The sequence below is a fragment of the Crocodylus siamensis genome, chromosome 2, assembly GCF_052110815.1.
Source record: "Crocodylus siamensis isolate JL-2025a chromosome 2, ASM5211081v1, whole genome shotgun sequence".
Classification (NCBI taxonomy): Eukaryota; Metazoa; Chordata; order Crocodylia; family Crocodylidae; genus Crocodylus; species Crocodylus siamensis.
Genome location: NC_143396.1, coordinates 214,095,119 through 214,167,207, shown reverse-complemented (window position 1 = coordinate 214,167,207; position 72,089 = coordinate 214,095,119). Strand labels below are relative to the sequence as shown.

Sequence of the window (72,089 nt, the reverse complement as noted above, 5' to 3'; positions counted from 1 at the left end):
CTATCTCTATAACTTACAATTGTATGTGGATCAAAACGAAGTATGAACATTAGGAAGGTTCTCAGATATATGCTGAGAAAGCAAACAACAGAGAATGAAAGATGCACATACTGTGTTTTCTGAGATACACATTTTCTTTCCCTATCCCCACCCCCACAAAAAACAGCTGCTGGAAATTGCGGTGTGTATTATGTGAGGAATATGGTAAGAGCAGTTTCTGCTGGTTATCATGCAAAAGTGAAAGTAAAATCTGTGCACAGCTCGCAGGGAGTAATGAGCAGACTCAGTTTCCCAGCTGTTCAGTTAGTAGAACAATAGATCTTTTTTTTCTGCCTTTCAAAAACAGAATACATATTTTATTCTAGGGCATATTGTATGCAAGAAAATATGGTGGGTGTTTGCGTATATATGTTTATGTATATGTGCATGATTCTTAAAGAAGCAGTGACATGTAGATGGAAAATGGGTATATGTTCTTTTCTAGAATCTCTTTTTAACAGGAGATTAAAATCCTTACCAAGGCTGCAAGTAAGAATCAAGTCCTGATCATTTTCAGGATGATCTGAATTAGGCAACTCCCCAGTAACCATCTTGTGTAAATGCAGTCACTTCATAACTGTACTAAAATACTCAATTTAGTGCTTGGCCTGGATAGCAGAGCCAAACACTGACAAGATGCATAGGAATAAGGCAAACAGAGAAAGGCAATCTTCAAACTCCAAGCTTTTGAAGAAAGGACTCACAGGGCACATCCAGGTGAGCATGCATTTGCCTCTTGAAGAGTCTCAAACCAGTTTGAAATACTGCAAGAGGCGTGATGAGAAAAAAAAATGTTCCCTGTGCTCCAAATATTTCCAGGATTTCCAGGTATCCAAAAAACCCCCAAAAACCCACACCCAGGAAAAAAGCAGCACAGGGCACAGTTTTGCAGCATGCCCTGAGGCAAGCCGGGGCTGGGACCTCCAGAGACACTCTGGCATCCAGCCAGAGCATCTCTATGGTGCTCCTGCTGCCCTAGCATTCTTGTTCCATGTGCAGCGTAAACAGAAGCAGGGCAAGGCTGCAGCTCCGGCACCTGTGGCTCCTGTCCAAAGGTGCACACTAGCTGAGCAGGTCAGGCCAGATCCCTTCTCCATGAGGGTCAGATGGCTCACTTCTAGGCACAGCACCGCAGCTGCGTATTGCTGACTGACCCTCATGAAGAATGGGGCCAGCCCAATATGACTCAGCCCGGCCTGCCCAGCTAGCATGCGCTTTGGACAGGAGGCATAGGTGCCAGAGCCACACATCCTGGTCCTGTCCAAAGGCATGCTAGCAGGCCATGCCGGGTCCATTCTCCCCACTCAGACTGCAGGTAAGGCAGCGTTGCAGCAGGCATGACCTAACTGGCTAATGCTGCTGGCACTGGAGATTGTGCACCACAGAGGGTAACAGAGGCAGGTATGTAGTGGCCCCCCCTCAAACTCCACATCTCCCCCACACCTACCCACACACCCACCCACACTCCCTACCCCACCCCCACATCCTCCCATCCCAACACTCTTTCCCACCCCACTCCTGCAAACCTCACATCCCCCCATCGCACACCCAGGCCAGACAGCATGCCAAGCTGCAGACCTGCTGACAGGAGCTGTGGCTGAAGGGGCAGATGTCCCCACATCCTGGTTAGTGAAGGGTAAGGGGGGACTCTAATGTTTCTATGATAAGAAAACCAAAAGCAGATATCAAAGCACATAGATATTTATAATTTATTTTATTATGATGATAGAGGCACTGGAGGCTTCCAATTTGCTTTACCCAACTGATCTCTCTCTCTCTCTCTCTCTCTCTCTCTCTCTCTCTCTCACACACACACACACACACACACACGACCTGTGTGAATAGGGAAGTATTCAATTCAGATTTGAATTCCACAAATTTGGAGGCCAGTGATTCAATTAGGAGATTCGGATTGTTACACAAATTGCTAATTGCTCAAGTCATGAGCAAGGCATTATAAAGGGGGATAGGGCAGAATGCCACGTTTATTGATTACATGAGTTAGACATAGAGGTTCTGACACACCATTCATACAGATGCACACAAATCATCATGCATGTTATCACACACGGACATACACACACACACAACAACCAATCTATGCAGACACACAAATACCAGATACAGTTACTAGAAATAGCTGCTCAATTTTAACATGGGGTGGCTAAGCCTGTGTTCCCTGAATAGCTGAGATGTTTAAGCTGATGATGGTGGTGAAAGGCAGTAGCTGGAGTGAGGTGAGAAGCAGATGCCTCTGTGATCTGGAAAATGAGACAGAAGGTTTATCACTCCCTTAGCATCATTTGGGTTTTCTTTATATATGGTTTCCAGTCCTTGTTTCGCTTCTTAGGGGTTTTCCATGCTTAGCCTGTGTTTTAGCAACTGCTTTGCATCCATCTTCTTCTCATCTTACATAAAGGATACTTTTGTTTGTAAAAGTGGGTCTCAGCCTTGAAGTTTTCTTGTTGCCCACACAGCAGCATTTCTTCTCCTGTTATCTCCTTTGTGCCCTCAAGCTTCAAAGAGATTCTTCAGCCATTTGTTAGTTAGTCACTGGATGGTAATTTACACACCTGGCACCTTGTTGCTTACATAAACAATTACATCCTATCTCTTTTTTCTCATGCACAAATTCCCAATCACTGTTCACTCACCCCTAGCCCATATCTCTCTCATGCCCATGGCATACAAAGTTCATTCACTTGTGTCAAGCTGGAAGCATTACAGAAGAGAATCACACAGCTACTTTCTAAAAGACAGAAATCAAATAATTAAATTCATGCTAGATTCAACTAAACTATAGAAAAAAGTTTAACCAAAAGCAAAAGTATAACCAAATGCTACAGGATCGTTGTTCCAAATCAATTTGTCTGAATCGGCTTTGGAAGATTCAGCGCTGATTTGGAGAGATTGGGATGAAACTTGCAGGGACAGTAGCCCCTTCTGAGGGCCTGAAGCCTGCCAAGTTTCAAGGAGACAGGTGCAGTGGGTTCTGGGAAACTGCACCTCAAGCTGCTGACAAGCAAAACTTGACATGGGTGACACTGTGTGTGTGTTAAGGCGCAGGGGGGTGAAAACTGCAGGCATGCTAGCACCTCCTAAGGGAATGAAGCCTGACAGGTTTCAATGAGAAAGGTGCAGGGGGTTCTGGGAAACTGCACCTCAAATCTTAACAGCAAAACTCATGTCATGTGTATGTATTAAGCCACAGTGGGGTGAAAACTTCAGATATGATAGCCCCTTCTGAGGCCATGAAGTCTGCCAAGTTTCAAGGAGATAGGTGCATGGGTATCTGGGAAACTGCTCCTCAAGCTGCTGACAAGTAAAACTCATAACATCTGTGATTGTGTCTGTATTAAGGCACAGGGTGGTGAAAACTGCAGGCCTGCTAGGCCCTTCTGAGGCCACAATGCCTGCCAGCTTCTAACAAGATAGGTGCAGGGGTTCTAGGAAGCTGCACCTCAGGCTGCTGACAAGTACAATGCGTGACATGGGTGGGTGACACTGTGTGTTTGTTAAAATGCACCCTCACTAGTGCTGGGGCATCTACACAACATGGTAGTGCGCTATGCCCCAATGAAACATCCTCCCCCCCTACAGTCTTAGGCCAGTCCACCACTTAAATAACAACAGGTAAACACTACAGTGCACTGCGGCACAGTAGCACCAGCAGCATCTCAGGAAGGCAAACTGTCGTAGACTAGAGCTGGATTTTTCTTCTCCTGCAGTAGCTTCTTCTCCAGCACCTGCCAGAGAACTCTCTTTGCCAGTGCCAGCTCTGGGACTTAGATGTGCCCAGGGCCCTGTGTCTTTCTGGTCAGCTGACTGGGGACAGGTGCTAGGGGTCTAAGGACAAGGCACTGGCAGACAAAGTTCTTTGGGTCAATCTAATCAGACATCTTTTAGTAGACCCACTGAATAGTTAGAGAAAGTTGGGACAGTGAATAGTTGTGTTTTGTTTTTATGGCGAGGGGTTTTCCTTAATTGTACCATGGGGCTAAGCAGCTTTTGGTTACTGAAATGAGAATTTTTATAAAATAATTGAATGAAAAAAATAGAGATGTTGTGTTGGATATATAAACGATATGCGTTACTTGTGTTGTGCATGATGGGTTATGTAGTGTTTTTATGTTTATGTGTTTATTATTAGTAAAAAAAGGAATAGTTGGAGAAATATTGCTTAGTAAGATTTTGGGCTGAAAAACCCTTTGTCAGGCTGAGGAAGCACCTGCACTTGGTGTGTCTGTGCGCTGTTCCTGGATGAAAGGAATAGTAAAGAAAGCAGAGGCTGGCCTGGCATGCAACACAGGCAAGAAAGCCAGTCAGTGAAAATGGAAATGGAGGCATCAGGGGGTGATGGACAGGCTGGGATAGGGGGAGGGAAAGGGGGATGTAGCAGCGCAGGTAAAAGTGCAGAGGTACCTGGGGACTCGGATGTCCAGCAGGTTGTAGTGTATTCCACTGAATTCCACTGTCTATATTCAGTCCATGAGTTTCTGTACCTACTACCTAGGAGGCTGATGAAGTAAAGTTCATAGGCCCAGCTCTGAAAAGTGGTTTGTAAATTCAAACAAGCACAAAACCTTGCTAACCTAACCCCATCACCAGAACTGAAACCAACTTCCTACAGCTCAAAACACAAAACCTAACAACCATCTCCAGTACCCCCACAAACTGCACACCAGAATTTATCAAAGACAACAATACTTAACTACCTGTGTGGGCACATTTCTCAAAAAAACCCAAAACAATACAAACAAAACAAAACAAAAAAACCCCCAAACCAACCCAAAAAACACTCTATGTCCAGTCTCTCAGGCTGAATCCTGAGAAGGAATTTACAAAACACTTTTCACAGCCGGGCCTACGAGCTTCACTTCATCAGCCTCCTAGGTACAGAAACTCATGGACTCAATATAGACAATGACAGTAGAATTCTACACACTACAACCTGCCGGACATCTGACTCCCCAGGTACCTCTCCACATTTACCTGCACTGCTACATAACCCTTCCTCGCCCCCACCCCCGTCCCCACCCCCACCCCCACCCTATCCCTCACTCCCTGAAGCCTCCATTTCCATTTTCACTAACTGGCTCTCTTGTCTGCATTCCATGCCAGCTTCTGGCTTCTTTACTATTCCTTCCATCCAGGAAGGGCACACAGACACACCAAGTGCAGGTGCTTCCTCAGCTTGAGAAAGGGTTTTTCAACTCAAAACCTGGCATCCCAGGAAGTTAAGTTGAGCTCACCTGGAGCCTCACAACAGCACTGCAACCAGTAAGCCTCAGGCCTGTCAAAGACGTGACAGGTCTGAGCTTTCCTCAGACAGGGCTGTGTGCATGCGTGTGGTAGCCGGAGCTTATGGCACCTCCTACCTGTCTTTCGCCAGGGAGATCCTTGGTTCTGGCATTTTCTGGGGCTGTTGTACCACCAGCAGTCCTGCCAGGCACCCCTGACCCTGGCCAAGTGCAGCTTTAATGGTCATGCCCAGGACCTGGAGCCTCCTCCAGTCCCATAATCCAGTCCATACCTCCAAATTCATCCTGGCACGGAAGCTTAGCAGGGACATGTTCTTCCCCTTCTGTCTGGTAATGCAGTAAGTCCCCCTCCAGCTCTGAGAATAGGGCAGTAACTGGTGTAAAAAAATAAAATGGAAATAGGTGCTGACAGAGTGAGGAAGGTGGCACACAGTCCATCTGCAGGTGGAGCTTGAGAATCCCTAGCAGTGGAAGGTTCACCTTCAAGAACAACAGCTGCTCCACCAACGTAGGATCCAAGCAGATGAGGTGTGGTATCACAACATCCCCAGAGATGCTGAATACCCGCTCACTCAGAACACTGGTTGGTGGAAAGGAGAGGTGTTCATGGGCGATTGTGACCAGAACATGCCACATCTGGCTGCGGCTTGCCCAGTAGGCCAAGGGGTCACAGTCCAGCAACTCCAGATCCTCAGTGAACTAGGTAGCCACAAAAGCCTCATCATTACCTGCCTGAGGCTGGGATCTGGTGCATCTGGACCCCAGCATTGATGTCACGTCCTTGGCCCACATTGGCAGCGGCTGGCGTGGAGGAAACTGGATAGTGCTGGGAGTGCTGACACAAGAAAGTGGATCCCCTTCTTCCACATCCCCTTGCTTCTGCCCTTCTACCTCCCTGACTCTGTTGACCAGCACCTGAGTCCAGTAATTGAGGGTTTTCATGCTGCTAATACACATGCTCCCCTTCACCCTCTGGTTACATGTGCCCACCACCATGTGGACAGTACTGGACCACAAAGGATCCAGACATCTCCTGATGCCCACCTTCAGCCACCTCACCAGTGCCTGTACATTTGGTGACAGAAGTTTGCACCAGTCAGAAACATTGATCCCATGGAACTTCTCTATTTGGTTCCTACTCAGCTAAGGGGACCGCTGATCCCAATCTCCCCGAGTAAGGTCATCTCATGGATGGCCTTCTGTTGCTCCAGCAGCCTTTCCGGCATCAGGTATGTGGAGTTCTACTGTGTCTCCACATCCTGCATGATTTTGTGCTGTGGGATGCTCAGCTCTGCCTGTTTCTCCTGCAGCATCTTGCCCACCTTGATGCTGTGGTGGAAGTATCCCATCACCTTCCTGCATCTGGAAATTAGCTGGGTGGTAGTGATGGTGCCATCACCAGCAGCCCTGTCCCTCTCCAAGGCATCTCTGACTCTGAGGTACGGTCTGTGTGTCAGAAAGTGGATGTCAAAAAAGTTGGCATCATGGATGGTCTTGACCACATTGGCTCCATTGTCGGTGACCAAGAACCAGCTGGTGAGCTCACCCTGCCCAATGAGCCACCCCTGTACCATGTGGTTCATGGCCCCTATGATTTCTGTTGCTGTGTGGGACTCATCCATCACCTCAGCTTGAAGGAGTGCATACTGACAACCTGACTGATCACACCAGTGCCCTGTGAGGTAGGTGTGATCTCCACCCCAGATACTCCAGATGTGTGAGGTGAAGTGCAAGGCTACTTGAGGCCCTGCCTTGAGCCACTTCTCCCTCAAGTGCTCCCTGCATGACTTAAACAGGGAAGGAACCACCATCTTGCTAAAGGTGGTGCATGAGGGCACTTGGAAAGATTGGACTACAAGTGCCATGAGCTTGTGGTCATGGTGCTGGCCATTCAATAACCCTGGCTGCTCAGCTAAGGAGACGGGATGGCCATCCAAAGCAAGCATCTTCTCAATGCTCTGGGTGATCTTGATTGCCCTTGAAATGTGCCGCTCTCTGTCTGCAGCTTTCTCCCACTGCTTTGGTGGGATGGGGGCTCTGGAGCAAGCAGGGCACTTTCCTTTTGGTATGCTCATACTGGTGCCAGGCTGAGGAGGAAGAAGGGCCAGGGTATGCTGCCTCCTTCAGATGCAGCCACAATGCTGTTGTGGTAAAGTGCTTCACCTCCTTGCCCCAAGAAGAAATATAAATTAAAAGAAATGGATAACTAGAGGGATTCTAGTTAGTAACCTAAGCTATATCCAATCCTTTCCAAGACCAAATAGTAGTAGGAGACTGACTAGAAGGGGATCCACTCTAGTACTCTAGAAGGGGATCCACTCTAGTACCTTTCAGAGATTGTTGCTCAGGGGGAAACAGCTCACAAAAGGCACAGAAAGCCTATACAAAGTGGCTTATGCTGTTTCTATGTCCCTCCCCCAGTGCACTGTGATTGGAAAGGAACTCAGGGAAAAGTCACAGTCACTGGCCAGCAAGAAATGTCAGTCCTCCCCACCTCCCCGCTCCCCCTCCCTCTTCTCAGTTTCTGGTTCCCTAAAAGGCCACCTTTGAATCAATTTGGAGGCTGCAAATTGATTCAGATTTTTTTAAGTTTCTCCTAATTTGATTTGGATTTGGAAATTCGGCCTCCTAATCTATATGAATCTTCTCCAGATAAAATCATGAACTGAAGTGTAGTATACATGCGCACACACACACAGAGTATATATATATAAAAAAAATACACACACACACACAGTATATATATATAAAATATATACACACACATTACACACACACACACACACAATACTTCAGTATAGTATATGCTGTGGGAAGTTTCAGTATGTATAGTGGTATAGTGGTCTTTTGTTTTAACTGTGGAAGAACAAGGATTTGGGAGTATTTTAAAGAGTGATTTGGGGATATTTTTTAATCAGACAGTTTGCAATTTTTAAATAGAGAATACCAGGATTCCTGCTAGTGAGACAAGTGGCAGAACCCAGGCAGAGGAGCCTGCTGAGGGCTGGCACCCAGGATCCAGCTGGATGGTAAATGAGGTGGCTGACCCTCTAGCTGGTTGGACCATTTTACGGAGCCCTAGTTAATTTTCACATGTAGCCAGTCTGAATTAATTGTGCAACTAACCAGCTAATTGCAAAATACATGTAACATGCAGAGGAAGCCTAACTAGTACTACTAGAGAAACAAATGAATATTAAATGAAAAACAGTGTGGTTTTTTTTTCTATAAAGACCACATTGTACATAGCAGATAATTTATACAACAAATGTCCACAATCAAAATACATGTCTGAATTTTCTCTGCTCCACTACTATTTATAAATCACTTGACTGTGGCCATGTCATGGATATAATTGATCCATGAGTTAGAAACTTATCTTCAGCTGCCAAGACTATTATTCCCATATGCAATACCTATGGAATGATATAGGCATCCCTACTATAACCAAAAGCATTTGTCTGTGATTCATATTATTTCTATGGCTAGGAAAATAATTAATTGTGATTTACTCCTTATTGTAAAGCATTAACACTTTCACAAAAGCTGGGAAAAGACATTGCTGAATATGAATTTCCCTTATTCTTGTCCTATAAATATTACTTATCTCGTATTAATTTTTATTCCTTTCACTCTGACATTTTTTTCTTCTGCTTACAATTCTTCCACTGGCTTCTGTTCTCTGTTGACTGATGTAGCTGCATTTCTCACCTGAATATTGTGCATGTGTGTGTGTGCTTGCATGTGTTCATGTGTTAAACGATTAATTATCTCCTCAGTCATTATTTTAAATCTGTGGAAAATTGGGGATTAGTAAATGCCTGCCTGAAGGTGACTGACAAGTAGGGTGCACTGTTCTCCTGCCCCTTGTTTATGAGCTGGATTTTCCTGATTGCTTTGACATCATTGTTATGATTTTTCTTTTCAGGCTGACAGGTTCCATATTTATCACCAGAGCCTCTCTTTTACCAGTTCTCTGTTTCTATCCCAAGGGATATGACATTAGTTTTTACCTCTGAAGAGATAGCAGATTCCAACTATTTTGTAGGACAATAATGGCAATGCAAACTGATGGCATTTTGAGAGAGCACTGCCCATCTGACTAGAATTCAGAATGATGTTTCCTTAACTGAAGGTAAATTTCATGAAGCTGGAGCTGTGCAAAATAATCTTAGTGAACAATTTATTTGGTCATTTTATCCCTCAATTTGCTGTGGGTATGAATAGACAAGGTAAATTAGCCCATGCTGAGCCTCATGCTGCTGCAGCTCTGCACTGTCTTGAATCTGAGCTAGCTTTCTTTAAAGTTAGCTTAAATATCTCTATAGTCCATAGCAGTCACTCATAGGAGTGACTGCACTACAGACATGCCCTATGAATTATTAATAGCTGACTTCAAATTTAATTATGACTGTAATTGTGCAACAAAGTTTTATGAAAGTTATTCCAATGTACAAGACATTTTCAAACTATTCACTATACTTTCTTTGACTGTTTCATAATTTCTTTCTACTCCTCTATATGTGTATCCAACAAGTGTCTCTTGTCTTAGGATCTTGTTACATGTTACACTCAACAGCACAAACATTGATCAATTTAGTGATGGCTTGGGGTTACACCTTCAATTTGAGTGTCACGTCTCTGGGGAATGGCAGGGTTATGCAGATCAGGAGATAACCTTGCCCTGGAGTGGTGTAGCTTTGAGCTGGATAAAGAATTATTTAAGCCACTTAAAGGTATTATCATGCAGGCAATCCAGGGAACCACCTAAAATTAGTGTGTAATGTGAAGGCAGATGAAGGTTGCAGTGGAACAAGATCTCTAGTCATGTTACCCTCCTTGCCATTGGATCAAGATCCTGTTCTGTCAAGAGCCATGTGGAAGGAGATGTGCAGCAGATTTCCTATGATAAAATAATCACATAAAGGCATCTTCCATTAAAACAGCCTTTACAGCACATTCCTCAAGACCTTTGGCAACCCACTAATGGCTATGGGAGCAGGACTGTCCTGGAAGCTCCTAGTCATGAACTGACATGAAGGTCATGTAGCAGTTACAAGAAGGTCATCTAGCACTTGGATGAGACAGAAATGTGATTCAGCAGCTGTAAGTGTGACTGAGCAGCTGCCTTGTGGATCTGCTCTGGTCCCCCAGATAGCCAGAGCAGATCTAGAGAGGACTAGCCAAGATGCCCTAAGAATAGCCTGTCTACTTTCTTCCTGACTGAATAACCATATCCAGTGGGGTCACCTTTAGAACAGTTGAGATTACCACCAAAGGAATGCCATTGTTTTTAGGACCTGGACCATCAGGAACCTCATGGAAAACCCTAACTGAATGCCCAGAGCATCATACTGCAATCATGGCCTGAGAACTTGGGCAACTCAGCATCAATGTAGCTGCACTGAGTGAAGACTGGCAAGTGGGATATGGGCAGCTCAAAGAACACGGAGCCAGCAATACCGTCTTTTGGAAGGGGAACCAGGAAGGAGAATGCTAACTTCAGAGAGTTGGCTTTGTCATTAAGAATGAATTCATAAACCAACTCAATGAATTCCCTATCAGAATTAATGAGTGCCTCATGACTTTCCATCTTAAATTGATGGGGATCCAATATGCCACTGTCATTAGTGCATATGCCCCAACTCTTGACATGGACCAAATCCTTTCTGATGTTCCAGAGGAAGATCAGACAATCAGCTTTGACTGCAAGTGACTGCCAAAGAAGAGAAGGAGAAGATGATGTGCTAAAATCAATATATGACATCACCAGGGAAGGCCTTTTCTATAATTACATGATATTTGAAAGTCTGTTAGTCCATCCATTCATCTCATGATGCCTGAAGGATACTTTTCGCTTACATAGTATAATACAATAATAGTGTTAAAATACTTACAAATGTTAAAGTGTTACCCTCAAAACTTCTGTGTAAGAAAAGTAATTATGATTTCTATAATGTCATATTGGATCTATTCAACTTGTTCAATTTTCCTAGAAAATATAGGGAATTGTAAGCTTTTTATTGGTATTTCTATACTATTAGTCAAGACAAGTCTTCTATAAAATATAAAATACTTTATATGATAGTATTCTTATTATTGTTGTCTATAATAAACCAGCAGTGTAGAACATTAAATAAATAAATAAGCATCGTTCAAAATTGTCCTTCAATCCATGGCATGATAATTGATTCACAACATGCTATATGGTTAGATTCTTATTTCACTCTTCATTTTTTTAATGTTACTTAAAGCTGATATACAAAATCCATAATTTTCATCTTGGAAAATGTACAAAATATTATAGTTCTGGTTGAAGGCACTAGTAAAGAGCTCAGAGTGGACTTGGGAAAAAAACTTGATTTTGATCACTGTATTAAGAAATCAATGTAGTTGTTTATTTTCAGTCTGAGCTTTTATAGCTAAGATGGAAAATGTAGAATGATTTTTCAATCACTAAAATGGCAGCAGTGAGAGAGAATGAAATAGCACCTGTTTATAAGGAAGGCTTATTTTTGCTTTCCTTTTCATTCTATTTTATCTTTCTCTTTCCTCCACTTAAGGTAATTCATTTATTCACTCCAATTTGATCCTCACTGCAGTGCTCTGTGTCATTATTAGTAATCAATGCATCTGCTGAAGAAAACAGTTATATAATGGAATATTTAATAAACTATAGATACTAAGATACCAAAATTTTAAACAGGAATATCACAGGAAGATAAGGATTTCTACATTGGATCTGTGAATTAACCTCATTTTCAAGCTCCAGTTTGATTTCGGCCACTACCAGATGTGTCAGGATAAGTTTGCTTTGGAGGAAGTTAGTAATTCCAGTGCCTTCCAAAATGAGACTGACATGTCACAGTTTGTTATCGTACATGCAAATTATGGCTGGATCCTGAATTCCACTGAAGTCAATCGACTTCAACTGGTTTTGAATTTGGCTCTGATTTATATACTATAGTAGTTAAATGGTTCCACTGGCTGTTCACATTTCTGGGCATCTCTTTGAAAAAAGCCACGTTTGCTCTCTTCAGCTGTTTTTAAACCAGTTATTTCTGTTCACCTAAGAACATTTACTCATTCTTTCCTGCAGCATTATGAAATGGGAATAAAGCCTAGAAATTCTCTGTCACTAGTTAATGTCTCTCTGATAACAAATTTGGTCATAGGCTCTGTTTTACTTCATGCTCTGATTAATTGTGTGTACTTTAGTTTTTATGGAAATTTCCCCCTATTTTCACCTTTTTAAAAATATGTATATATTCTAAAACTTTGATTCTGCAAATACTTACATACTTAATCTCACTACTGTGGGTAGTTCCACTGATTATTTAAAAAACTGGGGTTTAACTAAGTATTTAAGATACTTAGTTGGAACCAGCAAGAGCGGTAGCAGAAGAAGAGGCAAGGAGGCCCTAAACAGGGGATGGAAAAACCCACCTATGCACCTCTGGTTGCTAGGCTTTCTAGGGAGAAATTTGGTAATCCATTACTTCTCTGTGGAGTTCCCCATGTCAGCTCTACCAGCACCTTGTAAAAACTTGGACAGCAGTGGTGTAACTAGGGAGAAAAAACAGTGGCAACTTTCCAGGTTCTGAAGGAAATTGGTAGGAAAAAAATGGCTTTTGCCACAGTCACATGATCATGATCACATGGCAGTGAAAATTGGAAGTTGCTGCTATTCCTATGTATGGTGGCCATCCTGGGCACCTGGCCCCATTCTTACACTGCTGCTGGACAATATCCCATCAGTGTTTTCCATTTATTTATCCATTGTCACATTACGAACTATAACCTAGGGGCTGGAATATCAATTTTGGTCCTGACTTCTCAGCTTCAGACATTCAGCAGGGATGTGTGTTTCAGCCAGGTTAATGAGAACTGCTGAAACACTACCAATAAAATAACAGTGTTTTTATCGGAGCCAGAGGGTCCTGCTATTCTAAGGGGATGCTGCAGCAGGCTAAGCTTGCTGGGTGGCACTGGCAGTTGAACAAGGACTAGCTGTGGTAAAGCAAACAGGTGGTATCAGCCAGGTTAGGAGCTACTCCTGAGGGAAATGATTATCCTGGGGCTGACTTCAAAGCAGTAGGCTGTACAGGAGGCAGACATCTAAGCAACCCAGAAGCAGACCTGTAGGCAGCATGAAAAGAACAGCTGCAGGCAACTGAGCTAAGCTCCAGAAGAGGAGAGAAAGTTAGCTGTCAGGCCTAAATGGATACCCCTGTAAGTGCCTGGAGAGCAACTGATAGGAAAGGATGTGACTTTACAGGTACATAAGGCCAGTGCCTGAGAACAGACAATCTGGCCCTGTAGGCAACAAGGAGAGGTGCTTGTGAGCAGAATGGCTGCAAAGAGAGATTGACTTGAGAGATGCAAGTAGAGACTAAGAGGAACTTACATCCTGCAGAGGAAATTATTGACCCAGTGTAGGGACAGTTTATTTGTTATACTGCCAGTGGGCTTACATTTATGATCTGATTAAGAACTGGAGGACTGAAGTGTGGCTAATAGGGGAGGACAGCAAACCACAGGGGATGCTACAGCACCACTGGTCATGGGACCTATTACACTGATGCATTGGGTGGGAAGGCCATGTATACGGAGGGACTGATTTTCTCTGTTAGAGGAAAGAGGACCCTTAGGTCAAGCAAAGATAGGAATAGGCAGAAAATGGGTAAAATTCTTCACCCAACAGTGAGGTTTGCTGGAGATAAAGAGAACAAGGACTGTTCAGCTAAGGCCAACACAGGAAGGCCTATAATAAGGACTGCTGGGAAACCATGGCAGAGGTTGACACCATAGAGGGTCTGAAATGCAGGTATTTGACCTATAGCCATTCTCAGATGAGGTGGCAGAATGAGCAATGTGTTTACAGTGGGAGGTTGAGGTAGAAAGGTGCAGACGTGAACAGGCTGAAGCAGAAGTAGCTTCTTTGAAACAGAGCCTGCAGAAATTCCACCCATCATTTCTAATTTGGCAGATCAACATACTAAGGATCCTGATTTTGGTATTTAGAGAAATAGCCAGTCAGTGTACAGAAATCATATAAAGGCCCAGATCTTCACTTGTAGCCAGAATGCTCAGTGCACTAAAGAGAAAGAGCTGAAAAAGGGTGCATTTATAGATTCATAGATGCTAGGGTCGGAAGGGACCTCAATAGATCATCGAGTCCGACCCCCTGCATAAGCAGAAAAGAGTGCTGGGCCTACATTACCCCAGCTAGATACATATCTAGCCTTCGCTTGAAGACCCCCAGGGTAGGGGAGAGCACCACCTCCCTTGGGAGCCCGTTCCAGACCTTGGCCACTCGAACTGTGAAGAAGTTCCTCCTAATATCCAATCTAAATCTGCTCTCTTCTAGCTTATGGCCATTATTTCTTGTAACCCCTGGGGGGGCCTTGGTGAATAAATACTCACCAATTCCCTTCTGTGCCCCCCTGACGAACTTATAGGCAGCCACCAGGTCGCCTCTCAACCTTCTCTTGCGGAGGCTGAAAAGGTCCAGTTTCTCTAGTCTCTCCTCGTAGGGCTTGGCCTGCAGGCCCTTAACCATATGAGTGGCCCTTCTCTGGACCCTCTCCAGATTATCTGCATCCTTCATGAAGTGCGGTGCCCAGAATTGCACGCAGTACTCCAGCTGCGGTCTGACCAGCGCCCGATAGAGGGGAAGTATCACCTCCTTGGACCTATTTGTCATGCATCTGCTGATGCACGATAAAGTGCCATTGGCTTTTCTGATGGTTTCGTCACACTGCCGACTCATGTTCATCTTGGAATCCACTAGGACTCCAAGATCCCTTTCCACTTCCGTGCCACCCAGCAGGTCATTTCCTAGGCTGTAGGTGTGCTGGACATTTTTCCTCCCTAGATGCAGCACTTTGCATTTCTCCTTGTTGAACTGCATTCTGTTGTTTTCTGCCCACTTGTCTAACCTGTCCAGGTCTGCTTGCAGCTGCTCCCTGCCCTCCAGCGTGTCCACTTCGCCCCATAGCTTAGTGTCATCTGCAAACTTGGACAGAGTACATTTCACTCCCTCATCCAAGTCGCTGATGAAGACATTAAAGAGTATCGGTCCAAGGACCGAGCCCTGCGGGACCCCACTGCCCACACCCTTCCAGGTCGAAACCGACCCATCCACCACGACTCTCTGGGTGCGACCCTCCAGCCAATTCTCCACCCACCGGACTGTGCAGTCATCCAAGTCACAGCCCCTTAACTTGTTCTATTTCATTCATCTTCTTTCTTCCCTGACTTTATGATTCTACTGATGCCCAGTCTATATCCATTTCCCAGTCTAGGTCCCAGCTTTTTTAAAAGCATGCTAACTTCCAAAAGTCCCAATGTTTTTTTAAATCAGCCATAGATCACTGGAGTGAAGGAAGGCCCTAGTCATTACTTTTCTTCCCTGACAATACAGCCTACATTGAGAGTTGGGAGAAGGGTAACATAGTAACCACTATCATTACTTTATATCTTTAGAAGAGTTAAATGTCCAGTTTAGCTGATTACAGAATACTTTTACAACACTGCCCAACACAGAAAAGCAACAATATTGTCTGAAAAGGATCATTTAAGACCAATTTCAGGTAGACAGACCATAATTACCCACAATTATATATAGGGACCTACTCATTTATAGTTTCATGGATTTTGTGGAAACGAGAAAATCTGTGAAATCAACAACAAAAAAACCTCCTTAATAACAATAAAATATGTAGGAGCCAGTGGTCCTCACTGCCAGGAGGGCAAGGCATCAGCTAGTGGCACAGAACAAAGTGCAGCAGATGAGGTGGCAGCTGCCCTGTTGTCCCTCGTCCCACCACCAGGCCTCTGCCAATTTGTGCTGAGGGGCAGGGTGGCATGAAGGGCAGCTAGCAATCAAGATGACAGCCACCTCTCATTCCTCCTTCTCCCAGGGCCTCTCCCTCTCTGCCAATCTACACTAAGGGGAGGGCCACCATCAAATGCCCACAAAATCAACTCTTCATATCATGAGTGGACCATGAAATGCCCTTTGTCTCACCATGATTTATGTAGGCCCCTAAAGATAAGCCAATTAGCAGCAAGGGGCAGGGTGGCATAAAAGGCAGCCAGCAATCAAGATTGGACAAGATGGGGTAGACTAGATGGCCTCTTGAGGTCCCTTACAACCCTAATTTTCTATTATTCAATTTTCTATAATTCTATGATATCCAGCCTGGATTTTGAAAACAGAGCTTTAATGGCAAAAACTCTGTGGGTTAATTTTACATTTTACTCAAAGGAAAGTGCCCCCGACAAAAAATTCATGACGTGTATGCTTTGTGCAATATTAGAGCTGATCAAAAGTTTTCTTTTGTTATTTTTCACCAAAATTGGCCTTGTTAGAACTTCAGTTTTTAATGGAAAGCTTTTCTCTATCTGTAAATCTCTTTATATTAGTTTTTAATAAACTATAGAAAAGGGACAAATCCCAGAAAAAATAGTGAAAGTATTTTTTTAAAAGAAAAAAAAGTAATTCTTTTAAAATATTTAATATTTTTGAAGCAGGTATATTGATTTAGAGGAAAGACTGACACCTCCTAAATCACCAACACCAGTTCACACAGTATCTAGATTTTTCTTTCATTTACATGCTATTCTGGCCCAGGTTTTCTTTGTGAGATTTAACAAAAGCATAGCCTGAGGTGATATGGCTACAGATAAAATGAACAGCTGCTCTGGTCTTTGATTTCCAATGAAAACCATACAGGCCAGAAACAAACACATTCAAATGAAATAGGTCAGAAATGAAAAGAATTAATGGCTTTCATCATTTTTCTGATTTCCTTTTTCAATGGAGCTACACCTGAGGTGAATTTGGTAAACTAATCAGACAGAGTGTCAAGGTTAACTTCCACAAAAGGAAGAAATTTGGTTTCTAAGCTACAAATATGAGACTGTGTTTACTACATCCATATTCTGTTACATTACTCTACAGGAGGTCCATGAGACAATAGAACATGATAGAGTATCAAATCTAGTTATAAGTAATTCAGCATGTGAAAGAATTGTCATAATGTCTAGTCTTACCATTTTTCCTAGGCTTGAAGAACATTTCACTAGAAATCCTGTCTCATTGTACAAAAATTCCTAAAACATATTGATTTCAGTTAGAGTTGGATAACTAAATATCCTTGAAGTTCTCTAACATTGGCATTAACACTGTATGCTGGATGGAAGGTATAGTGATCACGGGGTTTAATAAAAAGATGAATGGAAGATTATTTCTGACATTAGAAATGATCAGCAAGATTCATTGTTTCACATCAATGCCTCTTAGCTAGGTTTGGCCTTACCTATCAAGGCCTTTCAGTTCAGCACCTCCTTTCCATTATTGGAGAGAGGAGTAGGTAAAGGAAGAACAAACAAGCAGAAAGGCGGCACAGTAGCCTGAGGCTGAAGTAAATGCATTTTAAAATGGTGCTCAACCACTGTGACAAGAGCAGCGTGCTTGAGGAAGGCAGCCAAAGAGTCCAGCTGGAGAAATTAAATCTTTTTGTGTGGCAAACACTTAATAACCTCTTTGCTGTGTTGATGGAAATGATTAATGCAGTTCCCACTGCAAGATGCACATTTGAAAAGAAGTCACAGCTAAACACAGTCTCCTTGTCTCTGAAGCAGTTGTGTATATCCTAGCTGGAAAGAAATGGAATTCTGAAACAAGATAAATGCAAGTAATACAGGCAGTCAAACCTCGCCATCCAGAACTCAAGCCAGAAATAGGGGGCTGCACAGTTCTGCAGAATGCTGAGAAAGCTCATCTCCCACTGAACAGACTAGTCAGATATGGGACCAGGTTTAATCTCATCATCCTTTGGACATCTTCCTTCCAATCTGCAATCATATAATACCTGTAATGATTATATAAATCACATGCTTAGAAAATGAATGGTTTTTTTTCTCTCTATTTAAAATATTTTATTCTTTTGTATAAATCTTTCTACTTTTTCTCTTCAATAATGCAATTACAAGTGCTTATGCTATTGGCTCATGTCCATCTCTGGTTTGCATAATGCATCATAAACCCCATAGTACCACAAGGTAACTTGAATTCTCATGTAACTTGTTTGGTTTGGGCCTGCAAGTTTGGAGCAGAAGGATATCAGACCACCACTACCATAGTGAACTTTAGAACACCCCTGCATATTCAGCAGAGTGACAACAATGAAGTCCTAAATGGCCATGATTTGCTTACATGATCATGGTATTTCTATGCTGCAGGCCTGTGTGAAGGTTGACACACAATTTCCTGGAGTTGGTTGTGTTGTTGTCTCCCGTTAGGATCAGGTGTTTTCTTTAAAGCTCACCTGCCACCGCTTTGATGGAAAAGAAGGAAAAGATAGAAATTATCCTAGGAGACAAAAAGGCTGTTAATGCCTCAGGAGGCTGGTTCCTCTTCGCAGGGCTCCAGCATCCCCATCCCCTGCCCTCTCCACACCAGATGTTCTGTGCCTGCTATTCTCTGTCTTTGTCTCTGGGAGTTATGTCTCTCTGGTTATATTGTCCCAGTCCTGTGTATTCTCTTTACCCAGGCTGCTTGCTCCATTCTTGTCTGCACGGGTCCAAAGCTGGCCCCTCCTGGTTCAAATCCAGTCCTTGTTTTTCAGGACTGGGGCTTGGGTTATTGTCCTGCCTGACTGTAATACCTTCTTTGTCCCTCTTCTCTCCTAGGTCCCCAAAGTGATTCACCTCACCAGGACTCACCAGCTGGGATGTCATCATCGCTTTGTCTCTGGCTCTTCTCCTGTATGCTGGTGACTGGGGTTCTTCTTTGAACCCCAGGGTCAATCCCTTTTTCTTGGTGTGTCTCCATGCTATCTCCATCTCCTCCTCAGCCTTCTCTCTTTGTGATTGACTTAAATTTCCCATGCTGATCAGCTGAGTTTGCTGTGGCAACTCATGATTTGCTGCTTCCCTCGCTCTCCCAGCTGATCTCCCTTATTGTCTCTGGTGTGGCACTTCTTTCATTTAGGCTGGCTGTGCCTCCCTCTTCCTTCCAGTTTCATCCTGAAGCAGCTGGGTTTGCCACGGTAGTCTTTGATTTGCTGCAGCCCCAGTTTTCCCAGATGACCTTCCTGACCAGCACGGGCACAACATTTTTCCTGCCTGGGCTTACCGTGTCTTTTTCCCACCTGGGTTCACCCCAGTAAGTTTTTTTTCTCTTTACTCTGCCTCACATTCTTGTGGCAGGGTGTGTTAGCTACCCTGTCACAGCCTGCATTTAACTTTAAATTAGGGGCGTTTTATTTTCTATTAGAGCTGTGGGAGCTTGTGAAAACCAGCCTGGTTAGTCTGTTAGCTTTAAATAAATACATTAATTAATTTAATTAAATAAAGCTCATAAGCCCTAGAAGCAGCTTAATTAGAATCAATGGAGATTTAAAAAAAAAAATTAGGTCAGAGAAAAGAAAGAAGGAAAAGAAGGAAGGAGAGGGCAAGGAACTGTGGTGAACTAAGATTTGAACTGAATCCAACTTATACAAACTGGAGATGGACATAAGCCAAAAAGTTTCAATCTATATCCAAATCCATACCTAACCTTCCTCTTAGCTTGTGTTGTAGAGTCCATCATAGAGATAGTCATCTGGATCCAAACAACGCTTGGTGAACCTTATAGGTAGAACTTGGGAAATTCTTATAGAAAGTACCATTACACATACATTTTCCTTCCTGGGTATGTTTTCCAAGAGTGAAAATAATACCATATGGACAGTCCCGGAAAACGGGGACCTGGTATTTATCATACAGTAGCAATATAAACTTTTTTTCCAAGCCCTAACAGTATGCCTAATACCTTAACTTTTAAGAGAGTCCCTTTAATGTCATAGAATCATAGAAGTCGGGTCGGACTGGACCTTATAGATCTTCAAGTCCGACCTCCTGTCTGGGCAGGGGAAAAAACTGGGCTCAAATGATTCCAGCCAGGTAGGCATCAAGCCTCTTCTTAAAGAGCCCCAGGGTAGGAGCCAGCACCACTTCCCTTGGAAGTTGGTTCCAGATCCAAGCTGCCCTGACTGTGAAGTAGTTCTTATGGATGTCTAATCTAAACCTACTCTCCAAGAACTTGTGGCCATTATTCCTTGTTATGCCAGGAGGCACTAGGGGAAACAAGATCTCTCCCAAACCCTTCTGGTCCCCCCTAGTGAGTTTATAGATGGGCACCAGGCCCCCCCTCAGCCTTCTCTTCTGAAGGCTGAACAGGTTCGGGTCCCGCAGTCTCTCATTGTAGGGTCTGCCCTGTTGTCCCCGGATCATGCGGGTGGCCCTCCTCTGGATCCTCTCAATGTTGTCTACATCCTTCCTGAAGTGAGATGCACAGAACTGGACACAGTACTCTAGCTGTGGCCTGACCAGTGTTGCATAGAGGGGGAGAATCAACTCCTTGGCCCTGCTTGAGATGCACCTGTGGATGCATGACAAGGTCTGGTTAGCCTTGCCAACCGTGACCTTGCATTGTCGGCCCATGTTCCTCTTGGAGTCAATAATGACTCCAAGATCCCTTTCTGCCTCTGTGCTCTCAAGAAGGGAGTTTCCCATTCTGTAAGTGTGCTGCTGGTTACTACTGCCCAAGTGCAGCATCCTGCACTTGTCAGTATTGAAATGCATCCGGTTTTTGTTAGCCCACCCCTGTAACCTATCCAGGTCTTGCTGCAGTCTTTCCCTCCCTACTAGCATGCTCACCTCACCCAAAATTTTGGTATCATCAGCAAATTTAAACAGGTTGCTTTTCACCCTGTTGTCCAAATCGCTGATAAAGAAATTGAACAGTACAGGCCCAAGGTCCAAGCCCTGGGGGACTCCGCTGCCCACTTCTCCCCAGGTCGAATATGAGCCATCCACCACCAGCCTCTGAGTACGACCCTTCAGTCAATCTGCAATCCATCTGACTGTGTAGGCATCAATGCCACAGTCGTCCAATTTTTTAATGAGGATGGGGTAGGAGACGGTGTCAAAGGCCTTACTGAAGTCTAGAAAGACTACATCCATGGCGGCACCTGCATCCAATGTTTTTGTGACCTGATCATAAAAGGCAATAAGGTTGGCCTGACCTGCCCTGCCCCTAATGAAACCATGCTGGTTGCCCCTGAGCATCATCCCTGAGGCTGGCCCATTGCAGATGTGCTCCTTGAGGATCTTCTCAAAGAGTTTCCCTAGGATTGAGGCAAGACAGATGTGCCTATATTTGCCCAGATCCTCCCTCCTCCTTTTTTTAAAGATGGGGACCATGTTGGCTATCTTCCAATCATCTGGCACCTGGCCCAAGCACCACGAGTGCTCATAAAGCTGTGCAAGGGTCCTGCTAGCTCCCTCAACACCCTGGGGTGGAGAGCATCTGGACCCACTGATTTGAACACGTCCAGGCCCTCCAGAAGCTCTCTAGCCTAGTCCTCCCCAACCTGAGATCTGGAGGCATTCCCCTCAAGTCCGTCCGCAGGCAGCCACAAGTAAGAAAGGGACAAGGGACAAGGGATGAGCTCTGGGGAGAGAGGAGCCCAGAATGGAAGAGGGTAGGGATTCTTACCTTTCAGTCCTTCAGATCTGTACTGGCCTAAAGTGCGACTGCTTTAAATTCAAGCTAGTACTAATACTAATCAACATTTGTGCGGTTCACACTGTAAGGTGTAACAAGGCCATAAGAAAACTTGATTCCTCTGCCTTGTAGTTAACCTTTATGAAGCCATAATAGTGGATTTTAAATTGCTTTGCAAGGCTCAGAGTAAGGTGCTTTATTAGTGCACAATACCATTAGTGAGATATTATATCACATCTCTTTGTTACAATTATGCACGTGACCATAATTGCAAAGCCTTTAGAAATGTTAACTGAATTCACAAATTGAAATGGCAGCAACATATTAAGGCATGAACTGGGCCAATTTTGGATTAATTAATTCTTAATATTTCTAAATAAAATTCATGGTGTGTTTTTGAAATGTATACTAACCCATCTATCTACCTTTTGAACAGACTAGTGTCATTTTATAAATCAAAGCCACTTTGAGCTTTCAGAGCTTCTGAAATGAAAACATTTCTATAACTTTTTGCCTTTTCCAATGACTAAATGAATTAATAAATGAACAATTGCTATTGAGTTTGTACTTTAGTTGTTATGTATCACTTGGAGCACCACCCTGGGCAATGAAGCTTCCATAGCATTACATTACATCACAATATAATCACCTCTCAAAGCAAAATTACAAGATGATGATATTTCAGATCAAATACTGTTATGCACATTAAGCTCTATTTGTGGGACCTGAGATTACCCCTCTGTAGGACTAGGAAACTCTCACAATTATCAGGATATAGTGGGAAGGAGGGCAGATATTGTGGAATGATTCTTAACGAGTCTCAGTGGCTGCATCTACACATGCAATTAATGCAAAGAAGTGAACTCCAGCACAGTTTGCACCACAGTACACTGCTCCTGGGTGCAAGATCTCCACATGTGCCCAGGACAGCACCACTTTGAGCCAGGGAGGCCAGCCCCAGGCATCCCCTGGCTCCAGGTGGTGGAGGGACTAGCTGGGGCATGAGAGTGTTAAAGTGCAGAGCTAGGTGGTAGGCAGCCCCTGAACTTTAGCACCCCCATGTCCCAGCCAGTCCCTGTTACCATCTACTCATGTGAGTTGAGAGACTAGACCCAGCTGCCCCAGGGGAAGCTGCCAAGGTGAGAACAAGACCATCGACCACCTCCTTTGGCTTTGCCTCTGTGCCAAAGGAGTGTGGAAAAAGGTAAGCCAGCTCCTTGAGGAAGTGACAGGAGTCAGGCTGTGACCAAGGAGATGGCACTGCAGGAGCACCTGACTAAACATCAAGGGTCCCAGACAGCCTGCTTTGACCAGTTTGTGTCCTGCATCAGGAACTCCCTGTGGCAATGTAGGAATGTACTGGTTTACAGTTACACTGAGTTTGAGCAAACAGACTGCATTAAAATGTTTCTGAACAAACTCCAGTCCTACTGCTGGAAAGCAGTGAGAGATGATGGAGCTGGAGCAGATAATTCTACCTGGAAAAGAGACACTTGGCACAGGCTGTTCAAAGCCTCCCTGGCAAGGAAAGAGGACAGTGACACAACTGGACCTGAAGACAGTGAGAAGGGCAACAACAGGATCAGCAGTAGTGGAAATGATGGTAACATCAACAGCAACAAGGACTGTGAATGAACTGAGAATGCAAACCCCAAATTGGGGCCTGGACTAAGGGACTGTGGTTGGGATTAGGAAGGGGAAGAGGATGGGAGCACAGGGGAAAGGGTGCATTTATTATAATGGTTACATGGATTTCTTAATGTGGTTTAAGAGGTGTGATGGAAAGCCTATGATAGAGGATTTATATATAATTTTAAAAAAACACACAAACACATGCATTTTAGCATAGGTAAGAACTCTGCTATAAGATAGTACTGTCCTCAACTGTATACTTTAAGGGTGGAATTAATTAATATACTGCACCCTAATACCGGCACATGTATAGATGGTGACACATTACTTTGGAGTTAATTAATCAACTTGGAAATAAAGCACTCATGTAGATACACTCAATGAGTCTCAGAAATCCACAATGGAAGGAGTAGAGTGTTAAGAAGGCAGAACAGGTTGGATATGGAGTAAAGGACAATAAACATACTATTAAGGCTAGAATAGGGCAATGATAAAAAATGATAAGTGTCATTTTTTGGCACTCAAACCCCAGAGAGGTTCTTTATCACTGTGCTGGAGGCAAAAGTTGCCCAGCTGTAGTACATTACTGATTCTATAAAAAAATAATAATACGATGCATCTGTGATCATTTAATATAGCATTGAGCTCTGATGAGACTGTTGCAAAAAGGGGCATACGGGTGTTAATGATAGACCTTTCTTCTTCCCAAGTCAATATACTATTCAGTGCCACTACAGTATTCTTAAACACTTATCCTGTGAACACTACAGCCTCTCACGAAACAGTCACACTGGTTAATGCATTTTATAGAAGTGCACTAAACTTTGAGACTGTGTCGAGGCAATCTTTACTATGTTTCTGTCCACCTCCATTTCTCCTTCAGATCATTGCTTTGAGTTTAATGTTCAAATTAAACTAAAATCTCAAAGAAAAATTCAAGTGAAACTGCCTGGCTTTGAGTCAAAATTTTATGTAAACAAGATATTTTGCCTAATACATTTACTTTTTCTGCCCAATGCTCAGGGCAGTAAAAGAATTCCAGGCCTCACTGGTCAGTTTCCCAGAAAAAGGTAAATCAGTGAAGTTGTCAAGACATATTCTTGTCTATATTGGGTAATTTACAGGTATGTTTATACTGTTGTGGTTAAACAAGGATAATTTCCTGTGTGGAGACCCTTGAAGTAACATCAAAATTCTAGAGTAAGTCTTGCCACACAGGAAATTGCACTATTAGCAACATGACCATTCTCACAGGGTAGGCTTACCCTCTCCTGCAGAACATGTGGCCGCAGGGGGCCCCGCATCCAAGGGGCCCCCTGCATCCATGACCACTCCAAATCAGTGCTGTAGCAAGGGAGGGGAGGGGGTTGCCACCACTCTGCACTGCTGCCACCACCGCCTTCACATCCAGCCACTCACCATTCCCCATCACCCTACCCCTGCCAATGCTGCAGCCAGTTTCTTGGCTGCTCACCCCACCCCCCGCCACTGGTTTCCTTGGCCACTTACCATGCCCTTCCCCACCACTGCTGCTGCCAACAGCTTCTTCAGCCACTACCATCTCCAACTGATGCCACCGTCAGCATCTTCATGTCAGGGGGCCCCAAAATTATATCTTGCAGGGGGGCCCAAAAATTGTGGGCTGGCCCTGCATACTACTATAATCATGATGTTGAATTTCCTTGTGTAGACCCCCTAAATTTGTTTTATGTGTAAATACATAAAAGCCTAGAAAAGAGAGCAGTACACAGCTAGAAAATGGTCTATTCCAGAAATTTCAGTTCCCACACACAAATGCCAAGTTCCTAGGAAACCCCATTTTACCATCTAAAGATAGAGACTAAAGTAGAAAGTTCGCTCTGTGTCTGCTGCAGTTCCCTGCCCCCCCCACCCCCAGGAGAATGTACAGGCGAGCTAACAATAAGAAAACACAATTTCAAGGACTAAATTCTTGCTTGCATATTAGAAAAAAAGAATTTGTGAGATTGATTTTAAAATTGTCGGGTGACTCCTGCAATAGCAATCTATCTGAACATCCAGGATTTGAACATCAACAGACTAACCCTTTTTTCTCACTACTGTGGGAAAAAGACTTTTCATGGAGACAAACAGCTAAGATTAGATGGTCAGCAAAATGCTCATAACTGGGACAGGGAACCAACTAATACAAGACTCGTTAGGGAAGAATGTGCAGTAGGCTATTTATATTGTCAGTGCCACTGGAAAAGGAAAATCAAAGTCTAATGATTACTGAACACTTGAAATCATGAAAATTGGGTCCTTGTCTTGGCTCAAATGCAGACATGAATCCCTTAGGATCCAACATGTCCCACTAAAACAAATACATCTCATGACACTGACTTTTAAGAAGAAACAGATAAATAAACTCTAAGGGCGTGTCCACGCATGCAAGCACGTGCGATTGCAGCAGCTCAAATAGAATTGGTGCAAATTTGAGCTGGGGCTTTTTGCCTCAGCACACATGCTTGGACAGGCACTTTGTTGAGGAGCAAATTGTGCCACTTGGGGAAAATAACCCTACCTGGCTTCTCCCGGATCTCCAGCCAGGGGGAGCTAGAGCCCAAGGCCAACACCTGTGCTCTCCCCAGAAGTATAAAAAGCTGCCCTGGCAAGTAGCTCAGGGCTACTAGCTCTCAGGACCTTCTGAGACCCAACCAATTGGTACCTGGAGACACTACCCCTTGGACTGCTAAAGAAGCCCTGAGAGTTCCCTGCACCCTTTACCCACTGCAGCAGTTTGGCAGTGGGGGCTGCTGCCTGGCTGTGACCTGCTGCCCACCTGCCAGACCTAGATGGGGACTGCACAGCCAGTAGAGTCATCTGTCTCTCTGGGCCAGCTGCCAGTGGGCTGTGGCTGAAGAGTCGCCCTCTGTATGGCACTACTGCCACATATGCCCTCTTCCTGGCCATCTGGGCAGCTATCACCCAGAAGATTTTCTGGGTATGGTGGCCTGCTTTGAACTGTTAAAGCATGTCCTCCTGGCCCCATTTGTCCAAAGTCCAAAGTGCCAGCTCTGAGTATGCAGGGTCGTGCCACTGGCCTCTAAAACAGGAATTCTGGTGTTCCCTATTGGGAAACTGAAAAATCTCTGATTAAAAAAAACAAAAACCCAAAGTCACTCTGTAAAATACCCCAAAATCCATGTTCCTTTACAAGTAAAACAAAAGACCACTATAAAGAGAGAGAGAGAGAGAATGAGACAGAGACAGTGATCAGTTGGAGAATATTTTACTGATATATCTAGAGTCTTAAAGCATGTCTCTTATCATAATAAAGTAAACTCTAAATACATGTTTAATGTATTCATGAATATATGAATATATATTTTGCTGCCCCACCAACAGGGGATTCAGTCCCCATACAGGAGTACAGCCCCCCAAAAGGGTTCAGATAAGCCCCGCAGGGACTACCACACCCTCTGTGAGGCTCACATGACTCACCCCAGCCCCACGATTGCTTCCCCACCTGGTCCCATCCCCCACCAGCTGCTGCAGCCCCCCGATGGCTGCTCCACCCAGCAGCACCCCCCACTTCCCCAGGGCCCCTAATGGCTGCCCTGCCTTACCCCACCTCCCACTTGCACCCCGGCCCCATCACTTTAAAGAAAAAAAGAGAAAAAAAGGGCTGGAGGGGCTGGGGGAACAGGTGGGGCCAGCAGGGTCTCCCCCATAATCCCCTCCCTCCTCCTCTAGCCCACCCAACCCCTTTCTTATGGAACTGGAGCCCTGATGTTCATCCTGTGTGTTCAGGACCAGGGCAAGCCAGAGCAGCCAGAGCAACTCCGTGAAGGACCCAGCCTCCGGTTGCCTGCTTTTTTAAACTTTGGGTGTTTTATACACCTGGGTATCCATTTTTTTGTTCCCACAGGTGCTTCTTGCCCTGTCTCAAAGGGCTTTGAGATGGAGCAAGAGGCACATGCATGCTCATCTGGACACACCCTAAGGTTGCATCCAGGCAAGTGAGAATGTGCACTCTGTGGCACCTCAAACCTTTTGAGGCACTGCAAAATACATGCGGTACATGTGAAGAGGTTCTCCATGCTGCACCATGGAGCCAGAATTAGATACTAGGAATCTCAGTATCTAAAACACCTGAGCCAGAAAAATGTGGGGCAGTACACAGGGCTGCAGAGTGAACCACCTGAAACAAGACCTGGCTGACCAGAAACATGCTGGCTGCCAGCCAGGCTCCACACTCCCTGATCACCAACACTGCAATTCCAGGAAGCTCCCAGGATCTCAAGCTAGGCTGCTGGGGTGAGTTCAGGTGTTGGCCCCAGCCTCCCCTACTCCACCCAGGGCAATTTTCTGTGTGCAAAGGCATACATGCAAGGGCATTCCCCAGGGACAACTAGCAGCAGCACAACTATACACCACTGTTATTTGTCCCCAGGGAAATGCACATGCACACTCATTGGCTTGCACCCCAAGTGTCTCAGTTCTACCCTATGTTTAAGTCTATCAGTAATAAATTATTTAACTTGGTGGGATCTTAATGTTTGTAAAGTGTTTTGCAATCATAAGTGATCCACCAAAGCCAGAAATAGCACTTAGGAAATTGATGCGTCTGTGAAGTAAAGTTTGGAATTCAGTTTTTGGTATATCTTCCTATTTTTTAGGTAAGAATACCACAATGAAGTATCAGAAATAGGGAAGGAAGATGGGAGATAGCCAGATCTAAATGTGGAGAGAGGCCCTGCTTGTTTGTATAGAAAAAACGCAAGTTCTTTTTAATAATGTGCTGTTTACAATATGATCTAATCAGAACTGGAGTTTGTGAGACCTGAAAAACAACAAAAGGCTCATGGAAAATCTCACATTTCTATGTTATGTTGTTGTTGTTTATAACTAGCTAAGTGATACTATCTTAACTTAATATCTTTGGTCTTTAAATCTACACAGCCACAATATAAATGGATTTGGCATGTGCATAATCTGCTGCTAAGATTTATGGTGGACATTTATTAAAAGATTAGAGAGCAATGAAGCCTTTGATGGCCATGATACTACATTTTTACTGCATATTTACCAAAAAGAACACATAAACATGTGAGCCTTTCAGTAACTTAATTTAAAACTACAATTTTCTTTATCTCCTCTCTCATTTGGGAAATTCTTGTATCGGCCAATATGAAAAAGCATTTTCTTAGTGGAGTTTTACAATGTAATATAAGTAGCCTAAAAAAACAAAACACTTACATACTTTGCTGAGTTTTTGGTTGTAGCCACGTTGGTCTAAGGACATAGGTAGGCAAAGTTTCATTAGACCAACTGAGTAGTTGGAAAAAAGTTTGGAAAGAACTTTTTTTCCAACTACTCAGTTGGTTTAAAAGAAGATATCACATCTAACCAAAGAACCTTGCCTACTTTCATATTTTCAAACTGTGGGCTAGATTCAAAGAATGATCTTGCTTACGTGAGATCCTCATAACTCTGTTTAGCTGCTGGCTAACCTTGAGAGTACCTAAATATTAGATGCTTCCATTCTTGCCAGTGAGCTTACCCAGAAAGCTGGCAACTTCCCAGGATATACCTTATGATATGGAGTTGCCAGAAACACCCTGGCAGTGGCATTTAGTATCTGCCAGCAAAACTTTTGGCGAGGGAATGAAGGGCAGGACCTACATTTTTATTTAAGACATAATCCTTTCTGTGGCAGTCCAGTCACTATGCTGACATTTGTGGATTCCATTGTTAGGGGATATCTTTTCGTATACACTCTATAGGAACCTAGTTACCCCACACTCAGGCCTGTGGATTCTGGAGTGGTGGCAAAACACTGAAAAGTCAGACGCTGTAATAGTCCTAATTCAGGGTTTTCCTGGGATATAAAATACCTATGTAAATATGCAGAAATCTCTACATTTTCAGATGAGCCATATCTTGGCCCAGTTTAAATATCAGGTTTTTTGCATCATTGCCCTGACCAATTATCATCTTTCTGCCTGCCTAATTCTCCCTCTCTCATTTCCTGGATTAAAGTTTTGTTTTATTTTTGCTATTGGCTGTTAAGCAGCTGCCAAGATGCCCAGATAGAACTAAAATAATTCCTATGTACAGTAGTTATAGAGATATGTGATGATAGCAATTCAATTGTTACCAAGACAATTAGGAACTTCCAAGTTAAAACTTAAGCTGCATGAATGGCTAAGGCAGACAAAAATAGTGCTAGTGGCCATATACCCCTGTGAGGGGAAGAAACCACTATTCTCAGACTGAGCTATCAACATGATCCTTTTAATTTTATTTATTTAACTTTTCTTGTTAAATAATTTTTTCTTGTTTATTTAACTTTTCTTGTAGTGCTACATACTTCAGGGATTGAGCACCTCATTAGGAATCCTCCTACTGTAGGATCAAATTACTATTTTCCTTTCCCTTCTACCTTTTTCCAGCTGGCACAACAAACTGAAAGTAAAAGACTTTATTGAAGGCCCCTACTCAGCAAAGCGTATAATCTCATACTTAAATCTGACCCTAATAAACACATCTTTTAAATATCTGTTTAAACATGTGCATAATATGTTACATACTTTATTTAATTGAGACCTATAAGCAATGGGGCAGGGATCTAGTGATTTAGAAGGGCAAAGGATCATACCCTATGGCTAGGGCCAGATATAGACGTTACACTTTTACTGGTCTAAATGATCGGAATCTGGTCTAAACCCACAACCAAACAGAAATTTGGCAGAAATAGACTGCTCTCTAAAAATGACAAAACCTGGGTTAAGATAGACCTGGATCAATGTGCACTCAGACTTAATCGATATAGGTTAGACTGGTGCACCAACCTTCAGTACCAGTTCCCCTATCATTTCAAGTTAGGTTGCTGTCTGCCAGCATCTGAGGCTCCTTTGCAGCTTCCTGCTAGCCCCCCACACCCCTCCTGCAGGGTGACCTGCTAACACTCAGCCTCCACATGGCTGCTCCAGCCAAGTGCCCAGCAGGCCTTGCCCTCTCAAGTTGTCACAAAGCTGAGTCAGTACAGACCCTTTCTACAGCCATGCCTCCTGCCTCTGACCAGTTGTGAGTTGCAGGCAGGCAGCATGAGATGGGGAGGGAGAGAAAGGATGCATCTGTGTCCCTGTGCAGACCCCACTATGAAGCACCAGAAAATATACACACAGAGCTTAAACTGAGCCCAGGAGAGCCCCTTGTGAGTAGGTGCAGCCTTGGGGAGCCCGACTAGACTGCCAGGTATCGGTTAGCATTCCCACCTCCCCCTGCTGCATCATTTGTTAGCTGCAGGCAGGCAGCATGGGGTGGGGAGTGGTTAATGCTTGGACTCTATGGGGCTATGTGTGCTTGTGGGGGGTGGGGGTCCTTGAGTGGGTGTGCTGGAGCCAGGGTTGGGATCTGTGGGGCTGCACCTGCTCATGGGGGTTCTCCTAGGCTCATTGTCAAGTCTGTGTGTACATCATGGGGTGTTTAGTGATGGGGTTAATGCAGGGACACAGATGTGTCTCTTTTGCCCTACCCCATGCTTCCAGCCTGCAGCTAGCAAATGGTGTGGAAGGGGGACAGAAGATTTTAAAGCAACTTGGAAGCCTACCAGTCCCTCAATCATTATAATCAAATATATTCTAAATGCCTATATATTTTGGCATTTGATTTTGGGTTTTTTTTTTTCATGGAAAATCAGACCTTCCCCTGCCACATTCAATTAAAAAGATGTAGGTCCATCTGTGGCTGCTCACTTATGTGATTTGTGGCACTAAGAAGACCCAATATGTCAGTACTCTGTCCATCCCCAAGCCATTGTCCCTCACTTCTAAGCCACAGCCCCTCCCCCAGGGCTGCTGGTGCCCCTCATTCATGACACACAGCTCCCTGCCCTCCTAGTGACCTGTACTCCTGACCCATAGTCCTCCACCAGTTGCTGCCCTTCACTCCCAAGCCACAGCCCTCCCAGACCTGCTGGTGCCCATCACTCCTGACCTTCAGCCCCTTCCCTCTCTTGGCCCTGGCAAAGGGGCCCCCAGCTTCTCCATCCCTCCTGGGCTGGAGCACAGCAGCTGTTGGAGCTTTAACTCATGCAGGCAGCAGTGGAGCAAGTCCAGCCCCAGTGAGGGCTGGAGGGAAGAAGATGGGATGCTTGTGGTACCCCCAATTCTGGGCTGGGGGTCCAGTGCTGTGCCAGGTGGCTTGGATGCAGCCTTCCTCCTGGGTAGGGTCTCCCAGCCACCCTGCCCCTGAGAGCATGGGCACCAGTTCCTATGCTGCTAGCCTAGCCACGGAGCTTCTCACCACCCCTGAAGGGTTCCCTTAAACTGGAGGGGCAGAAGCCCCCACCCTCACCCCATGGCAGCTGTAATGCCCAAAACACCCTCCGTCAGTGCCAGCAGGCACCCGTCCCTGCATGCATCCATCCCCTCCACACATCCCTGCCACACACACAGACTTACATGGCACCCACCAGCCCCCAGACAGTCCCCAAGCTCTGTCCTCCAACCCCTTCCCCCCATAGTTGTACCTGTATCCAGCTGCTGGGGCTGCTCCCATCACCCTGGCACCCCCTGCCTCCAATCATCCTAAGCAGGTTCTTGCAGGTTGGAATGCTGCCAACCTGCAAGCATAAACTCATGGTTTTCCGTGGTTTTCCCCTTTAAAGAGAAAAATCTGCTTTTCAAATGAGGAAAAAAAATATTTTTCCACAATAAACAGAAAACCCAGATCCTTGCTCATCACAAAACCACACTTATATTCCAAATGGTCCTTACATGGATTTAGCGGGTTAATTAAATGCCTATCATTTGAAAGATCTTTTATTGAAGAATAAAACTACACTGATCAACATATTGTGCCCTTTGGCATTTTTAATTTTTTTGTTATCTGATTATGATTTTGGTGCAATTTGAGTCAAAACTGTAAAACTAATTGTTCATTTACTTCCAAGTTGCTTTAAAATCACATTTCTGTTGTTTTAGAAGTGAGAATCTTCTTTAATGTGAAATATAGTGTGTGTGCGTCTATATATCTATTTAGATAGCTAGATAGATAGCTAGATAGATAGCTAGATAGATAGATGTAAGTCAGGAACTCAGGTTCAGATTCTGTAAAGACTAAAAAAATGGAACTAAGTAGTAAGAACAGTAAATTTCACACATATAAATGGTTGGATTCATAGCCCTTGAAAGTGAAACGTTGACTTTAAAACATGTACAGAACAAAGACTGAAGATGAGTGACTGCCCACATTAACACTCATCAATGTGCTGATGGAACAATACCACAGACTGAAAAAGTGGTTCATTCTGCAATGCCCATTCAGACACTGACCCCGGTGTTTTGAATGTCAGCAAGAATACCAATTACAATGATGGGTTTTATTATATGATGCCACCTATCTACAAGGTACTGGAATGAAGCCATCAATTTGTATAAGCAACTAAAATGCTATTAGATTATAACAAATTTTGTCTAATAATAATTATAATACTTACCAGCTATATTTAGCAGTCTTCATCTTCTAAGTGCTTTACAAACATTACCAGACGAAGCTGGAATTGAACCACTGACCCAGAGGTGAAATGCTGTTCTTTCAGATACTAACTTCTAAATACTAAGGAAAATCCAGGGGCACTAAGTTAAATTAAAGAACAAGGTGGTAATTGAATTTTTTTATTTAGAATACAAACTAAATTGGCAAAAAGCGCAAATGAAGGAGCTATCTAATGGTAAAAACAGGGAATTTGTGCAACTCTGACCCAAGGATTCTGTTCTGCTGCTGACACATCATGTGATTTTGCACAAACCATTTCATATCTGCCCTTGCAAAATGCAATTGTTTATCTTGAGCTATAAAGATCAGTCAGTTCCCATGAGTCTGGGTATGGAAGGCAGGTATAAACATGGGAGTAGGAGAAGGAATCAAAGGGGAATAACGATAGAGGAATAAGTGATTCTATAATTCATGGCTAAGTATGAGCAAAAATGGCAGCAGGAAAAGAACTGAGGATGTGTCTATTCATGGTTGGTAGGAGGAGAATAGCAGGAAGTGGATTTGATACAACAGTAGATGTGTTGAATGAGTACTGTCACAGTTTGACAGTTACACATGACTAGAATATCAGGGCTAGGGACAGACGTTACACATAAACTGGTTTAAGTGATCAGAAACTGGTTCAAAACTATAACAGAACAGATGTTCAGTGCACATAAACCAGTTTGAAAATGGCTGAAACCACTTTGAGATAAACCTGGCTGAATGTAGTACCAGACTTAATGGATTTGGGTCAAGCAAGTTTTTGTAATGTCTGTCCCAGACCCACGAGGGCATGAGTAATAACAACAACAACTATTATCATTATTATTGTTCTGTTATTATAATTATAGTTGTTGCTGTTGTTATTAAAAGGTTCTCTGTTTGGAAGAATGGAACTCATGAGATTTGGATTAGATTTCTGCCTTTGCCAGAGACTTCTTGTATGACGTCTGCTGCATTACTTGGTCTCATTTTCTCAGCATCGGTATATCCAACTGCAGTCTGTTGAAGGTGAAGGTGCTCCTCATTTTCAAATATTAACCTGTCTAGCTTCCATGCATCATTTTGGTCAAGTCATATTTCTTTTAGCTGCATTCTTATGTCTTTGTTCATGTTGAATTGTATATGTGCTACAAAGTGTGACGAAAGTTATGAGATCTTTGTCTTCTTTGTCTTTGTAGAACAGAAGGTAACAGTCTTTCTGATGAGTCTTTTTCTAGTTATATTGTAAACACTTTGAGACAAAGACTTTTTGATAAAGGACTATTTCAAATTACAATAAAATCTAATATTAAAGTAATTTACCATATCATCAGGATAACAAATATCTTACCCTGTGTTTAAATATATGTAAATATATTTCTGATTGGTCTAGAAGAATTGGAATCAATTTTCTTCAGAAATAGGAAGTACTCCAAAAATTAAGAGTATGTTTAGTAGTCAATATTTTTCACATAACAATAACTACAGCAGGCTTATTGAAAAATAAAATGCAAGGCTAATGTAGATTTCTTTTTTTAATTGCTTACTGATATAATGTTCATTATTGCTTCTTCGAAGGCAGTATCACTATTGTTCATTGCATGCAGTGACAGTGTGACATATGATGTTTCCTATGTATTGGGAAGTGTGAATTTATAAAGGTAGCTTATTGAAGAGGAATTTAATCTGTGGAAATAAATAGAAAGTACATAAACATCATCATTTCCCATTTGTAATGGAAAGGGTTTACAAGAATTAATAGTTGCATATAAAATATTTTCAAAAGTGCCACTAATGTTCTCTAGAATTGTTAAAGAAACCCATTACAGAGAATAAGAGGAACAAATGGGAATACACAGAGAGGGAAATTTGGTGCATTTTTCACACATAGTGTTTTCAGCAGGAAGGATTGGGATGGCTAATAACTATATGGAAACCTATGGGAAATGGAATAGAAGTAAGTGAATAAGCTTTTAATAAACCAAATGATTGTAATCCTCATGCAAATAATGGTCCCTATATTACATAAGTGTCAGTGGACAATTCAAGGACATTCAAATAAGGCCAACTGGAAAACAGACAAGTGGTAGATAGCACAGCGTGTGGAGAAAGAGCCACAGGGAGTTTAATACAGAGTGTCTTAAAAGAAAAGGAGAATGGGCACTAAGTTTCAAGTTGTTGAGCTATTCTTAAGAAATAGGGGACGTGTCTACAGGAGATGCTACATTGCTGTAGCTATGTGGTATAGCGATGTAGCATTCGCATGCAAAAACGGTAACACTGCAGCTATGTCACTGTAGCAATGCACTCCCTTGCTATAGTGCATCACTACAATGATGTAGTAGCCAAAAATAACCACACCACTGACCACCATCATTTAGTACTTCCTAATGTATTAAATTACAGTACTAAATAAATAAAGTACTAAAGCACATATAAACATGCCCACTGAGCATAATACAGTGAATGAGAACTGAGTTGACTTGGGGCCTCAGGGAATATACTCCATATATTCTGGATCTCATGGCAGGTGAAGACAGATAACAAAGTAATTGCAAATAGTTCCACATTACTGACATTGTAGGAGAAAGAAATCCTAAAGTAAAAATGTAAATGTAGATATTAAGATCCAAATTCTATTTTTAGGTATGTAAGTGGGCTTAGGCACCTGAGTGCTGTCCTACTCTTCCCTTTCATGTTGCCAAAAATCCATTAGTGCATTTATTTTCTAACACACAATTACCTTTCCTTAAGATTGAGTCACAAAAATGAAGTGAGAAGTTGAAGGACTCCCACCGACGTTTGCCATCATCTGTTTTTCAGGGACTTGAGCAAGGTGAAATAGAAACACATTGGGTTCTTCAATCCACTTACAGGCTAATATGTGGAATAGAATCTGGTTTAAGTATCAGAAAGCTGACATGCAAATACCAACTGCATGTATTTTCTAAGCTAAACACTAAGGTAGATTTCTTTTTTTAATGGCTTACTCATATAATGTTCATTAGAGCTCCTTGGAAGGCAATATCACATTCTTCATTGGATGCAGTGACAGGGTGACATATGATGCTCCATATGTGTTAGGAAGTTATTTTCATAGAACTTCATTAGGAAAATTTCTACAAGTTCAAGATGGATTTTTTGGTCAAACCCAGAGCAAGAGAGACCCACCCCTCAAGTCAGAATACTCTGATTTATAGAAGACCCACATTCTAGTCTCTTCTCTACTAAAGTCTCTTTAGGGGCCAATGAATAATGAATATATTTCTGCTATAAAATCAAGTAGAGCAGACACTTAAGTATGGGTCTCCCATATTCTATGTGAGTGCTATGACCACTGGTTATTGACTATATGAGGTGACTCTCTAATTACTTCATTATAAAAACACAGCACATTTTGTGTTTTGGTGCAAAACAAAGCCACATTTAAAAATCTATTTATTTTCCATTAGCCAAAGTGCCTTAGTGCTAAACAAGCACCAGAACTGCTAAGAGGGACCTTTCTTCTAAGGTAATTGAGCTCCCTTTTCCTTTTCCCCAGAAGCAGACATGGCACAGTATGTAGTCCTGCAAATTTTCATATCATGCTTTATTTTTATTTTTCCGTTCTGTGGACATAAGGGTGGGAGAGTCATTCTGTCTCCATGGTCTGTTCAGTAAGGAAGAGGGACCAATTAGGGGCATGGTTCTTGGCTAATGGTGCAAAGTAACAACTGGTACAAACCAAAAAGCAATAACAAATTTATCCATTGTAGGATGGTGAGGTTATTTAAAAAAAAATGATGCAGAGAATCATACACCATCAATTTTGTTCAGTGCCAGGACCACACAAAATAAAAATGTATTCATGTTAATTTTGAGCCTCTAGGCCCTCAGTGATGGGGTACTACACTCACCAATGATTAATTCAGCAGCTTGGCAGGCAGTAGTGCTTTGCTTGCAACAGTGCCAAGGGGGGCTACTCAAGCACAGAGACTAATCTCAGATAAAAAGCTGTGAGGAAAAGTCACAGAGAGAAGGCAGTGTTCAGCCTTTGCCTTTCAGGGACATACAGGAAGGCAGGGTGGGGGTGCAATTCTTAGCCACATAATTTACCTGTTGCATCTTAGCATGAAGACAAGCAGGTGCATCTGCATGGACATTTAGGCAGTACTACAGAGCAATGTTTTTTGTCACCTTTCAAAGAAATAGAAAAGCTCAATTTTTTATCTTCCTTATGCCATCTCTGTCATTGAGAAAACCTCCCATTTTATTTTAATTGTCAGTGGGTACAAATAGTGTTAATTGAAGGAGCTACCTTGATTTACTTCAGTTTATTGTCTAGCCCCTTCTTTTCACTTAAGGTGTTTCTTACCTGAGGGTAAGAAGAGTTCAAACTGACTGCAGCATGTTCATTCCATTTGGAAAGTGTTTCCTCTGGCTGTTCCTACTAGAAAGAGAGAGACAGAGGCAGGCTCAGCAGGAGAGGGACGCTTGTGAATTCTGTTGCATTCTGGAGAGCATGTAGGTTAATCATTACCTTAAGATATTGGGGCAGATAGAGCAGTCAGGTTGTGAAGCATTCAGATCAGAGGTGACTTACCGTGTGTGAGCTGAATGTAAAGAAAAGAGGGAATAAGATCTGAAAAATTAGGTTAATGCCTAGCTATATTTTATAGAACTGTAAATTTTTAAGTAGAGGTTTTCAAGATTTCAAAGGCCAGATGCCTTCATATCATTCTTAAAAAAAAGCCTTCCTAACATCTTTAAGATCAGGATAACTTTGATTCCAGCTCTCCTAGTCCTTTGCAGACTGTTTTCTGTTACTTTTTGAATAGATAGAAGTGTTTATTGTGGGATTTTTTTTTTCCTCCAGACTTTAGGTCTTTAGTAAAATAGTTTAAAAATGTCAATCCCTTCAAGGGAGGAATTTAGAAAGAAAAAGGGAAAAAAACCACAATCCCAGAATGCTAGGAAGCAAGAAAGTGTCAGGATTGTTCCTTGAATTGCCTAGTGCATAGTTAAATAAGTAAGCCCATTATTTCATGATTTCTAAGACAAGTAATTACGTAATCCATTCGTAATTTTGAAATGTGACAACACCCTCACTGGCTTTTTGCCTCTTCTAAAAATGCATTAATATTACTTTTTTATCCCAGTTCAGAAGCTACTGTTGAATTATCTATGCTTAGCTAAGATGTTGCTGTTTAAACTATAATGAAGGCATTATCTGGACCCAAGTCTCTTTGGAACCTGCTGGGTAGGATCCCAGATAGTACTAGAATAGCCTATCCCTTAAACTTACAAGCTCAAGTTCATTTAGTCTATTTTAGAAATTCCTAATAACATTTAGTGGACCTAGTCTGCAGAGGAGTTTAGAAGAATAATGAAATAGGCTAGATGTATAATTGTCACAAAAAAATTTAGATAAGTTAAAAATTTAAATGATATGTAGCATTTTCTAACCAACTATTAACATTTGACATGTAAAATGATGGATAAAATATTGTAATGTAAAACTAAAAAGTAAGGTTTGCTTCCTCCCCCACTCCCCATGCTTAACATGAATGGTAAGAAATGTGGCCATTTTAGATGTATCCACTTTCCAAGCTTAGCAAAATACTTCTAAGACAAAAGTCTCACTGGGCTAGGATATTTTTAGATTATCACTTAAGATCACAAGATGTTTAATAACTGAAAACAATTAAAAAAACAAACACCTCTAACAATAATAAATTAGGTCCAATATTTCTGTCGTTGATGAATGGAATTAACCTAATTATTTCAGTGATATTTACTGAATATAAAAGTCAACATTTAACATATATTTACTTTTTGGATTCTGACAACTTTAACATTTTAATCAGTAATAATTGTAACTTTCACAGCAATTATACTAGAGATCCTAGGATACTAGCCCTTATTTACCATTGCCTATTGAAGACACTTTGGCAAGCTTCATTCATTTACATCAGCTGAATATTTTGTCCAAGGAGATTCTATTTTTAATTTATTGCAAAAAATACCATTAAAACAATGTCTCCTAAATTCATAGAATACATTTGTCACTGATCTAGATTGTAGGACTCCTCTATTATCTCATTTTTCCTGTTAGCTTTATAATACTATAACTTTGGATAGCATTTTAGGGCACGTCCACACATGCAAGCATGTGGGCTTGCAGCAGCTCATAAAGAAGCGGTACATATTTAAGCCTGGGCTTTTTGCCTTAGTGCACATGCTGGGGCATGCACTTTGCTGTGGAGCAAACTGTGCAACCTAGGCCAAAATAACCCTGCCTGGCTCCTCCTGGATCTTCAGCCAGGGGGGAGCTAGAGCCTGGGGCCAGCACCTGTGCTGTCCCCAGCAGTATAAAAAGCTCCCCTGTCCTGGCCCCATCCATAAAAAAACTGCTCTGGCAAGCAGGTCGGGGCTACTCATTCTCTGGAGCTTTTGGGGCCCATCCAATTGATACCCGAGTACACTACCCCTTGTGTCAGCTGGACTGCTGCAGCAGCATCCCAAATCCATTTTTTAAAATACCCCCAAATCCATGTTCTTCCACATTTAAAACAAAAAAAACACTTTAAACACGTGCACGCACACACTCACACACACATATCTAGACAGAGAGAGAGAGAGTAATAAGTTGGATAATGCTTTATTGGCATATTTACAATGTTAAAGCAATTTGGGAGCCTACCAGTGTCTCTATCATCACGCAAAAATAAATTCTAAATACCTATATCTGTTGATCTGTGCTTTTAGTTTTCTTCATACATGATAGAAAAGTGCAGGCTCTCCAGGGATCTAGCAGACCTCCTGAGGCTAAAAAGAAAGGCCTACAATGGATAGAGGATGGGATTCAACTCCAAGGACTATTATTCTGCACTTGTCTGGTCCTGCAGGGAGCAAACCAGGAAAGCCAAGGCTGCAACTGAACTCCAAATACCTTTGAGCATCAAGGACAATAAAAAGTCCTTTTTCAGATATGTGGGGAGCTGGAGGAAAAGCAAGGACAACATTGGACTCCTGCTGAACCAGATGGGGCAAGTCACAGTTGACACCTAGGAAAAAGCCAACCTATTACATGGTTGCATCCACACAACCTAGTACATGGGTATTTTGCATTGGTCTTTCATCAGTCCCATGCCTACCACGGGACAGGGAGGTCTGGGTGAGGGAGATCCCCTACCCTCAATTAATGCTGATCTTGTGAAGGAACACCTTGAGAGGCTGGGTACCTTTAAGTCAGCTGGCCCTGACAATCTACACCCCAGGGTACTCAAGGAGCTGGTGAGCATCATACCCAGCCTCTGGCACAGAACATTGAAAATTTCTGGTGCTCTAATGTAGTACCCAAAGACTAGAGGAAGGCCAATGCGGTGCCTATCTTCAAGAAAGGGAGGAAAGTAGATCCGGGTAACATCAGCCTGACTTCTGTCCCGGAAATCCTAGAAATTTTATTAAGGAGGACATCCTTAATGGACTGGCCAATGCCAACATGCTGAGGGATAGCCAGCACGGGTTTGTTGCAAGTAGGTCTCGCTTGACCAATCTCATTACCTTCTACAACCAGGTGAGCTATCACCTGGACAAGGGAGAAGAGATTGATGTCATATATCTTGACTTCAAAAAAGCCTTCCATCTGGTATCTCATGAACATCTCTTGGAAAAACTGGCCAATTGTAGCCTTGGGTCCACCACAATCCTCTGACTGAGGAATTGGCTGTGTGGTCGGACCTAGATGGTGGTAATTGACAGAAGACAATCATTGTGGTGCCCTGTGACCAGTGGGATACCTCAAGGCTCTGTCCTGGGACCCATACTGTTCAACATCTTCATTAATGATGTGGACATTGGAGTCAGGAGTGGACTGGCCAAGTTCGCCCATGACACCAAACTTTGGGGCAAAGCATCCACACCTGAGGACTGGAGGGTGATCCAGGCTGACCTGGCTAGGCTCTGCAAATGGGCAGATGAGAACCTGATGGTGTTTAACACCGAAAAATGCAAGGTTCTCCACCTTGGGAGGAAAAACCTGCAGCATGCTTATAGGCTCGGCAGTGCTACGCTGGCTAGCACTATGGAAGAAAGAGACTTGGGGGTCATCATTGATCACATGATGAACATGAGCCTGCAATGTAATGCTGCAGCTACTAAATCAACCAAAATGCTGGCTTGCATTGATAGATGCTTCTCAAGCAAATCCTGGGATGTCATTCTCCCCTTGTACTTGGCTTTGGTGAGGCCGCAGCTCAAGTACTGCATCCAGTTTTGGGCTCCACAATTCAAAAAGGATGTGGAGAAGCTTGAGAGAGTCCAGAGAAGAGCCATGTGCATGATCAGAGGTCAGGAAAACAGACCTTACGACAACAGGCTAAGAGCTATGGGGCTCTTTAGCCTGGAAAAGCATAGGCTTAGGTGTGATCTGATGGCCACCTATAAATTTATCAGGGGTGACCACCAGTACCTGGGGGATCGTTTGTTCACCAGAGCACCCCAAGGGAAGATGAGGTTGAATGGTTATAACTACTGCAAGACCGTTTCAGGCTGGACATAAGGAAGAATTTCTTTACTGTCCGAGTCCCCAAGGTCTGGAACAGTCTGCCAGCGGAGGTGGTTCAAGCACCTACATTGAACACCTTCAAGAGTAAATTGGATGCTTATCTTGCTGGGATCCTATGACCCCAGCTGACTTCCTGCCCTTTGGGCAGGGGGCTGGACTTGATGATCTCCCGAGGTCCCTTCCATCCATAATGCCTATGAAATCTATGAAATCAATGATGGGTGTGTGATGGGGGGTTGTTGTGTTTGTAGAAAGGGGGCAATAAGGGGTGTGAAGGAAGGTGGATGGGTGGATGTGGAGGGATGTGGGTTGGTCTGTGGGTAGGAGTGGGGCACTTTAGGTGTGGGGGACCTTGTGTGATGGCTGCTCAGGAGGGGTGGGCCCCCTAGCCCCCACAGGGTGCAGCTCCCCCCACACAGCACATGGATTGCCCCCCTGCCCAGGGTTCCAGATCCCCCCTCGAGGGCCACAGCCCCTATCCTCCACAGGGCCCCAGTCGCCCTGCCCAGGGTCCATAACTAATCTTTAACAGCAGCAGCGGGGAGCCATGCGCTGAGCCCAGCCTGGTTCTGCTGGCCCTGGTGCTGCTCTTGCCACCCAGCCAGGCTGGTTTTGTGGCAGCAGGACCCGGTGCAGCACATGTGGACTGCATGCTAGGCCCAGCTGGGTTCTGGGCCCCCTGTAAAGCTCAACTGGGCAGGGCCCATGGTGAAAAGACCTAGTGCAGCATGTGAGGACCATGTGCAAGGCCAAGCCAGGTCCTGGGGCTCCTCTGCAGCCCAGCTGGGCTGGACCCAGATCCCTGAGGCTTGCTAGTCTGGCTTTGCATTGGAGTGGATTCCATGGCTCCGGGACATGCGCACATGAAGCCGCACCTCCCAGAGCCCTGTGACCCACTCCATTGTAAGGCCGGACTAGCGAGCCACATGGGGCTGGGCCAGGTCCTCACCCCACTGCGGACACAGGGGGCAGAGGTGGGAGATGGCCCTGGGGCCTGGCCCATGTTGACAGGAGCCAGCATGGCATGCAGTTCCTGTGTGCTGCGCTGGGTCCTGTCACAGCCAAACCCTTCCTATAGCTGCAAGACCTGACCTGGCATGCGGTGACCACGTGGAGCTGAGCTGGTTCCTTCTGGCCCTGGGGCTGCTTGTGCCAACTGGCAGCCGGGCAGCATTAGCAGCCCCAAGGCTGGCAGGACCCAGCTTGGCTCCATGCATTCTCGGTGTTCTGGGCCGGGCCTGGGAACACAAGCTGCCTGGGGCCAACAGGACACAACTTGGCTCTGCATGGTTCCCGCGCACCAGGCTGGACCAGGAAGCATGAGCTGCATGGTGCCCAGGCAGCTCATGCTCCCCAGCCCAGCCCAGCGCGCAGGGATTGTGTGGAGCTGAGCTGCATCCTGGCGGCTCCAGGTGGCTTGTGTTCCCCAGCCTTGCCCAGTGCACATGGGAACTGCACGGCTATGTGGGAACTGCACGCTGCACCAGCTCCTTTCAGCATGGGCTGAGCCCAGGGCAGCTCCTGCCTCTGGCCCCTGTGCCTGCAGGGGGGTGAAGACCAGGCCCAGCCCCATGTGACTTGCTAGTCCATCCTTCTACCAGAGCGGGTCACAGGGCTCCAGGAGGCACAGCTCCTGTGAGCACCTCCCAGAGCCATTTGACCCACTCCAGTGCAAAGCCAGACTACTGAGCCTCAGGGATCTGGGCCAGGTCCTCACCCCACCCCCCACAGCCCCAGGAACATCACCCCAGCACCACTCTCCAACCCCCCACATCCCCACTTCCACCCCTCACCCCCCCCCGCGACACTCAGGAGACAGAAGGAACACAAAAATGATGCTCTGGTTTTGATCTTTTGGAGGACTGGTTCCAGGCACCGTCTTGAACCGTGCCTTGCTCTGCTCCATTGCAGAGCAGTTTTTTAGACCCTAGGATATCCAGGGGTCTAATTTTCTCTCTGCACTACAAATATGCAACACAGGGAACATTTTTTTGTTTCCACATGTGCCTGTTGCCCCACCTCAAAGGAGTCTGAGGTAGGGCAACAGGCATGTGCATGCTTATCTGGATGCACCCTTACAGAACAATCCTTGTCCCAAATACCTTGTAGTCCAGAGAAATACTTCTGTAGGGAGATTAACTGTGGGAAAGACATTAAGGGTCTACTGCACTCATAGTCATTGGACATTTAAGATATAGTAGTACAACAGTTGGAGGAGATGACATCATAGGTAGAATTTGTAAAGTGGTAGAATAACAAATGCAAAGAGGGGTTATTTTGAAGTAATGCATGAAGCACTTATTCTAAATCTAAGAATGAGTGCTGGTGGTTACTGCAGATAAATGAAATGATAAATGTTGAGATGTTATAAACCCTACTAAAAACATTATGTTTTCAGTACCATTTGATTTCTGTGACTATATTTGAACTTTGTTTGGGAGAACATATACAGCGGACTTCAAATTATCTATGTCCACGATAAACTATAGCACTCCTCTTTACAAATCTGCTAAATCAGTCATATTTAAAGAAGCACCATCAAGATAAAAAACACACAATAAATCGTAGATGTGGTTTTTAGAAGAATTTGTTTGGACATGTGCAAAAGCATTACCAGAATTGTAAGAGAGAACAGCCTAGAATATGAGGGCTTTTGCATTTCATATTTCTTATGCATTGTGGTGCTTTCTGTGGAAACTTAGACCAGCATTTTTTGGGTCTACTTTTATGGCTCTCATCCACATAGTATCTCATTTACTACCAGAACTGAATGAACAGGAGTAGGGGGCCTCAAAATACTGGAAGCACTTGTCCCTAAACCATGAGGCTACCAATGCAGCCAGAGACTCCAGGGCTATCCCTGCCTCCCTCCCCTATCCCACCAATGCTAAACTGCATTTCTTTGCTAGCTGCTCCAGGGGCAGGGGCATGGACCATAACCTGGACTGCACTGGGCAGGGAGGGGTTTAATTCTCTCCTCCCTGTCCTACCAACAGGGATGCAAGCTGGAGTCTGCCAGGTGCTACCTCTTTGCTGCTTCAGCAGCGGTGCCAGGGGCAGCTAGATGCTGGCCATTATGGCATCTAAGAGAGAGGGGGCAGGGAAGGGGGTTATTCCCTCCTATACCTCCACTACTCCTGAGGGACTGCAGCTAGGTCTTCCTGCCCTGACTGCCACTACCATCACTACTCACTCCCTGCTTGGGCAAGCAGTGGAATAACCCCATTCTGCCCCCTCCACCAGATGCTGGAGGAAAGGGGGAAAAATCCTGCTCCCTGTTGCCCCCCAAAAGGGACTGTGCTGGTTGGTCTCTTGCAGGAGCAAGGGGGTAGGGATCCTGATGGCAGCAGCAGCTCCAGTCACAGTGCCCAGGGTAGTGCAAGCTTCTTCCCAGCAGGGGGCCATGCTGTGGGGTAGGCAGTTCCCCACCAGTAAAGGGCTTGTGTTCTGAGAAACCATGACAGGAACTGCTTCCCTGATCATATTCGCTCATCCCTTGCCACTCCAGAGGCCGGGTGGGGGCAGGGCCAGATGCTGGCCAGCAGGGCCTTTTAGGTGCAGGAAGGGAAAGGGGTTATTCTCTTCTCTGCCCTCGGGACACCTCAGTGGAGTCTGCCCACTCCAACTGGTGCTGCAGGTGCCAACTCTGTGCTTGGGGCAAGTGGCAAAATAAGGGGGCAGGAAGGCACGCCAGAGGGAGCGGGGCAGGAGGGGGTTTATTCTGCTGCTTGCCCCAAGCACAGAGTGAGCAGCAGTGGCAGTGATCAGGGTAGATAGATCCCACTACAGTGCCCCAGGGGCAGAGAGGGGAATAATCCCACTCCCTACCCTTCAGTTAAGGGGCCCTGCAGGCCTGCATCAGGCCCCACCCCCACCCGGCCACTGTAATGGTGAGGAGGGACTAACCATGACAGGGGCAGTAGTCCCTGTCATTGTTTCCTGGAGTGCAAGCCCCTTCCTGATGGGGGAATGCCTGCCCTGCAACATGGCTTCCCATTGGGAAGAGGATCACACTCCCCAAACACCATGACAGAGGCTGCTGTCTCCATCATAGTTTCATAGTTTCTAGGGTCAGAAGGGACCTGAGTAGATCATCTAGTCCGACCCCCTGCCATGGCAGGAAAGATTACTGGGGTCAAACGACCCCAGCAAGGTGTTCATCTAACCTCCTCTTAAAGACATCAAGAGCCCTTCCCCCTTGCCACTGTAGTGGCAGCGTTGGGGGCACGGACAGAGCCCAGATGACAGGGCCACTTAGGCAGGGGGGCAGGGATGGGGATTTCCCCCATCCTTCTGGCATCTAGTGATGGAGCTAGGATGGGGCTTATTCTGCCACTTGCCCCAAACAGGGAGAGGGCAGCAACAATGGTGGTTGGGACAGACAGATGCCACTGCAGTGGCCTGGGGGTAGAGAGGGGAATAACCTCCATCTCTGGCCCTCTGCCTCACAGGGCCATGCCCGCTGATGTTTGTCTACACCCGGCTTTGCCACTGGAACAGTGAGGGGGGAGTGCCCACTGGACCCCAGCTGAGGTCCATACAGGCAGGACAAGGAAGGGGGAATTAAACTCCCTCCCTGGTCAATTCAGCCCAGGCTACTACTGGTACTGACCACCCCCTCAGCACAGCTTCCCAGCAGGTGAAGCAGTGTTTAACACCCCCCCACTTTGCCAGCTCCTGGCCTGAGCAACTGCAGGGATGTGCCTACATTTTCTCAGTCCAGAGGTAATGTCTGTGCACTTGCAAATTAGTTCATCTTGGCAGGTTAAACTAACCTGCCAAGATTAAATCAATTGAGGCGCTGGCTTTTTGAATGTCCCTAGGCCAGGTTCCTGAATTCTCATCAGTGCATGAAATAGACTGAAGTTGATTCAGGAATTTGGAAGCCTTTGAAGAAAATGTTGCCTCGGTCCAAGACCCCTGATTCAGCTGATACTTCTAGGCTCCCAAATCTCTTTTTTAGCAAGGTAAACAAGAAATCCAAACAGCTGGGTGGGTGAGTTGGAAGAAAATCAAGCAGGTTTCCAAAGGAAATTTGCCTGGCAGGCAGGTTTTAAAATTTGTCTCCACTGAAGCTCTGTCCAGTTTTCATGGGAACTTTGAGCTGGAATAGTCTTCACAAAGAGTTTTGATTTAGATGAGCACGTGCATTCTCAAGCAGAAAATGGTCCAGTGGAAGAATGTCTGACCAACTTTACTAAGCATATCTAGACACAACACCCTACAACTTTTCAACATTTTAACAAATACTTAGTTTACTGTACAACTCAAATCAAGCACCCAAACTCCCATGTTTTTATTAACACTGGATTCAATCCAAAGCCCAGAAAGAAATAGGAAAGCTTATAACTATGCAGTAATCAGATTCTGCCCCTCAGTTGCTGCTTTCTGAATAAATGCAGAATATATAAAAAAGAAAATGTAAAGACATTTAAAATCAGGCTTTTCCCCTAATAACAATGGTCTAGAGCCTCATTGGATTTAAATGCAACTCCTTTTTCACAAAAGGAGTGACTGGTTTCATCATTGAGGATCTTGTTCATAATGGTTAATAATGTAGTACACACATGTTCACAAAATTCCCAGTCCATTAAATCTTCCATTTTCTTGCAAATGTGGGAGTAATATTTAGACCAGTTCTTATGTGGTTAAAAAAATACAACCACCACCTGCCATTGACAGAAATTTAATTTTATTTCTAATTAGCTAGAAATGAGTACGAAATTCAATGAAACCAAGCAGTAACCGGGGGACTGAGTGAGTTACCTTTTTCTATTAGTCTATAATAATGTAATATACTGTATAAACAGGCTTCCATGACCTTTAGAGCCACTTCAGAATCCAATAAACGACATCAACCCAGCTCTGTCAGCAGCACAGATTTTTATCAGTGTACTGCTGTTTACTGCCACTGTATTGGGCTTTCATGGTTTTTTATGTCATTTTTGTCTGTTCTAGAATTTTAAAATGTTATTAAACTGATTTTCATACTATATTGTAGTAGGATCGAGCTCCTACAGCCACCTATGGCTCACAGATTTTATTCTAGATAAATGTACCAGTTTGTATGGGATTCAACCCACTTGGCTTTAGTTTGCTGGTTACTCTGCCAGCCTAGGCCTATTTCCTGTAGTCCAGCTTCTGAGCCTCAGCCTTGTCTGACCCTTGGCCCATCTAACTCTGCTTTGGCCTGTGTCACTCAGCTTGGGCCCTTGGCCCATCTCACTCTGCTGAGGCTCAGATCCTGGCCCTGTCAGCTGGAGCATTCCCCTATCTCCCTGTTAGGGATCAGGCCCTGGTTTTCACAGCTGGAGCTTGCCCCTGATATGGCTGAAAATCTGAAGCATCTCTAAGGCACCCATGTGTGGTCTCCTGTCCTGTAAGTTCCCCTTGGCTGTATACCTGAATCTCTCAGGGACAGCCTGGGTGATGGTCAGTCCTTTGCTGCAGCCATCTTTCTCAGGAGCTTCTTTCCCTGCTGCCTGTAGGATAAGACTGCTTTCTCTGACTAAGGGCCTTGATTTATATGCCTTGAAGCTCTGTCCCTCCTCCTGTCAGCCACACTGAGAAGCTTCCACTTTTAATTAGGAGCTAGCCTGAGCTCCTGCTGCTGCAGCTCCACACAGCCAGCTTGGCCTGCTGCATTCTCTACTTCCCTGTTACACATATATTAAGCAGTTGCTAAGTGAAGCAACTATCATCTTCACTTTGTATATACTGCATAAGCTTGTGCCACTCATTTGATCCAGTTTCCATGGTTTTCTTCTTCATTTCTTTCAAATCTAAGCCTGATGTGAGCTATTAAATAACCAAAGTACTGGGAGAGTAAAGACCCAAAAACAGCTGTTAGAAAGATCTTTGTCTACTAAAATGAAGAGATCTACAGTCTTGATGCCTGAAATGTATTCCTGTTTGTGCCACCAACGTATTTGATAACATTAGGTAAATGATAAAATAGATAAAAATATATTTATTTGAAAATATACTTATTTCAAAGGGTTTTTAACATGGTACACAGCCAAATGGCACATTTGGCATCCCACTATAACAGTCTCTCTGATTTGCGAGCACAACAAAGAACTTGTCAACTGATACCAGCATAATGGAACTGCCATCTTTGTCATTTACTAAGTAGTTTTAACTTCTATGACTATATTACTCCTGTTATATTACTTTGGTTTGATGTTTATGAATGCCTTTTTTACATCAAAGAAGGCTGACCATAATGCTTGTTATCATATCTTCTGCCTCTCTTATCCCAGATTGAAATGAGATGATCAGCTTTGTCCAACGTGGTGGAGATTTCCACTGTATCGACCATTTTTTCAACAGTTAAAGTGCTATGAACCAATGGAATTGCTTGTATGTACCTTTATACCAGAATGGGAGTGGACACATATAACACTTAAATCAGAAAGACAAACAAAGTGGCGGACCCCTTTCCCCTTTTTAAATAATTCAAGGTTATGTCTGCCCATAGAAGTCAGGTTAAACAGTCAGTTTTCTAAATAAAGGAAAATAGGCTCAGTTAAATAATTAAAATAATGAAAACCCAGCATTTATGATTGTAAGGGAGAAGAGAAGGCGGTGGGCCTTGAGCAACCCCACCTAGATACCCCCGAGAATCCCCCATGTGCCTGGGCTCAAAAAGCACGGTGGGAACCTACCCTTTGCAGGGACACAGCAGGAGGGAGCAGGAGCAGGATAAAAGGGGCACCGGAACCGGCCCAGGAGGCGGCGGATCCGGAAGGATCAGGCAGAGGAGTTGGCGCTGGCGGGAGTGCTCTCCGGCGGATCCGAGCTGCTTGAAGGTGCGGCCGAACCTTTTGGGGTAAGCGGAGCACCACAGCAGGGCTTGAGACCCAGGGCATCAGGCCCAACAAGGACGAAGAAGGCTAAAGGCTGCGGGGAGCGGCCAGGACCCTGTACGGGCCGGAGACGTAGGGGACAGCAATGGAGCGGATGCTGGGACGCAGGAGTCGCCGGTATCTGTGTTTGGTTTTTTTTCTTCTTTTCCCTTCAGGTGATACGGGCGGAGCAGCTCATCCTGGAGTCAAAAGGGGGACTCTCCCACCCTTCGGCAGACGGGGGAGCACCGGGGTCAGCTGTTGAGAATCGAAGCTGGCGGCACACCCCAGGTGCCCTCAGCCATGGGTTTTTTTCATTGGCTGCACCTTGTTTTCCTTTTTGGAACATCACAAACTAATGACCGATCCAGTTGGATGGTCGCTCCCAGTGTATCGGGCGAGGGTGTAGGGGTGGAGGAGCCCTCATCAACCTGGGACCCTGGAGTGAAGGAGTCTCATTTCTGGACTGTACGCGCTGGACCAACTGAACCTATCAGAGTCATCATCAAAGTCATGGCAGGCGAGACAGGCACGTATGAACACCCACCCAGCAGTGAGTCACTCCTTCTGCCTCCAGTGGGCGGTCCTAAGATGGGGAGGCGGTATATACTGCGGCTAAAGATTCACTCCCCTACAAAGATATATACTATCATTCATCTAACTAGTTAACACATAGTTATACACATCCAAGAAACTATGAATGTCTAAGTTCCAAAGTCAGGAAAAGCCAGAAGTAAGGTTTTATTGAATTAAGGGGAAAAAAAGTTGTTTATGATAATGTAATAACTTAGATACAACATAAATGAACACAAGGATGAATTAAAAATTGCACCAAAAATTTAATTCTAACATCTCTTAATTTTGAAAGCATTTAACATGTTTTTAGTTAAATATCCTAATTTAAAGAAACTGGAAAAGTAAAATTTGTCACATGGAATGACTTAGATCAGTGTTTCTCAAACTATCTGATGTGGCAGACGGGCAATTTTTTTTTCCAGTGGGCCAGGGACTGGTGCCCGGTTCAGCTGACGGCAGCAACTGCATACAACACTGCTACACAAATGCGCAACCCGCTGTTTCTTTCTCTTTCCTCACCTCGCACGACGTGATGTCACCTGGAGTGTTGGGATTTATGAACTGTGGTGCTATGACATATCAATGTTATGCTTCTGAAAATATATTTCTTTCTTTCCTGGCAACTCGCTGCAGACCGGCGACCAGTGGCTCGCAGACCAGCCCCAGACCACCACTTGGAGAAGCACTGACTTAGATCATTACCAGATTTCAGACCTGTAGATCCTCAGCATGGCCATCTACCACTTGAGCTATACAACAACTGACAGCAATAAATTGCACCAAACACTAGAAGTGGTGTATGGGAGGAGGGTCCATATCTATTTACTGACAGCAGAGGAATGCAGGTGGTCAGGACTCTGCTTATACACATAGACTTCTTGCTTGTTGCTTTTAATTTTATGTATTTTCTTGAGTTTTACATTGCCTTAAACTCCATTTTGTATTTTTCTGTAGCTTGACATAAGCGTTTGACCTTATTATGCTGAAGAATGCAGACAGATAAAAGACCAAATCAAGAAGAATCCACCCAGAACAGTGAGAGAACAGCGGCAATCACCCTTCAAGGAAGAACACAGTGATAACGTAGCAAAACCCCAGAGGGCTGGGCAAATTGACAAAGCTATAAAAGATGGGGCGAGACATATTGATTTTGGGTCTTGTTCTGCATGTCATCCTGGAGCATCGGTTCCTCTGAGAAGATGGACTGGCAGGAGCCTGGCTCCCTACTCATGATCAACTTGGCTGCCCACTAGGTTGATCCAAGAACTGATAAGACTGGTAATGTGTACCAGGGCAGAACAGAAATTGGGGTATGAATGTGTGTGTGTATGCGTGTGTGTGTGTATTAAGCGCTTAATCAATAAATGCAGCATCTTGCTTTATCCTCCCTCATAAGGTCTTGCTCATGATCTGAGCAACTGGCATAACACTCTTTGAGCCAGATTCCATTCCACCTATTAGACATCTAAGTAGACAGGCACCTAAGGGCATTTTTATTCCACCAGGTCCAGGCAACTTTGTAATACATTTCCACCTTACTCTTAAGATTGAGTTGCAAATAAATAAATAAATAAATAGATAAATAAAAGGAGGGAGGACAGAGACCCACCCACATTTTAAATTAATCATTTTTCAGGAACTCAAGAAGGATAGAATAGAAACACACTTAAGCACCTAACAGGAGGAGTAGAATCTGACCCTTCATTTCAATTTTTGATTCCTAAGGAGACCATATGCTATTGGTTATAAATTCTTACAGTTTATAGCCCTTTATTTTGACCCACACTCTAATTCCTGCTTCTATCCTTGTCATCCTACTTCTTCCTGCCATCTCATGTTCTCCTCTAACTTTTCAAACATTCTTCAAACTCTCCTACTGTTTTAACTCCTGCCTCAGGTTTAGACTCCATGACCTTATCCTGGAACAGGAAGGGTAATATAGGAACAGTCTTGTTGCTAAGAAACAGCTGGAAGGAGACATGAGACTGCTTACTATAGGTGGAATCTTCAGAGAATTTGGACACCCAGCCCTACCAACTCACTGCTGAGCATGTGCAATTTTTTTTAGAAACTTACAACTGGATCTGTAATGTTTGTTTTTTTGTCTGGTGCCCAAACTGAAAAAACGAGTGTGTGGGGGAGTCTAATGTTAGATCACCCTAAAACCTATTGTTTCATTTTAGAAGTAGTCATCCATTTTTTTGTCTTTTTCACATACAGGTTGATTATAAAAGAACCATATTTTGAAACAAAATATTCATAGATTCATAGAGTGTAAAGCCAGAAGGGACCTTGAAGATTATCGGGTCCAGCCCCTGCACCAAGCAGGAAAGATAACTGGGGATTACATGACCCCAGCAAGGTGACTGTCTAGTCTCCTCTTGAAGATAATGTTGAAATGTTTCACTTAGAAAGCATTGAGATGTTTTTGCTTTTCTGAATTTCACCTCCCCTTCATTTCTGTAGCTTATTCTGTTCACAAATGAATACAAGTAACCCCTATAAAACCACAGTTTATTAGTGAGTTGACTTTTTGCTAAAAGCATTTACCCCAGTACTACTTACATGTGTACCAAATTTGTAAAAATGTCCATGCTGGTAAAAGACTATTTTCTTTTGTATTTCCTATATTTCAGTTCCTTTGGAGACAGTAGTACGTCTCAATAATGTGTTATGGTTTTTCTTTTTCTTTTTTTTAACAAGGGGGAAATAAAGCCCTTATTCTCTCTCATTTTCACATTCAGAAGCAGATGAACTCTTTAAGATGAAACTTGCAAAAGAATTTAGCCTCAAGCAGTCACTTGGCAAGAAAATTTTCAGCCCAAATATTTAAATTCTCTCAAAGTTACTAACAAATGAAAACAGGTCTCGTATAATGGAAAGCAACAGGAAACCTTAAATACAAAGAGTGCTGCCAGCTCTGCTTTGAATAGATTAATATTAATACATTAGTAAATATACATCCTCTCTATATATTTCCCTAACATAGATGTAAATTGATTAACAACAAGAAAACAGGGAAATTAAGATACAAAATAGAAAGGAACCATGTTTCTCTTTTGGAGGCTTGAACGCTAATCCTGACTTGACTCACAAGTTTAAAACCATGATTGCAATTTTTTATGAAGAAGGAAGATCAGCACCAGAGCTATAGAAGTTGCTGCGGGCCGTGACTGAGAACCAGTGCAATTACGGGGAGAAGAGGCTGTCACTGCAAGAACTGAAAGAGTTACAAGAATAGGATGCATTATCAAAGGCATATGTTTGTGATGGAGCCTAAGCCTGACAGAACAGAGTGCTGCAGGACTGAGGGGGGATGACAGAGGTGTGGGAACCTCAGCTTTTAATCTGCAGAACATGAAGAAAGCTGCATGGGAAGAGAAATATGGGCTCTGCTCCCTCAAGCTTTATGCCTTTCACAAAGTGATGCTAAGCCAGGCATTCAAATATTGATAAAGCCCCCTCACTCTTAAAAACAAAGACAACATTTGAAAATAATAAAGTGGATTTGGGGTTTTTTTGTGAAAGGGCCATCGATAGATGATGTTCAAGTCCTGTTTTCATGTGTTGATAACTTTGTGAGTATATTATAGATAAAGCAGCTCTTTGCTGCCTTTTTTAGTTGAACAACTTTTGAAGGGTCTGTCATTTCTATGAGAGTTTACAAATGCTAAAAAAAGTGATTATATTTTGTTACAAAACATAGTGCTAGGGCAGAGAGGTCACTTCTGGAAGATACTAATATCTAATTAAATTCCAATCAACATGTTTTTTGACTCACCATGGTTTTGTTTCCGGTGCTTCTGAAAGAAAATCCTCAGAAAAGCCCGCGCAGAATCCTATCAAGAGAAAAATACAGACAACGTAGTCAAAACGCCTGACCTTTTGTATAGAGCTATTGTTTAAACCTTTACCGGTTCCCATTTTGATGAAGAGAAATTGTAGTTATATAGGGTAAAATAGAGCAAAGCTGCTATTCTGTATGAAAAAAAATAGGCCTTAAAAGTGCCTCTTTCCAAATTCTCCCACCTTCCTTTCCTAATCCACCCCCCACTCTTGCTTTTGCTGTCTCCACAGTAACAGCAACACTGGGATTTTGTTGCGGTGTGTTTTGAAAGCTGCCTTTACTCTGAGAACTTAACATTTGACAATTGTGTCTCTTCTGCTGGCTCTGTCAAACCCAGCTTGCTTCTGATGGTAGAAGAAATCATCTGGAGAATCTCATTGTGACTGAAAGACTGTTCAGCTAAACGCATGCACATGCCAAAGAGCAACTCCCCTTATAATCTGCTGTTTCCTTTTGATTGCAAATGGTTTCCGACAGAGGGAATTGAAATTATGTACCCACAGATTTCTTTGGACGCAGGGCTACCAACACAGCAAATATATGCACAAGCAAACAAACAAACATGCTCATTTTCAATTGTTCTGAGGTACAGCTCATCAGTGCCACAGCAACAAAGTTTGGCGCCTGGGCCAAAGACCATAGCGGAAGCCCGCCCTCACCCTCCACACAGATCTGGGGGCACATGCTCCCCCACCCCATGCTTGCCTAGGAGTGCATGCAGTGGCAGGAGCTGCCCGCCTCACATCCCTGTGGCCCCCCCAAACAGCTCCATCCGTTGTCCCACCCCAGCTGGGCAGCACCTGTTGGCTCCCTTTCACTTTGGTGCCTGGGGTGGTTACCCCACTCGCTGGCACCCCCCCCCCTTTGCTACGGCATTGCAGCTCATCCATTAACTACATTGAGGTTGCACAACTTGTAAAGCACAAAAGGACTTCATTTTCATGCCACATATATATTCGGGACCCAAACTCTGCCATCCAACTAGCTACAGCTAGTTCCCATTGACTCCATAGTTTGGTCTCATGTTACTATATGCTAAGAGATTTTTCCAGAGGGCCTGAAATCCTCCTTTGCACAACAAAACAGTGTAAGGATCACAGAGAATAAGACCATATCTGGCCATTTGTCTTGGGTCTTGATCCTAGGTGCAGGGAAACCTGAGTATTTATTAGTTTTAATAAGCTCTGAGGGTCATCTTTACTTCACTATTTGTGCTTAGCATTTTGCTGAAGTTTCTGATGTAGAAGGGTCTCCTATTATTAGACTGTCCTCCAAGTAGTATCAATAGAGGCAGAAATCCACCAATCAATCTTCATTTTTTGAATATTCTTTTAAGGACTAAAAGAGCACAAAGTGTGCTCCCCCCAGTCCAGTATTCATTTCTTGTTGAGATAAATACAGCCTTTGTTCAGGGCTTCTCTTCATTTCATTATTCAGCATTCTTGTGTGGGGTTTCATTGTCTTCAGTCCTTTTACTGTAGTTTACTTCATTTTAAAGAAGAGTTAAAGCTGAACTTTATGTAGTGGTGATAGGTGCATACTAAGCATTTCTGAAATTTGGGAAAGTTTTAATTTGCATATGAATATGATTGATAGGACTTCTCTCTATAGTAAGCTAAGCCTGAACACTGGATTTTAACAGCCTTAGTCGTGGGAGTTAGGAATCTCAGTCCAAGTTTTTTGTTTGAGACCATCTATAATTATGATATTTTTCCATTTGTCATTTCTATATCACTTTTCATTCTGAAAGGCCTCCAAAAATTTTACAGCTACATACACACAGCTATATACACATACTGAAATGCCTTCAGGGGGTGGAGGTTGGCACACAGGCAGACCAATGAAAAACACCACATTGCACAACAGGAGAAGGAAAGACAAATTTTGGTCAAGGACACAGGAACAAACCCAGCTGATAGTAAAATCACCATACACTCCTTAATGTCCATGCAGAGCAGACGAGACCACTGAAAGACCACTGTATCGTAAATATCATAGCATTCAGTTTATCTGCTTTTTATCTACTGTTTAAACATTTCCCATTACACAAACCCGTTCTAATATATTCACGATCAGCATGGGCAGGCCTTTTTTTGTCAGCATGGAACATTGAAAGCATTTTAAAGATTTATCAGCATTTATTTTCTGTTTTACCATAATACCTATATACTTTCTTATATTATATATTATTCATATAAGCGTCTCTCCACACCAATATGAACCCCCCCCCCAACCTATTCCCCTTCAAATTCCTCATTAACCACTGTTACTATTATAAAGAAAAAATTGAGGGGCCAAGAAAGGTGGATTTAAATCTCCTGCTTATTTACATGGAAGTTAGGGAAGGGCATTTGACTCTGTCTATTCTTCTTTGTATTCTGCATCGTCTAGTAAAGCTTTTAAAGTTAAGTACTGTCCCTTACCTTATGGACCTCCCTTGTCTGGGAGGGAGGGGTAGGCAACCCTGACAAAGTCTCTTGGCATAACTGCATCACAAAACGTTACACACACACACACACACACACACACACACACACACAGAGTCTATATATATATATATATATAAAAAATATATATGTATATGAAGGTATGGGAAAATATATTACCACAAACCATCACTAATATATGTATCAGAAACCATCATATATATATTTCCCATACTATATTTGAATTTAATTTAGACTCTTACAAGTGAAAACATTGGAAAGAAAGTTGTATCCTGAGCTTAAAATCTGCATAATATGCAAAGCAGTATAAAGCAGAGAGAGAAAAGTAAATTCAGATAACCATGTGGTCCATCAGGAAGCAGTTAGACTGTCAGTGGGAATCCAGTGAGCAGGGTGTACAGCATGAAACAGAGAAGAAAGGCTTTAAAAAAACCTGCAGCCACTGCATTTGACTTTCTAATAAAGTCAGACACAGAGGAGAGCAAGGATGAAAATGAGAAAAGGGCGCACTTGTGATTCAGTCATTCTTGCTGTCACTGCCTTTATGGCTTTTCAGCAGGGCACAAAAGGCCAATCCACTAGAATATGAATCAGATACAGTCAAGGCCCTACTGAATAAGTAGGAGTCCTCAGACATCCCTGTTTAGGTCCTAATAGCTTTTTCCACCTCAATAACCTCTCACTGTAAAAAAACAAAAACAAAACAAAACAAAAACCTGATTTGATTTTTTTTCACCCCTTCGGATGTTATTGTGGGGAATGGGGTCTTTGGATAATTATGAAAGATTTAAAGAGCCCATGGAGCAGGTTCCCTCCCAACCCCTTTTGAAATCAGTTTTGTTCCTGTCATCTGGACTTCTGTTTTAGACATGCAACATTGTTACCAGGTTACAGATAGAAAGACATAGACAGACAGCAGAGAAAAGTGGTAAAGTGAAAAGAGAATTGAAAAGTTGAGCACTTTCCACACTAATTACATGACTCAAACTCTCTAGGAGAGATGTGAGTCAGGGTGCTCTATTATTGTCTTGCATAGAAATGGAAAGGATCACTATGCTATGCCACCCTGCTCCAAACAATCACATTGAAAACACCCTTAACTAATTTCGTTTGCAATCCAGGACCATTATCCTAGTATTTCAGAAGGTATTCTGAAGTTTCACTTCTGTCAGTTTTTGCAACAGGGCATATATAGATTCTAAGCAACAAGTGATTTAAGGTCACACTGTTGTCCAATATTTCTGCAGTTTTTCACTTGCCCCACTATGATATATGTAGCTATGGGCACATAATTCCATATTCTTTGAACTATTCTGCTGATTGTTCGGGTTTTGTTTCTTCATAGCTGTATTCCTGCACTAAGTGGACTGTGCAAGTTTACATTACCTATGTGTTTCCAATATTATGGTTAATGAAAAAGTGCCTTTATTTCCCCCCTCCTACATTGAATTATGCAAGAAGCAGAGACAATGGCAAACCAAAGGAATGGCCTACTTCAAGATAATACTTAACCATCTATACAAATGATCAACCAATTCACCCAGGCGTGAGAAGTTTTATTTATGCAGATGATTTGTGTACCAACAACCAAGATCAGAACTTCACCCAGGTCAAGGCCATGCTGACATCACTGCTGACTTGTAAGAATATTATATTTTAAAAATCAGCTATGTGGCAGTCCAAATACAACAGATTAGTCTCTTCCACCATCAGAACCTAGATATCAGTAAGAGACTTGACCTAACCTGGAATATAATAGCCCTTGCAACTGTTTGAATCCTATCTACTTGGGAGTAACACTAGACTGCATGCATTCAATAAAGCTCACACAGAAAAAACAAACTAGAAAGTTAGTTTTTGGAACAAAATATTAAAGAAGCTCATCAACTCTTGATGGGGGACCATGATCAGCTTGGGTGGGTCCAGCTACAGTAACTGATGCCCCCTGCTGGTCAGACTTGCCTGCTCTGCTTTCCAGTCCTATATCCTCCCGTTTCTCACTTACCATACCCTGATGTTAATAGCTAGGGACAGACATTACACATTAACTGATTTAAGGGATCAGAAACTGGTTTAAAACTGTAATAGAACATATGTTCAGTGCACATAAACCAGTTTCAAAATGTCTGACAATGGTTTAAGATAAACCTGGTTGAATGTAGCATCAGATTGAACTGATTTGGGTCCAACCAGTTTAAGCAATGTTTGTCCCAGATCCCTTCCTGGTTTAAGTTAAACCGTAGTCCCTCAGCAACCCAGATGCTTTGTTGCACTGGGCTGGGCTGGGCTGGGCTGGGCTGGGCTGGGCTGTACAGTCTGCCCCAGAGAACAGGGCTGGTCCCACCCCTGTGCTCCCTAGCTGGAGCTCCAGTGGAGAATGCAGGCACAGCAGGGTCTGCCTGGCTTCCTCCTACCCCCCTGCCCGCCCCCCCACTGCTTATTGCTGAAGCAGGGACTCTTCCCTTCCTCCCACCTCCCACAGAATGGGCTCCAGCGCCATAGACTCTAGGCACATGGTATGTTAGCTAATGATGGGGGGGAGAGGGGGTGCATGTGTGTGTGTGTGTGTGTGTGTGTGTGTGTGTCCAATTTAACTGGGACAGGCATACAAAACAGTGTCTGCTTAGGGCTTTTTGGAGTTAATCAACAGGTCAGCTAGTAATATCTCTCTGTTCCTTCTTTGGAAAAAGCTGTTTAAGAAGATCTTAAATTAATGAAAGGATTTTGTTTTGTTGATGGGCTAATAAATGCTACATTATCAGCCCCCTGCTGACTCCATCAGCTGTCAGGGAGTTTTCAGATCCTATGAAACAGGGAGAGGGAGATTGAAAAGCTCAGTATCATTAACAGATACAGGTACTGCACCCTTCCCCCAATCTTTTGTCTCAGAGTGCTAGCCCAGGGCTGGGGTTTCGCAACACTCCCACCCCTTGAGCCAGCAGGGGAAATTCTGGGACTGCAGGCAGTGTGGGAGTTTACACCCCCTCCCTAATCAGAGCATCCTGCTGGGGCCTGGACATGCCCCCCCCTCCAGGGGCCAGAGTACCTCCTTAGGTACCTTCCCCCTTGGTCCCATCCTCAGGGCTTCTCTTCCCTAAACACCAGGCTCAAGAATTCTCCCTATCACTGGCTTTCTGGTTCTCCACGGTGTGCTTCCCCTTTAAAACAAACTTCAGGACTTCTCTACCTTATCAACACCAATTGTGGTCCTACAGACACTAAATATTACCTTTTTGCCTTAACTATGCCTCAGGAGTTATAACTCTGGCCTCCAGCTCTCCCCATAGCCACACCAATGCTTCTCAGGTTTCCTATACTTGGCCTTTCTTCTATCCTATATTGGCCTCTGACCCTTCCTTCACTTCCCCAGGGCCTTGACTCTGGCAAATATGCTGCCTCTAAATTGATGGTTTTCCACCCACACAGCTCCCTGTGCCCTCAGCTGGCAAATCTCAAGGTATTGACTGCCCCTCAGGCAGCACCTGTGGCCTGCAAACCACCCCATCAGCTACAAGCCAAGTCTGTAGTCAAAACAAAATGTTAACACAAATAAACTGCTTCAAACTAAAACTCAGACCCTGCTTCAGGGCTTGTATTGCTGAAAAACTTTTCCCTATTGGCTGCCTCTCCCCCAGCCTCCAGATCACCTGTTTGGGTCTGCAGCCTCTCTTTCAGCAGCCTGTGTTTCCAGAAACTCCTTCCTTTGCAGAGCTCTGGACCAAAGTGCTTTTTCTGACACCAGAACCAGTGTTTATACATCTTTCCAGTCAGATGCCCCCCGACCAGTTTCAGGTTGGTCTCCCTGGCTTAATGGGCAGCCATCCCTTACCTGCTGCTGCTTACCTAGCAGCTCTGTATGCTCCCTTTTGACTACTTCTATGGGCTCTGCTTATTGCAGAACGGATTGCTCCTGAGTAGTCAGTTATAATTTTGGGGCTTCTGTCTTTATGTTTTTTCAGCTACTTACTTGGCAGCTGGACCTCGATCAGCTGCTTATGTCAAATTGCAGGTTTTACCCTGCTGCTTTTCTTCTTTTAAAGTAACAGGAGTCCCTAGCTCCCTGTTACAGGGGCCAATCCAAAAACATTACAAACTACTGCACTTGAACGTTGTTATTTGGCAGTTTAATACTCATGCCCAGTTTGAAAAAGCCACATGGAAAAAAGCTAAACAATGTGTGCCACAAAATTTGTAGGTGTATCATGGGTGCCTTAAGCCAATGAATGTCAATAGACTCCACCTAGTTGCCAGAATTGCCCCACCAGACATCAGAATAGCAGTGACAAATAAAATAGAATACACCTAAAAGATCAAAGACAAGACACACCCACTACATGGCCACACTGCTGCTCACAGTAGATTAAAATCATAGAAAATTATTTTCTGTACAACTCACCCACTGAATGAAACACCAACAGCTACATGAATATAAATGTAGCAATCATGACCAGGAGGGAATCAGAATGAATACCAAAACAGCTGAACATTTCACTGCAGGTGCAGAGACTGACTGGCCAACACAGAGAATCTTGAATCGCCTTGGAATGTGGTCAGTAAGACCAAAGTTAACATGTAACTGTAGGGATACTCCAATGATGCAAACACAATGGCTAGAGACAGACATTAGATATAAACCAATTTAAGTAATCAGAAACTGGTTTAAACTTGTAACAGAACAGATGTTCAGTGCACATAAACTAGTTTGAAAATACCTGAAACCGGTGTGAGATAAACCTGGTCGAATGTAGTATCAGACTTCATTGATTTGGGTCAAACCAGTTTATGCAATGTCTATCCCAGACCTCTTGCTGGTTTAAGTTGAATCAGACTCAGCCAGCATCCCGACATACTCTCCAGGCTGGGCAGGGCTCTCTGTTCCACAGCAGGGCTGGCCACTCCCCTCTGCTCCCTGGCTGCAGTTTGGCAGAGACTGCAAGCATCTGCCTGATTTCCCCACCTACCTCCCCTCCCCATTCTCTGCTTACACAGGCACCTCTCAGCATTAGCTAGCAGACCACATGCTTGCTACAGTCAGTCTGTGCTGTGGGAGATGGGACAAAGAGACAAAGCACTGCTCGACCTGGTACTGGCTGCTGGGAATGACCTAATCGGTGACCTAGTGATCGATGGGAAGCTGGGTGACAGCAACCATGAGCTGATCACCTTCACCATCCACTGTAAAGCTGACAAGTGAGTCAGCAACACGGAAGTTCTTGACTTCAGGAAAGCCAACATTGACAAGCTCAGGAGGTTTGTCAGTCAGGTCCTAAGGGACCATGATCCCAGGGAGAGGGGAGTTCAAGAAGAGTGGTTGCTCCTCAAGGGAGCGATCCTCAATACACAAGCTAAGTCTCTTCCATATCGGAAGAAAGGCAGCAAGAAAGCACGGCACCCGCCCACCCCCCGGCTCTCCAGGAACCTAGCAGACCTCCTGAGGCTAAAAAGAAAGACCTACAAAGGATGGAGCATGCAATTCACCTCCAAGGAGGATTATTCTGGAGTGGTCTGGTCCTGCAGGGAGCAAACCAGGAAAGCCAAGGCTGCAACTGAACTCCAACTAGCTTCAAGCATCAAGGACAATAAACAGTCCTTTTTCAGATATGTGGGGAGCCAAAGGAAAAGCAAGGGCAACATTAGACCCATGCTGAACAAGATAGGGCAACTGACATCTAACGCCCAGGAAAAAGCCAACCTATTAAATGGGTACTTTGCATTGGTCTTTCATCTGTCCCGTGGGATGCCCATGCCTGCTACGGGACAGAGAGGTCTGGGTAAGGGAGATCCCCTGTCCTCCATTATTGCTGATCTCATGAAGGAACATCTTGAGAAGCTGGATACCTTCAAGTCAGCCAGCCCTGACAATCTACACCTCAGGGTACTCAAGGAGCTAACGAGCATCCCAGCCCCTGGCACAGATCTTGAAAACTTCTGGTGCTCTGATGTAGTACCCAAAGACTGGAAGAAGGCCAATGTGGTGCCCATCTTCAAGAAAGGGAGGAAAGTGGATCCAGCTAACTATAGGCCCATCAGCCTGACTTCTATCCCAGGGAAGATCTTAGAAAAGTTTATTAAAGAGGCCAACCTTAATGGACTGGTCAATGCCAGCATCCTTAGGGATAGCCAGTATGGGTTTGTTGTGGGTAGGTCTTGCTTGACCAATCTCATTTCCTTCTATGAGCAGGTGACCTATCACTTGGACAAGGGAGAAGAGATTGATGTCATATACCTTGACTTCAAAAAATTCTTTGATCTGGTATCCCATGATCACCTCTTGGTGAAACTGGCCAGTTGTGGCCTTGGGTCTACCATGATCTGCTGGCTGGGAAATTGTCTCTGTGGTTGGACCCAGAGGGTAGTAGTTGATGGAAGTCACTCATCATGGTGTCCTGTGACCAGTGGGGTCCCCCAGGGCTCTGTCCTTGGACCCATATTGTTCAACATCTTCATTAATCATGTGGACATTGGAATCAGGACCAGACTGGCCAAGTTCACAAATGACACCAAACTTTGGGGCAAAGCATACACGCCAGAAGACAGGCAGGTGATCCAGGCTGACCTAGACAGTCTCAGCAAATGGGTGGATGAGAACCTGATGCTTCATGAAATGTGTGGATGGAACCTGATGGTGTTCAACACTGAAAAATGCAAGGTTTTCCACCTTGGGGAAAAAAACCTGCAGCAACCTTATAGGCTCAGCAGTGCTACGCTGGCTAGCACCATGGAAGAAAGAGACTTGGGGGTCTTCATTGACCACAAGATGAACAAGAGCTTGCAATGTGATGTTGTGGCTAGTAAAGTCACCAAAACGCTGGCTTGCATCCATAGATGCTTCTCAAGCAAATCCCAGGATGTCCTTCTCCCTCTGTACTCGGCCTTGGTGAGGCCGCAGCTGGAGTATTGTGTCCAGTTTTGGGCTCCACAATTCAAAAAGGATGTGGAGAAGCTTGAGAGAGTCCAGAGAAGAGCCACGCACATGATCAGAGGTCAAGAAAGCAGACCTTATGATGACAGGCTGGGAGCCATGGGGCTCTTTACCCTGGAAAAGTGCAGGCTCAGGAGTGATCTGATGGCCACCTACAGGTTTATCAGGGGTGAGCACCAGTATCTGGGGAAATTTTTGTTCACCAGAGTACCCCAAGGGATGATGAGCTCAAACGGTCATAAACTACTACAAGACTGTTTCAGGCTGGACATACAGAAGAATTTCTTTACTGTCCGAGCCCCCAAGGTCTGTAACAGCCTGCCAGCGGAGGTGGTTCAAGCGCCTACAGTGAACACCTTTAACAGTAAATTGGATGCTTATCTTGCTGGGATCCTATGACCCCAGGTGACTTCCTGCCCTTTGGGTGGGGGGGGCTGGACTCAATGATCTTCCAAGCTCCCTTCCAGCCCTAATGTCTATGAAATCTATGAAAGGCAGAATCAACAGATAGCTGGTAAAGTCAGTCTGTTCTTTTCTTAATGAGATGATAATCACTGAGTTAGGGGTGATAAACACTATGTTATCAATTACCAGGTGGGCTGGTCAGAAGTGTGATGTGATAATCAGAGCATTCTGCTGGGACCTGTCTATGACCCCTTCAGCTCAGCACTGCAGAAGGGAGGGAGGGCTGCTCTAGCCCCCGTCCCCCGTCCTCCCCACCCCGGCTTCTAGCCTGAGCCACTTCAGGCATGTGCCTGCATTTCTGGGATGTCTGTGTAGTTACAGACTGATTCAGCCTAGCCAGATTAGACTAACCTGTAAAGTTTTAATCAATTCAGGCTCTGACTTTTTGAATGTCTGTCCCTAGCCAATGTGTGAAACTGGAGGAAACTTTCAGAATATATGCCATATATTGGCCTGCCCACATATGGGGGCAGCATGTACTAATGAGGACCTTGCTAAGGCTACAGATCAAGCAAGATTACATGCCCATTTTGGGGATGAAATTTAAACATGGTGACAGGATATGGGAAGAAGATGTGCCAACAAAAATCTCACATTTGCTTTAGTTTTGCAAACTGCACCTTTGAACTTCTCTCCCAGATGCATGTTGTCATTAAATAGTTTCCCATAACCTATGAAATACTACATTTCAGATTCTATTCCTATTAACATAATAGATGACGTGAAGAAGGCAGAAAAGAAAAAAAATAGATTTCTATCAATTTTCTCCCAAGAAGTTCCTTCCTGGGGAAAAAGAAAAATCATCCCTGAACCTAAAATATAAAAAACATAGTTTCTGTATTAAAACTATAAGGAGAACTATTAATCAAAGAAAATGAGATTTTTCTCTCATGAGCAAGTATTTACATTATTGAAGAGAAAAGCATAAAGCCAATCAGCTTACCTCTTCATCAACCCAGCAAGTGGCAGGGAGAGATTCCTGGACAGGGTAGGGAAAGTCCCTGTATTCTCTGGTAAAGTCTTCTCCCATTTCCTTCTGTGGACTCTTCCTTAACTACAGTCTAATCAAGTTTCCTACGTGGATGAGTAAATATGGAATGCTATTATTTCCTGGACACTGTGGCTACATGTGCACGTGGCTGCAGGTGTCGCCGTAGATGTAGTCTTTCTAGACTTCAGCAAGGCCTTTGACACTGTCTCCCATCCCATCCTCATTAAAAAACTAGGCGACTGTGGCATTGATGCCTACACAGTCAGATGGACTGGAGATTGGCTCAAGGGTCGTACTCAGAGGGTGATGGTGGATGGGGAAGTGGGCAGCGGAGTCCCCCAGGGCTCGGTCCTTGGGCCTGCGCTGTACAATTTCTTCATCAGTGATTTGGAAAATGGGGTGAAATGCAACCTGTTTGAATTTGCTGACGATACCAATATTTGGGGTGAAGTGAGCACACTACTAGGGAGGGAAAGATTGCAGCAAGATCTGGATAGGTTACAGGAGTGGGCTAACATAAATAGGATGTGTTTCAATACTGACAAGTACAGGGTGCTGCACTTAGGCAGTAGAAACCAGCAGCACACTTATAGAATGGGAAACTCCCTTCTTGAGAGCCTGGAGGCAGAAAGGGATCTCGGAGTCATTATTCACTCCAAGAGGAACATGGGTCGACAATACGAGGTCACGGTTGGCAAGGCTAACCAGACCTTGTTGTGCATCCACAGGTGCATCTCAAGTAGAGCCAGGGAGGTGATCCTCCCCCTCTACGCAACGCTGGTCAGGCCACAGCTGGAGTACTGCATTCAGTTCTATGTGCCCCATTTCAGGAGGGATGTGAACCACATTGAAAGGGTCCAGAGGAGGGCCACCCGCATGATCCGGGGACAACAGGGCAGACCCTACAATGAGAGACTGCTGGACCTGAACCTGTTCAGCCATCACAAGAGAAGGCTAAGGGGGGACCTGGTGACTGTCTATAAACTCACTGGGGGGACCAGAAGGGTTTGGGGGAGACACTGTTTCCCCTAGCGCCCCCTGGCATGACAAGGAATAATGGACACAAATTATTGGAGAGTAGGTTTAGATTAGACATCCGCAAGAACTACTTCAAAGTTAGGGTGGCTAGGAGCTGGAACCAATTTCCAAGGGAAGTGGTGCTGGCTCCTACCCTGGGGCTCTTTAAGAAGAGGCTTGATGCCTACCTGGCTGGACTCATTTGAGTCCAGTTTTTTTCCTGCCCAGGCAGGGGGTCGGACTTGAAGATCTACAAGGTCCCTCCCGACCCTACTTCTATGATTCTATGTGGAATGCAAGGGTTTTCTTGATGATGATATCTTTTATTGGACTAACTCTATGCTTGAGACACATGTTAGAGAAGCTTTCATGATCAAAGTGCCCTTCTTCAGATCTGAGAAAGAGGTCAATAATAGATCACTAATAAAACCATGAGACTGGTGGGAAAGTATTTTTGTAGCCATGGCTTTTAAAAACATAGCTAATAAATTACAAACACTAGCTAATAAATGATGTAAGGTAAGGCACCAGATATTTTTATCCCTATTAAGCTGAAAGAGAAACACAAAGAAGGTTAGATAATTAGATCAAGGCCATAACAGAATGTCAGAGTCACTAATGCATAAATCCTTTGCTGGAACAAACTGGCTTTTATATTTTTGTATTGCCAGAGACTTAATAGATTGTTTAGGGGAGTAGGTTCAGCTACAAGGTTAAATAGATAGAAATTTTTAGAAACTAGAGAAACAATACCTAAAGATGTTGACTGATTTTTAGTGGTGGTGTTCATGGTTATATAATATACTCCTGATACTTCAAAAAACTTAGCTAACAAACTATCTCCTTAAAAACAGATTTGAGTGTTTGTTGAAGACAAAACTGCCTTGACTTGTGGCTTCAGCTAATGGTATCTTCCAGTGAATAAATTGGATTTTTAGGCAAAACTTATTTTACCCCCTCAAATTGTTTCTTATAGGGCACCTTGTATAAAACTAAAAATAAATAGTTTCAGATGTGTTATATTTTATTGATGTGCCATATTGTAGTGTAAAATAAAACAAATCTTTGACAGCATACAGTGGCCTTGGGTGGAAGGAGATAATATGCTGTTTGGACAAGGTAGATTAAATTGCTTGACAAAATATATTTTTGGACATCAAGGATATGGATTAAGGTGATTTCTGCAAGATGAGAGTCTAATCAGTTTACTTTATTTCTACCAGCCAACAATGACAACCACAAATACAAAACAAACTGATAGATTTGAATCAAGAGCATCCTGCAGCATCATTCGTATGCGCATTATCTGAAGCAGACAGAATCTTTATAACCTCCACACTGTATCTCTATCAAAACAGCCTCCTCCCCTGCCACACACACACAAAGACCCACAATAATTAAGCAAAATTAAAATAAAGAACTTTAAAAAAAAAGGAGTCCCATTTTAGTGGAACTACTTATGTGCTCAATGTTACTTATGTTTATTTCTGGATTGCAACATATTACTGGTAAACTCATTTTACACCTATGTAAACTGAAGCTTAATTATTTTTTCATGGTTGCACCCAGTAAGGGTGAAGTTACATGCTATGCTTAAACCATAGTAAATTTGTGAAATATTAAAGAGAGTTAAAAGTTACAGTATATTCAGCATGTCTACACAAAATGCTTCAAACACAGTAGAGTAATTCTACTGCACATTAGCATGGCAGGAAAAACCTGTGCTAATGTGCAGTACAATTAGTCTACTGCACATTAGTGTCATCAAAAAAGCATGTGCACTAGTGCACAGTAGCACCAATTACGACCCAGTAAAGTACTAAACTGAATATGCCATAAATAATTACAGCACATAATGTGTAGATGCATCCACTGTGAGCAGTCACATGTTAAGGGTTAATACCATTTCTTGCCTGCACTGTTCTGATGTGCTACTAGAGGCATGGCAAGCAGGGCTCTATTCCTGCTTGAGGGAGAGGGGAGGCAAGGGAAGGGGAGAAAGAGATGCAGCTGGGATGCTGTAGGATTGTGAATGGCTCATATTATGTCTGTGGAAGAAACATAAGTTACCCTAATGTGATTTAGGTAGTATGTTCCAGAGTTAACACTTGCCTGAAGTGACAGAACTTTGAGATGCTCATAGGACACTTAGCATGGCTAAGTACAGATATTCAAAAAGCCTGAGGCTGAACTGATTCAAACTTTGCAGGTTAATCTAAAATGCAGAGGTTAAACAGAAACAGAAGTGAGCAGACATTTACCTTTGTTTTAGGAAATGCAGCCACGTGCCTGTAGCGACTCAGGCCAGAAGCCATGGGGAGCTACAGCACAGCTCTTTGGGATGTAGCCAGCATGGGCTGTATGTCTGCTTCCTCTTCCTGTTGCCCCCAAGGCCTTTGGGATTTGCAGTCCAAAATTACAGCAATAGGACTCTGCAGGTTTGCTCATCACTTCCTCTTCCTGCTTCCAGGTGCCTCTGGGATTTGTAGTCCAGAGTTCCAGCCAGCAGTAAGTTTGAGCAGGGGAAGGAATGTTTAACCCTCCTCCCTGACCCAGACCCCACTGGGGTTTGTCTGGGGGAGGAAGTACCACCCCCCACCAGACTGGGCTGCATCCTCAGCAGGACTTGGCACCCCCTTCCCACCTGGAAGCCAGCTCTCACTGCTCCACCTAGGGATCAGAGCCAGCTTTGCTCTCTGAGGCAGGTAGCACAGCTCAACCCTGGGCTACAAAGCATGCTGGGATACTGGGGGACTGTAGTTTAGCTTGAAGCAGGAAGGGGTCGGGGACAGAAGTTTTATAAATTGGCTTGACCCAAATCAATTAAGCCTGATACTACATTCTACCAGGTTTATCTTAAACCAGTTTCATCCATTTTCAAATGGATTAATGTGCACAGAACTTCTGTTCTGTTACAGGTTTAAACCAGTTTCTGATCCCTTAAACCAGTTAATGTGTAACTTCTGTCCCTAGCCCATGGGTTAACATGTTTTAATGCTTATGTTTTAAGTGCCTTTAGTATGACCCAAGTGTAAAGTGCAACTTCACTCAGAGTCTGAGTGAGATTTAGGAACATAAACTTCCTTCCAGAAACAGAATGTTTCTTTTAAAAAATATTTGTCTGCCCTAGAAAACTGAAGGCCAGATTCTTACTTCCTTTTGCAGTTTACAGCAATTCTTCAGTTTTAGATTTAAAATTCTTCAAAACAAACAAAGAAACAAAACAAAAAAATAGAATTTAGACTTATTAACCTTTGTTTTACTAGCAGCATATATATGTTTCATTGGAGCAAAGTGATTCACTTCCAAGATAAGTGCTAGGGTACTTCATTTCAATCTCTTATCATTTCCATCTAAATTTCACAGGAAAATCAGAACTTTTAGATAACAGTAGGAAAACACACCAATAAAACTTGTGAAATATCCTTATCCTACATTCATATTTCCCACACTTGTCCTACTTTAAAACTTGCCCTGTAGCACTGCCTAGAAAATACTGCTTTGAAGGGCTGGCTTTAGGCATGGAAAATCATTGGTGCAGAATAACTATATATAAATAATTCTCCTAACCTACCTGATATAGCCTCTAGCAATCTTTTTATTGAGTCTAAAAGAAGTACTGTCCTTTGCAGCGAGGAAATATTGCAACATCTTATATACAGCCTGTTCCATGCATAGCATATCCAACAGATTAACAATTTGTCTTTCTTTTGCTTAAATGGGCTTCTCTCCCATACCCCATTTGTTTATCCCTGTCTCTGGACAGCTATGGATAATAATTTTGAGGTCTTATATTTTTGTTCTGAATTGTACAGTCTGCTAAGGCATAAAATATATCTCCATATTTCCCACAACATGTACATTGTCAGACAACTCAATCAAACTGAATAACACTATAAATCATAAAAGGCAAGTCTATCATATAAAAAATTCATAGGAACGTAAGATTACCACATCAAATTTGACAATTGACCCATGGAGCTTCATAACCGATTTCCAGTGATGATCAATACCTAATGCTTCATAATTGGGAAGGAAAAGAACAGAGAACATTTATAATGAACCTAAGCAATTGTGTAATTCTGTATACAGAGCAAAGTGAATGGAAAATCCCTTCTTGACATATGCTGATAATCAGGCCATGCGCTGAAGCATGAGATTCCATTACCCTTATCACTAGAGCTGGTAAAAAATACAGACCCATTTTTTCTTATACACATCTTTTTGGTCAAAATGAAAAGTTTATGGACAAAAAATAAATGTTAGTCAATGTGCTTATTTGTTTTATGAATGTGGAAGACAAATATTTACCTTAGTTTAAATGGTAATAAAGGAAGCAAAAGGTTGTGGGGGAGGAGAGTTTTCATAAATATTTTCAAAACAAGTGACAAAATAGGTTGAATATTTGAACAAAAAAATATGAATATATCAAAAAATTAATTCATTCTCTTTTAATTTTTGTATTTGCAGTATTCTTACATTGCTTAGGCACCTCTCTCACTACCTTATTATGCATTGCTATGTGTATTATTAGCTGCATTACTCATCCCATGGAAAACCTCAGCTTCAGCAATTGTTTTCTTTTCTGGAGTGTTGGGATTGGATTTCCAATTTATGCTGTATGACTACATTTTAGAATAGAGGTTGGAAACCTATGGTATAACTGTTTGATCTGGCCCACAGACATAGGACTTTGGTAGCATTCAGCAGTGAAAGGCTTTGGCAGCAATTGTTAGCATTTGCAAAAGTGTCAGCAATGACCAAACTGGGTTAATCCAGCCTACAACTTTAAAAGGCTGCCAACCACTGTTTTAGATGGCAACTGTGATGTCAGTTCAGAGAATACCAGACTTCTTGAGAGACTACCAGAATCTTCTTGAAACAATGGGCCTTACGTGATATATAACTGAATTTCCAGCACAACAAGGTTTCTTAGACACTGAGGCTGGAAGGGACCTTGGAAGATCAAGTCCAGGCCCCTCCCCAGGGGCAGGAAGTCAGCTGGGGTCAAAGGATCCCAGCAAAATAAACATCCAAATGTCTCTAAAGGAGTCCAGAGTAGGTGCTTGCAGCACCCTTGGCGGTAATCTGTTCCAGGCCTTGGGGCCTCGGACAGTTCTTCTATATGTCCAGCCTGAAACTGTCTTGGAGGAGTTTGTGACCGTTTGACCTTGTCATCCCTTGGGGCACTGTGGTGAACAGGTGTTCCCCCAGATCTTGATATACACCCTTTATATACTTGTAGGTAGCCACCAGGTCCTGCCTGAGCCTGCACTTTTCCAGGCTGAAGAGTCCCATAGCTCTTAGCCACTCATCATAAGGCCTGTTTCCCTGCCCTCTAGGTAAGCTGAAATAAGCCTTTAGCCCCTAGAATGTAAACTGAAACAGTACTGAGTCAATTCTATGAGCTTTGTGAGGTCTACTCCTACTTTACATTCACTGAATCGGTATTATTTATGGTTAGAAGAGGATGTACAGGAAACAAAAAACTGAGTAAATATTTTCATAAATGTTTTCATGAATACATGTACTGAGATCAGTAATTCTCCAGTTGCTTTCATCACATTATTTTTATTGATGAATACACACACTGATTCTACAGGTTATGATTTCTGGCCTAAATGTTACTTTACCTGAGAATCTTTCTGAAGTTCATTTACCTGCTATTCACCTTCTATGGTTATCCTATTTAAAACCTTCTAATGCTGTATCCAAACAAGGCCATATCACTGAGGTAACCAGATACATCTCGAATCAATATTACTGCATCATTTAATACTGTAGCTTTTGCCATAGTTTGAGTAAATAATCTCATCCAAATGAATGAACAGCAAGAGATTTAAAAAATAATAAACTTTATGAAAAAAATGTTTGCAAACACCCACTGATAAAAAACAGGGATTAGAATTCAGAATATTCTTCATAATAAATAATTTGACTGATCTTACCTGCAATTTATTATGTAACAGGTTTTAATGTTTAAAGACAACCATGCTAGTCATGTCTGATTTAAACACTGTTTATCAGCAAAGAATACACTGACAATTGTCCTTTGCTTGATAAATGAATCAACATAATGAGGGGTTGCAGAAGCAGAAGACATCAATAACAGAACATACTGTGTGTGAGAGAGTGATAACTTGACCCTAAACCATCTCAGTTTCATAGGCACTTGCGTTAAAGACAATTTTAAAGAAGTGGTAGTAGTAGTAATGATGAGCACAATGATATCAAAAATAAACAATGACAACAACATAATGTCATAATTTAAATATTGTTAAAACTCAAATTCGTTATGGTATACCATACTCTTTAAAATGAGAGAGTTGTTCTTAAGGGCACATGAACTCTACCTGAAAGTCACAGAATTAAGTACTTGAAACACCCACAGGATCCAGGTGATCCTAATGGTATTGAAAACACAATCCACAACTTCCGGATAACAAC

The 72,089-nt window shown here is 43.5% G+C and overlaps 1 long non-coding RNA gene across 2 annotated transcripts; it reads right to left on the bottom strand.

Annotated features, from left to right (window-relative positions):
* Positions 1-33,128: 33,128 nt before the first annotated feature.
* LOC149871685 (uncharacterized) lies at positions 33,129-60,780 on the bottom strand. 2 transcript variants are annotated; one of them, XR_016440553.1, is made up of 6 exons: positions 60,644-60,780; positions 53,735-53,792; positions 37,337-37,411; positions 37,078-37,158; positions 35,726-35,859; positions 33,129-34,668 (listed from the first exon to the last, which is right to left on the bottom strand). It is a non-coding gene; the product is annotated as an uncharacterized LOC149871685 (long non-coding RNA). The 2 variants fall into 2 exon arrangements; XR_016440554.1 differs by lacking the exon at positions 37,078-37,158.
* Between the last annotated feature and the right edge of the window lie 11,309 nt (positions 60,781-72,089).